The sequence below is a fragment of the Cupressus sempervirens genome, chromosome 11 (genome assembly GCF_028749045.1).
Source record: "Cupressus sempervirens isolate cs-2001-9-10 chromosome 11, ASM2874904v1, whole genome shotgun sequence".
Classification (NCBI taxonomy): Eukaryota; Viridiplantae; Streptophyta; class Pinopsida; order Cupressales; family Cupressaceae; genus Cupressus; species Cupressus sempervirens.
Window position 1 is genome coordinate 240,093,564 of NC_143128.1, and position 72,089 is coordinate 240,165,652.

The window sequence follows — 72,089 nt, forward strand, 5'->3', positions numbered from 1 at the left end:
CCTAGTGGTTTTTCCCAATAGCTAGTTCTCAAGCTCAATTCTCTTTTTTACTTCTTTATTGTAGGCATCCACCACTATTTCATACTTGCTCTGTAGGTCAATCACTTCCTTTTCTTCCTTTTCTGTAGTGGCCAAGGAAAATTTAGAATAGTCCACATTCATGTGGGTTGCCTATACATGTGAAGTATCAACGACTCTCCTCACAATGATACTCCCTGTTAGTCCTAAATCATCAGGATGTGATGGAGTAGTCCTGGATCCTCTTCTTAATGACCACATAACAAGAGCAACTTGGTCATTACTGAATGTTGTTCCCAAGAATTCATCTTTATCTGGATCTTATAATCCCAAATTATTTGACACAGAATTAAAAATTAAGGCATCAGCAATGTCCCAATTTGGCAATAATAAAATATTTGCATCTTTCACCATCTGTCTACCCTCTTCAAGGGTTATATTCTAGAATTCTTGCATCATTCATTCCTTTATTTGACTCTGAATAGATGCTTCATCCATTTTTGGATGCTCTACTTTCATAGTCCTACATCTTTCCTCAAAAATGTGCATGTTTTCCCTCCACGCAAACTGATGGAAAGCCCTAGATTTTACAAAACTATTATCAAACAAAAATGGCTAACTAGCTTGTTTCAAAATAGGGTCTAATTCCCTTCCCCTAAAATCTGCTACAGTTAGATCAAAACTAAGTACAGGAGGCTCCTGGGGGTTCCCTTCATTAATTTCAGCTTGGGTAACAAAAACTCCTCCTTGTGATCCCATTTGCTCAATTTTCTCATTGGTGAGCTGTTCCTCCTCAATTCTCATAGGATTTTGGGAGGGTGAGTAGCTTTCATCATGTGATTCCTCTTCCCTTATTATTTTTCTTATTTTGGGAGAGGGTTCAAGGAGTCTTTCTTCAAAAATAGTACTAGTAGATTAAATTATCTGCTTTCCTTTGTTTACAGTGGGCATCTGATCCCAAATGAAAGTATATCCTATCCTCTTTTGCACAACCAGTAGACCTGCCCCTATGTTAGGGGTGAAACCCAATTTCCTCATTACTTTCCTAGCTTTATTTATAAAAGAATCAATAAAATGTTGTTTCTTCTCATTCATTACCTCCATTATTTCGAGGAATGTACTCATAAGCTTATTTATTCTATCTGCATTAGTTGCAGCATTACTAAGAGGACTGTAATCCTTGTCAAAACAATTAATAAACTCCAAAACTTTTGAATAGACTCTCCATTTCTCTTTCTTAGTTTCTTTCTCTTGGAGAGAATATTCATTCCTTATTACATCTTCAGGGAAATAGAATTCATGCTGAATTGGACGAAGCTTGGTCCTATGTCTAAGAGTAGAATTAAAGAAAACTTTTGCATCACAAAAATGAGAGTGAGATACTGCCATGTTATACTGATCCAAAAATTTGTAGAGGAAAATCCACCCTTCCTTAGTTATTAAAAACTGGTAAGCTACAATGCAAGTAGGAAAAATTGATCCTATTCCCCTTTTGTGCAAAAAGGTTTCCTCTACTCCTCCTAGCTGCCATAAAAATTCAGCTACTCCTACCTTTAAAGGAACCTAATAGGGTAGTACATGGGGTGTCCCTTTAAATCCATAAACTCTAATGATAGTTGAGATCAGATATGGGATGATATCTCCCCAATTATGTGAAACTTTTAGACTATGGGGTCTGTCCATAGGCCTAACAAGGTGCATTAGTGCCTTAGGAATTCTGGGATTGTCACTCAATATGAGGCACCTTAGTTTGGAAGCAAAGTGCCTATGAAATCTAACAAAACTAGCATTTTCTGCTTCCCCAGTCATTTCTACACTCCATAATTGAACTGGTAGTGCTTTCCCCTCTTGTTCCCTATTTAAAACCATTTCTTTACTGAAATATGTAACCCCTTTAAATAGAAACATATGCATCAATAGGAAGTACTGACCCCAAACCTTCTCCACCTTGCCCTTTGCAACCCCAACCAATCCACTATGAATCTCATTAGCCAAGTAAGATGCAAAATCAAAAATTATTTCTACACCAAAAGAGGAGATTTGGGTGATCATATACATGAAGCTCACAGTAATAAAATCTTCTTCACCCTCTTCGAAGACTCTGCACAGGGTCTTGTATATCTCTACTGCCCTGGCATTAAAGCATGATTTCTTGAAAGGTTCTTTAGAAGATGACGTTATTGCTGGTAGGTTTCCAATTCTACCTATTGTGGCCTTCAGTGCACCTTTTCTAACTACATCCCTTTTTGACATATATTCTTTTTCTAATTCTATCAAATCAATGGGCACATGATACCTAGTGAGAGGTCCGAAACTGAAAACTTCCCTAATCTCTTCTGGACTGATGGTAATTAAAACTTCACCATCTATTCTTCTCACTACCCTAGTGGCTTGATCATATCTCCTTGCCACAGGCTCAAGAAGATCATAATCCATAAACACACTAGGAACAACTAGCTTTCCCAGATCAAAATTCCATATATTGGCATGTGGGGCATATAATTTCCTTTCTGCAAACCTTTTTTTGAACAAACTCAAACCAGTTTGAGAAGTTTGAGCATCCTGGACCCAGTTACCCTTATCATACAATCCATCAACTATCCTTAGCCTAGGGTTCAATGAAGTTAACCTTTTAACTTGCAGTGTCTCTACAGTAGACTCAGGGAGCAACTCAAGCAAGTCATCATGCACATTTCTATCCAAATAGTTTATTTGACCTGAAAATCCCTTCTTCGAAGGCATCTTGGATTATTTTTTATAGAACTAAAAAGCCTAAAAAGATTATGGTAGTACTACTTACTTGAATTCTATCTTTGTTTTCCTCTATATTTCTGCAAGCTTTTCGCGAACAAATAATTTCACAAATTCTACTAAAATTCAGCATGCTTTCCTTCAGTAATTGCTTCTGCTCAGGAAAGGCTCAGAATCTTTGCTCACATAAGGTGAAACTGATGAAATCTTCTATGTTATACTCTATTTTTGTCATGCGTGATGCTTTCATGTCTAATTAATACAAAGAGTGGCACCACATTCTGCGTTTAAAGCTGCATCTTCGATCTTCAAAAATCCTATGATCATGTGATATAGAGAAAACAACTGGGCATTGCACTTGACATGTTGATCAATTTATCCAATGAAAATTTACCACATACATAACTCTTTCCTTGATGGCACTTAGTCCAGACCTACTGGCAACTGAGGACACGTGTCAGCAAGTTGCTACTTCGTTATGCATAAAGAATGAGCACCTTGCCATAGTGAAGTAGTAACAACCATTGATATGATCTTAATTCAGCAGATGATATGTTACTGGGCTTGCTCAAAAAGATGACGGTGGGCCCTTATTCGCTATGTTGCTATACCTATCCCCCTAGAAACTCTTTATAGCGAGAAGATGATGGCCATTGATAAGAGACCGAATCAAAGGTGGGGAAGCTGCACGAAGTTTCTTGATAAATGGTGGGCCTTATACTCGCTACATCACATAGCTTAAACAACATGCAACTTTCCAATGTGAGATAGTGAGGACTGTTGATTCTGTTCTAATCTGATGCTCAGGATCTCTTGCACATTTGATCAATAGGGCATTGATGAAGTATGGAATTCTACATAGTTGGCACCCTTTAAGATCTTACTTTAGTCCTATTCATCATCCCATGTTACTAAAGGTCCCACCAGCTCTTGATTTCACAGGGCCTCGCTACTTTGCTAACGGCGAGATGTCAAATTTTTTTGATAATGAGGTAGTGAACTCTGGCAACTTTAATAGATTTTGGCACCATGAAATGCAAGGGTCCATTAGATTACTATTGCTGCTATTCATTGCTTCTGACAATGACAATTATTACTTATCATGCCACCAGGATTAGTCATGGTACTAATGCATTTCAATGTTACCGACTCTTCAATTTCACGGGCCCTCGCTACTTCACTAAGGGTGAGATGTCAAATTTTTTCGATACTGGGGTAGATAAACATCAGAAAAATCATCATTCCGGCACTGACTTCAAACTGCTTCTATTGGGGTCCCCATTCCTATTTTGACGATACTTGAAATGTGTACTTGACTAATAAATCAGCCAGAAAACAAAGCTCTAACCACTGTGTCTTCATTTTGCGGTCCCATTTTATAAACTTTTTAGCACTTGCTACCTCACCATACATAAAGAGTGCCCATGTTTGCATAGCGAGGTAACGAAAATGGTGGATCTACTTAGATCAGATGATTGGGGAATATGAGAGGAAAGGTATCTCAGGGGCACGAAAGATAAAAAGACAACAAAATATTTGCCCTATTTGAAAATTCAAATATCTCATGCTTGAAAATTTTTGAATAGAAAGAAATGTAGGGTTTTCACAAAAAAATTTCAAATGCTAGCAAATGGATGAATTATCTAGAAACCCTATTATCCACTAGAATGAAGAATCTGACTTTTCTACAATTGGACAAAAGTCTTCTATCAAACAAAAAGTCAGACCAACAGTGGCTCTATCTAGGGATGATAGACTACTTGAGTCTATGCAAGATTTTAGAATCTATGGGAGAGCAGACCGCATACTTCGTAAAAAAGACAACTTCTTTAGAGAGCACTGAGCAACACACAGAAACAAGGAACAAGACTACACAGGGATATTTACAAGGACATACAGAATATACAAAATGTACAAAACAACAAGAAACCCTAAAACTACTATTCATGAAGAAAAATAAGTATTTTTCAAGAAAAATACCTCTTCAAGAATTGTTCATGAACTAGACATTCAAGAATACTGTCAAATACATCTTTGAGTATATAAGAATCTTCACCCCAAGTAGTTTCAATCAAATAAGGGCCTAACTAGATAGGATCAAACTTGCCATGTTTCCCTTTATCTTCAATTATGGCATTCCACATTAAGACTAGATCTCCATCTTCAAACTTTCTACTTACAGTTCTTTTATCATAGAGTGTCTTGACTTGCAATTGCAACTTTTGGTTCTTTAGAGATGCTTCTCTTCTGGTTTCTGTCAGTCCTACCAATTCATCCATTCGTTCTTGCATTTCATTTATAGTATCTTCATCATACAACTAAATGTAATTGTAGAGTCCCATCAAGTTGTTCTGAGGCATTCTAGCTTGAATTCCATACACTAAATCAAATGGAGCTACACCAATTACTTTCTTTACAATTACTCTGTCAGCCCATATTGCCAACTATAACTTGGAATCCCATGCCTTTTTATTATCATCCAAGGTTCTCTTAATGACCTTCAACAGGCTCTTATTTGTGGACTCAGCTTTTTCATTCCCTTGTGGATGATATGGACTAGATGATGACTTTGTCATTCCATATTTATCACAAAATTTGATGAATTCCTCAGACCTGAAGCACATAGCATTACCTGTTACAATTTTCTATGGATAGCCAAAACTAGAAATAATATTATTTAGTAGAAAATTATTGACCACTTTACTTGTTGCATTTCTTATGGGGATAGCCTCTACCCATTTTGTAAAGTAGTCAGTAGCAACCAGAATTCAAGAATAGCTAGTGCTAGACTTGGGGAAAATCTCTCCTATGAAATCCAGACCCCATTGTTGAAAAGGAGCTTGAATCTCCACTAGCTTCAATGGGGTATTTCTTGAGAACTTTAGCTTTCCAGCAAACCTCTGACAAGGATCACATTTCCTAACCATAACTTGAGCATCCTTGAAAAGGGAAGGCCACCAAAATTCAGCCCTCATTATCTTATGTGCAGTAGTTTTGGCCATATAGTGTCCCCCACACACTCCAGCATGCATTTCTTTCAAGACCTCTTTTTCCTTTTCCTTATCAACACATTTCAATAATAGTCCCTCAATTTCTCCACCATAGGTTTCTTTGGACAATTACATACCTGATGGCTTGCAATTTAGTATTCCTCTTTTCATTTTTAGGAAAATGGGGAGGAGCTTTGATGTGTTGCAAGTAATATATGACATTTGTGTACTAATCACACTGGTCCATGTCACATAAGTCAGCTCTGAGATCATCATTTACCAGATTAGCTTCAGCCATGAGTTTGGCCAAACCTTGACCCCTTACTAACTTTGTCATCTATATATCAATGTTGAATTCCTAGATTCTATTGATCCATCTACATCTCCTACCTGATACTTCTTGTTGAGAAAACATATCCTTGACTGCAGCACTAGGTACAAAAGTGATGACAATAGCACCTACCAGGTAACATCTGAAAGCTTTTACAACCTTTACTAAATCATATGCTTGCTTTTCATTTATTTCATACTTAAGTTCAACAGGCTGTAGTGACTTACTGAAAAAGGCAATAGGCTGCTCATATCCTTCTTGATTTTTCTGCAATAAGACTGCAGCCACAGTGTGGAAGGATGCAAAAGAAAAAATATGCATGGGTTTTGAATAATCTAGGGTTCTCAATACTGGAGCATTTTTTATTGCAATTTTAATATCCTAGAATGGTTGTGAAGGCTCACCATTGCAATCTATAGTGACTCCCTTTTTGAGCATCTTCGAGATAGGTCTACTGATCTCAGCAAAATTTGTAACAAATCTTCTAAGAAAATTAACTTGGCCAAAGAAATATTGAATTCCTTTTACATTTTTTGGCTTGGGGACTTTTTCAATAGTTTCTACTCTCTCAGGGTCTATTTTCACCCCATCCTTAGACACTATATGTCCTAGTAGTTTTCCTTCTGTGACCCCGAATGTGCATTTCTTTGGGTTTAAAGATACTCCATATTCCAAAGCTTTGATAAATATTTTTTCCAAATGTTTGCAGTGATCTTCAACCTTATTAGAATATGATGTAAGATCATCCTAGTACGCAACCATAAATTTATCAATATAATCATGAAATGCTACATCCATGGCTCTTTGGAAGGTAGCTCCTACATTAATTAGGCCAAAAGGCATCCTCACATATACATATGTTCTCCATGGGGTTGTGAAGGTTGTCTTGAACTTTTCACTTTCCTTTACTAGAACTTGATTATATCCAGAGAAACCATCCATCATTGACATTAATTCAGAGCCAGTCACTTGCTACAACATGGCTTCCATATTTGGTAGCCCATAACTGTCTTTCAAAGATGCAATTTTTAAATTTCTAAAATCCACGCATAGCCTAATATCTCCATTCTTCTTCCTGATAGGAACCAAGTTTGAAACCCAGGTGGAATGCCTGATTGGTTTGATTATCCTGCCATCCCTTAGTTTCATTAGCTCCTCTTGCATTTTTGGGGCCAGGGTAGGATTCACCGGTCTTTGTTTTTGCCTGAAAGGTTTTACATTGTATTTTAATGGTATAACATGCTAGAACATATCCTCCCTATAAGCCTTAAGGTCATCATATGACCAAGAAAAAACATGTCTTTATTTTCTAAGTAGGTCAATCAATGTTTTCCTAATTTTAACAGGCAGATTTATGCCAATATAAACCCTTTTGGGAACTTCATTAGTACCCAAGTTTATCTCTTCTAACTCCTAAGGCTTGGGGTCATTAACTCCTGATTTTACTCTATTCTGGTTATCAAAAATATTTTCCAAGACTACTAACCCCTTCGGCACCTTATTTTTTTTCAATTGCATAATCTCTTGACCAAAAATGGTTTCCTTTCCATTTATGGTTTCAATCAGTCCACTGCAATCCATTTCCTGACCGTGGTACTTGTCTTCATTTAACAAAAAATTTGTAATATCTTTGTCATCTTCAAAGACTTTCCAATTTTCAATGTTATCATGTATGGAAGGTCTATTTTGCACCTCAATCTAAGAGATTCTTGCAAATGATATCTCTTTTGGCTTGATTGCTACATTTGCTAACAGATCAACCATCTTATTTTGAGTCCTATCTCTCCATGAGATCCCAAATGCATCAAAGAATTCTATCTGATCCCAAATTGCATTTTTATATTGTTTCAATCTCTTATTCTTAGATGAGTAGGTTCCTTTGATATGAGAGATAATTAGTTCATAATCCCCTATCACACATAATTTCTTAATTCTATGATGTATGGCAACTTTGATTCCTAGCAGCAATGCTTCATATTCTGCAATATTATTAGTGCAGGAAAACTTCAAAGTGAATGAATACCTAAAAGTGTTATTTTAGGAGACACAAAAACTACACCTACCCTTGCACCCTCTTTAGAACTAGCCCCATCAAAGAACATTGTCCATAATTTTGGTGAGTTCATGCAACATTCAACTTCATGTTCAATGATAGCAGGTAAATTTTCAACTTCCTAAATAATTAATTCAGCCCTGAAAGCATTAATCCCAGTATCTAGGAAACAAGTGGTATCTTTGTCAATTTCTTCTCCTAAAATGTGGTTAACCCTTGGCTCCCTATTTACCCTGACAGCTTTGTCCCCTATATGAAAAGTGGCATAAGTGAGATCACATTGTAGGCTTCCTCCCATGGAAACACTCCATTTCCTAGAGAGTAACATTCCATAGTGTGGAGGTATATCTACCACAAGGACAGACATGGTTAATTCTACTTCAGGATATGCAGCCAGTTTGAATGGTAAGGCATTTATGGTACCTATGACTAAGACTTCCCTAGCATCCATCCCTCTACATCTACCCTACTTGGTATCCACCTTCAAACCTAAGGCTTCCATTACTTTGAAAGGCATTATAGTGTTGGAAGCTCTTGAGTGTATCACGCAATTTTTTAAGGTCTTCCCTTTTATGATTAGATTGAGGAAAAAAGGATTAATATCTTCTATAAATGCCACTGAGGAATCATTTAGAAACATTTGAGGAATCTAGGATATGATACCACTATCCTTCCTATTCCACCCAACCATGATAAAGCCTTGTTCTTATGCTCTTCAATTCTAAACAGTTCAGACAAGGGCACTTTTACAGTAATTTGAGACAACATAGATATCATATCAATAGGTTCAACAACAGTGGGTTTTACAAGAGTAGCTGGAGTTGGAATCTTTTAAGCAGCAGGCACTACATTTTGCTTGATAACATCAAGTTCTGATTTCTTTGGTTGCATAACTAGTTTTTTTGCTTCACTTATCTAAAATTGAACCTTCTTCTTTGGTTCCCATTTATTACCCTTATTTTCCTTGATGTTAGGCATATCTACATTGACATTCTTGTTTTGATCATTCATCTTTTGAGTGATATCTTTGATGAATACACTGGATGGCTTTCCTGCATCATTATTTATTGCTCTATTTCTCAAATTGTAGTTACTATGGACTTGTGAAATCATTTCTATTGTAATTCTGTCAATCTCCTCTTTAGAGGGCATTCTTAAGCTTGTGAGACCTACATCAAAAAATTTACTGCATACCTTATCTGTATCATACCCTTCATCATCTGAAAGCACTTGCTGATGATGTAAATGATAAGTAATTGTCTAGCTAGTAATATCATTTTTCAGGGTCTTCTGAATTAGAATCTATCAAATCATCACACATACTTACCATATTGCAACTTATATCATCATGGCTTTTCTCTTCAGTTTCTTCTTGAGGTTGCACTCCTTGACCTTGAGCAAATGACTAAGCAACAACACAATAATCAGCAGAATGAGGTGATTGACATATAATGCACCATGGTACAGCATCATTCATATTTATAGTGTTCCTTTGTAGGGGATCTGGAGTACCCTTACCCTTCACATTGTGGGTCTGGTTGGGAACTGGCTTACCGTCTTTCCATTGAGTGGTGTAAGGGTAATTTTGCATTCTAGGCTGCCTATTGAAACTATTTTTATTCATAGGGGGTCTTTCAGCAACATTTGGCTTATTAAAATTAGTGGGATTCATCTTCTTGAGCAATTCTAAAACCTGGCCTATAGTAGGTTCTTCTAGCTTTTTTCTTATAGGAGTTTTGTCACCCTCCCTTTTATTATTGTTCTTAGGATTAAAAAGCTTTGGACCATCCCTCCTACCCAGTTTACCAGATGCCTTTCTATTATTCTCTATATTTACTGCAATTTTATAGGCATCCCTTAAAGTCTTAGGATCCTTATCCCTCAATTGACAAGCCATTTTGCTATCAAAAGCATTGAAATATGTTGTGAGACAGACATCTTCATTTAACCTCATAACTTGAAATAGTTTGTACATACCTTTCTGGAATCTTACATTGAAATCAAATATGGACTCATTTGGATTCTTCTTGATCTTGTTGAACTCATTCAACATGAATCTTGCATTAGTATTGTCTCCATATTGCTCTTTGAACAATTTCTCCAAATCACTTCATGAGGTAATACTGTCATCAAGCAACCTCCTAAACCAATCCCTTGCATCCTCTGATAGTGAATGCACAAACAATTTCATTACCATATCTTAATGTTCAACTTCATAATCATTCAACATATCAATGAAAATTCTCAAATTTTCTTCACCAGTAACAACATTATTCTCAGAGAACTTAACCACTTTATCTCTTAAATCAAATGATATGAGATGTGGAGTGTAGACACCTAAAAACCTTTAGAAAATAAAGTATTTTTATTTTCTGAAAAAGTTCTGATGACATCATCATTAATTAATTAATTAATTATTTAATTAATTAATTAATTTTTATGCCATTAAATCCTTTTATCTTAATTAAAAATATTTAATTAAGAAATCCCTCCCAAAAATGTTTAAATCTTATTTAAACATTATTTCCTTATTTATTAATTATTTAATTAATAAATTGACCAAAAAACTCAAAATAAATAAAAAATTTATTTTTTGCCCAAAACTTGGCCAATTTCCTTAAGACCACTAACCTCTTCCAAAATCTTCTAATCCTTCTTTAATTTTGATTAAAGGCTAATCCCATCATTTCCTACCCCTAATCCCAACTCAAAATATTTAATTAAGATTAAATATTAATCCTCATGTTTATTAAAAAAGTTTTAATAAATATCTCCTCAACCCAAACCCTTGAAATAAATAAAACTTTATTTATTTCCTAAAAATCTAATTTATCCTCATCCTAAGAAGTTCTAAACTCTTCTAGAAAGTCTTCATCCTCATCTTAGGAAATTCTAGACTATTCTAGAAAGTCTTTATCCTCATCCAAAGTCTATACTCTTCTAGAAGATGTCTTTAAACCTAATCCTAATCCCCTCCTAACCTTGTCACATTCCCTAAACATGGGTTAAAACTTACTAACCCAAGCCAAAGTTAACAAATATCTCCTCCTTCACCCACCCTCATTAAATGCCATCCACTTGCCTATCCCTAAGCTAATCCTAAACCATACTAATCCATCCTCTAATCATTTGCACAATTCTAAGCAAGCTTAAAACCCTCCTAATCAAGCCCAAGTCGAAATTGCTCTCATCACCCTCAAAATATCTCAACCATGAAACTTTATGAAGTCCACTAGGTCGTAAATGACTCTTACAAGCCCTTTTATTGCTCTTACAATTCATTATGAGGGTCTTTATGAAGATTTTATCCCTTGAGCCTCCTTTGTTGACTCATCCTTCCCCTTTCCTCTATCCTCTCACCATGTGACATGTGTCACTCCTTGATTGGCTGTAAGGAAGCACAATCCATGTGCTCTCCTCTCATGCAATCTGAGCCCTCCATGAGCTTTTTCCCATCATTGCATCTTAGCCCTCAATCCCTCAAGCCTCTTGCCTATAAATTGGATCCTTCCCCTTTGCAAAATAACACAATCTATGAAGTAAAGTTATAATGCTATTTTGAGAGCCAAATCCATACTAAAGCCATCTATCCACACCAAAAATCCACAATCATCCATTGAAGCCTTTGGAAGCATATTGAGCATACATCCTATCCATTTAGACAAAGCTACTCAACAAGAGAGCTTCTCATTGAGAGAGCCCATTAATGGCTCATATTCTCAATTGAGAGCTCATCTTAGTCTATCTTGAAGTTTATGAATTTTTTTTAGTTTGTAGAAGCTTTATTTAAATTTGGTTTCTATTAGCATACTAACATTGCTCATATACATTTTGGCACGCCCGGTGGGACCCCGCATGGGTCATCTTCATTAGCTTTTTTGGTCAAGTTTTGTATGTCATTTGCTGATTTTGGCTAATTTTTCTTATTTTTGTGATTGGTAGGATTGTATAAATTGGTTTTGTAGGTCCACATGAGCATGAAGAAGACAAAGGAACTCATAATCTATCTCATAGTGTTTGCAGATTTTTCAAGCTTATAGGTGGACAAAGAACTTGAAATTCTTCTTCCTCTTATTGTCTATATTCTTCTTATTCCATCTACTTCTTCTTCTTCTTCTTGTGGGAGATCTTGTCCATTTTTATTTAAGGAAGAAAAATCATACACACTTCTTTTTAGTGCTTAAAATGAACCCCCAAATCATACTTAAATCTATTGAAAAATTAAAAATTTGCAAAAAAGAAAAAATCTTTTAACAAGTGAAACTAAACCAATCTAATCATTTGCATCCTTGCAACATCAAGGTTTTAAATTAGGAACACTTCATTTTTGGGAATTTAAAAAGAACTTCAAGTTTCCATTTCAAAAGGTTCAAAATCAACACTAAGTGCACACTAAAGTTCTTTTAAAAAATCTCATGAAAACTAAGAGTCCTAAATGGTTGCCAAAAATTTTCCTAAAAGCTTTTTTATTTGTTCCAAACAAATGTCTTGTTGCAAAATCTTGAATGTTTCTTAAGTTTTTTATGCATCAAAACAATCTAGGAATATCATTTTTGGGCTTAAAACATGCAAACTAGAACACAAAATCTTGAATGAAAAGCAAATCCAAAGAGTCATTTTCACTTTTGAGTCCAAAAACAATCTTGAATTATCTAAGGTTAAAACAAAGCACTTCAAAGTTCCTAAAACAACACACAAAATCTCAATCTTGAATGCTCAAAGGAAAAAACTTGAATGTTTAATCACTTGCCTTTGAATGCATGTTGCTAAAATCACTCTTGAGTACCATGGATTAAAATCAAAGTTTGTTTTTTTATGAATGCATGATTAAAACAAAAATCCAATCTTGAATGCCATAGATCAAATAATCATCTTTTGGAGCATAAAAATAATCTACATTTTTGTAATCTTTTAAGTTATAAAAACAAATAAAAATGCTTTGAGTGAGTTTGTCATTGGACTCACCCTCTTTAATCACCCATCAATTTAACCATTGGTTGCAATCTCAGTGCCATCTATGGGGATGGATCTACCTAAGAGGGTGTTAAGTGCTCCACAAAAATCAAAATCCACTCACTTGGGTTTTTAGTGGTATTTTTAAGTTAGAAAATTCCTTGAATGCGCATTAATCTCACTCACACTTCATTTGGGCATAAAAATTGGACAAATCTTGACGTGGAGGGCCTCCGGGCGCACGCTTGAAATTGAATCTCACACACCTTTGTTTTGGGCTTAAAATAAACTCACACTCAATCTTGAATGCCTTAAAGCAAAATCAATCAATACTTGACGTGGAGGGTCTCCGGGCGCACGGGTTTACCTTCTTGTTGACCCTAACTCTTCTTCTTGTTCACATTCTTTGATCAATTTTATTTTTGTTGACACTTCAAAGTTGGAATAAACATTGTATCTTAAACATGAGTGTTTGCAAAGTCTAGATCAGAAAACTTAAGCGTCAGTTGGTAAAAGAACAAGCGTGTTTTTTAGCCCAAGATCATCCAAGTCTTCTCCCCCCTTGTCATCTTTCGAGGCCATCTTGGGTACATAAGATTAGGATCCAAAATCTTGTCTTAGCTTTTTATGAGGCCTACTTGGGGATTTCATCACCCCTTGGGATGACCTCAACTCCAGCGTTTCGGTGGAGTATAAAGATCGGGAGGTGAATCCAAAGACACCTCTCTTGAGATCAAAATTTTGTCACTCAGGCTAAGCCTCAAGGAACTTTATACCCTTGAGAAGTGAAAGAGGAGAAGTGGGTTACCACTCCTCTCGGCTGTGTGACATCTTTTTGGTTTCATCTACGGATTTGGGCCTCACATACCTTGCATATATCGAGGACTCCTTAGCTAAACCAAATTTCATCCTTGTAGAAAGCTTCCTAGGATGTTGGTGTGTTTGACGTGCTTGCTCCAAAATTTTGTCTGCTTGTTTGTTCATAGATTTTGAATGAATGTTTGCCAAATTTGGTCAAAATCCTAGAAAAGCAGAAATCTCCTAGCTCAAGGCATACTTAGCATAGTCACTGCCTTATCAGAAAATCATCCAAGCTCCCCCGCTACAACCGAATCTATCTATTTCTTTGCCTTAGAAAAATCCCAAATCCAAAGTCCATCCAAATAATCCCCCTAGCCAGCTAGCAACCCAATCCAAAATCACCCAATCCTTTAAAGAGTTGTTGTTACTCTGCCAGAGTTTGCTATCCAATAAATCCTACCAGTCAACCAATCTCACCAAGGTTATCCCTCTGACAGAGCATTGTCTAGGGTAATCTAGCTTTGTCACTTGCATCCCTAATCACCTTGAGCTAAAGGTTGGGATCCACAAGTGGTCAATCTCATGTCATGCCCATAGGATCATTAGTCTATCCTCAAGTTGATACAGCCACCACCAAATCTAGCACATAGGAAAGCAAAACTCTCACTTTTTGATAGCATACCCTTGAAGTCTTCCACCCACAAGACAACCAAAAATCTCTAGCCAATCCTCCTTAGGTCTGTCATGCAACTTTGACTCTCCCTAGGAAATCTTTCATCAGCCAATCCAAAATCTGTGCTTAACCCAAATCCAACCATGAGCTTCTGTGTTCATCCATATGCAAGACCCCATCCCCATCAAACTCATCATCAAAGCATGAAGTACCAATCCTATCATGATGTGTTTGGTCACATTGTCCTTGCTCCCACCACCTCCTATTCCAATGATGATGAAAATCTTGTTGACTATGACGGGTATATTGAAAGCCTTAGAAACATTCCCCCAAGCATCCCCCAAAATCCAAGAGTTATTCCAAACTATCTAGTCATGCCATCCGATATTCCAGCTTCCCCTCCATCACCCCATCAACCAAGCTTCCAATCTTCCACCCCCATCACACTAGCTATTCCTGTCAATCCACCTCCACCTTTGACACACGAGTCTCCAAGGAATCTCCTAGAGGAAATACAAGAAAAGTCACCTCCAACAGTCGATAAGCCATGTCATCTAATCCAACCATGTGAAGTAGTCAGTGATGAAGCTTCCCCATCTATAATATCACATCCATCTCCCATAGCTATCATCCCCATACCATCCATCAAATTTCTTAAAATCCTTCCACTTCCTGCAAGCATCAAAATCCCACCACCTATCAAATACCTCCAAATCCTATCCACATTGCCTCCAAGCATTTCCCAAATCTCTCGTAATGACCCTTATGCATCCATCTTCTACTCACCCATCTCCACTACTGAATCTCCCATCTATCCATCTGCTACCTTTGAAGAATCCATCCCTTCACCTCCTATCGCACCATCCACTCCAAACCAATCCTATCAAGATCCTGCCCAAAAGCATGTTGACACCCCCCAAAGCATAAATGAATATATCATCGTACCATGTCTTCCATCCATAGTGCAGTCACCATCTCCTCCATCTCCAAAACCTCAAGCCATATCTCCTTTACTACAAGATATCTTGTCATCCCACCAACTACATCAACATCCTATCCTTCCATCTCCCCCGCTCCATGCTTCCATCTTACCACCTATCCAAGCTATTCCACCATCTATAATCTACCCTCTTGGTTCACTTACATTCATCCACGGTGGCCCTCTCTCAGTAGAAGAATTAAGAACAGTATCTCCCCATTGCAATACACCTAATAAATCACTTCTACCATTTTTTGCAAGCAAAAAGTTTCCTCAGCTTGTTCAAATGCTCAATCGATGGCATTATCAAGGTCAAGGTTTAGGACCACAAGAGCAAGGAATCAGAGAGCCTATTATTGCACAAAAAAATCTAGGATTTCATGGTCTTGGATATGTATCCAAAGGCTCACCATCTAAAGGTGTTGGTACACCACACCCCCAAACCAAGCCTATCTCCAAGCCCACCATGCCAACCTCCCATCACTCCTTCAAGAAATCTTATGTCATCCCCCCTCCACCATCTTTGCAACCCAAAACAACCTACCATATCCTCCCTTCATCCACTAAATCCATTTTGGGTCCCTATGTCCCAAAATCTACCATCCTCCATCCTCCTATTAGCCATCATAAAAATCCTATTCCATCCATTCCTATGCAGGATCAACAAAGGCACATATCAGGGCACATCATCCATCATCATCCCCCTACATGCTCTTTCATATCCTCTCCATCTCACAAAGCTTCTCCTAACCATCTTCCCAAAGCTTACCACAACAATGTAAATGCCAACTTCAAAATGCATAAAGCTAAAAATCCACATCCTAGGCAATCGTATGTCTATTCTAAAAGACATACTCCAAAAAGGAAAAATCCAATCAAAGAATGCAAAATAATGCAAATGCCTATGAAAAGAAAAACCAAAACCATGTGGATCCCAAAGAAAAAAGTTGAAACCCAATGCATAATGGCATCCACCATTGCTAATCCCCCATCCCGTGACTCATGTCCCCCATCTCCTAACTCCATCTTGGGTGCCTATATCCCCAAGCACGCTTCCACAAATCCTCCATCACGCTCGCATCTACCATCTATCCCCCATATGCTCTTTTCACACCCATTCCAACATGTGTCAATGTTGCTCTTGCAAGCATCCCCATCTCATGCTCCTTTCCAACCTTTTCATCCCTCCATCTCCTACCATCAACCCCATCTAATCCAATCTATTGCATAAATCAAACATCTGGTGTACCAACAGCTAGCAACAAAATTGAAAATTCCAACAGCCAGTGAAAAATCCCAAAAAAAAAAAGCCAAAATAGCTGAAGAAAGCCAAATTCATTCCAACTAAGTCCAAAGTCAAAAAGTCCAAAAATAAAAGAATAATAAAGCATCCACTGGTGAAAACTTGGCAATTCAAGCGCCTTGGACAAGTACCATGATGAAAACTTGGCAAACAAGCGTCATGCATAATCTCGCCATCCCCAGCTTAGCCTATCACCCTCATGCTTTTGGTCATCTCTTGACATCCAACTCCATCTTCCAATCTATCCACCTATCCTCCATCCTCCAGATTCCATCTCACACCATCCACTAATCTTATGTAGCTTCAGCCAATCATCTCAGCCATCATCCATCTCCCTAGCCCCTTTAGCTTTTTCCATCCTAGCTTCAATCCTATCACATCCATCATAAGACCTACTTCCGCATGTTATCTTCTGATTGGGGGCACTATATTCCTTGGATATCTTGTCTTGTCCATCCTCCCTTGTCATTGGTATCTAGCTCTAGGCTATCCTCATGCAAACCCAATGTCATCTCTTTATATCCATCATAATCCTAGCTATCTACCATCCTATCCAACCATCTCATCCTGCTCCTCTAGCTATCCTTGGTCACAAAATCTCTCATCATCATTGGATGCATCCTGCCAAATCCATATCTTTTGCTATCACCCCACCCTTAGCTTTCACATCTTGCACAACATCAAACCATCCCGCTATCCTATCATCCTAAGCTTTTGCCTGCTTGTAACTGTCTTGGTCCGTTAGCTTGTACCATATCTTGATTAGCTCACTTGTAAATATCTTGGTCTATTAGCTTGTACATCCTCTTTATCTTAGTACCATTGCATCTATCCAGCATTTGTGTCAGTTCATCCTTGATCAGCATCTTGCACCCATCACACATCTTGGTTAGCTATTCCAATGCATCCTTTAGCTAGATCTCCTATCACCAAAGTGTTATCCTTCTTAGTTCAGCTTGCAAAATGCATCACTCATCCAAATATACCAGCTTAGGTGCTCTCCGATAGGTCCTTGTAGGATATAGCTTTCCTCATGTCTGATCTTGGTCCGTTAGTACCTCGTCCTACCCATCTCGTTGGCAAACGGTTCTCTTTTGGATTTTTGCTTTCTTTTGATTTGGACTCTTCCCTATTGGGTCTTGAAATATCTTTTCCAAGCAATCTCCTTGTTCCCTCCTCAAGGTTGCCACAATCTTCCATATCATGGTATACTGCGAATGGGGCAATCAGAGCGTAAGGTCTTGATCATGTCTTTTGTTTGTTTTTCTTTTCTTCTTGTGGGTTACCCAGTGTTGGTTCCATGCTGCTTCCTTTAGGAATCATGTGTGATGCTGGGGCAATCCTTGCGTGTTTATTTTGAGTTAGTTCATCAGTCCTTTGGATGGTTGGTGAAAAGGCCTTGATGTTCTTGGTAACCTTGGCAAATTAACCAATAGTCCTATAGCAAATCTAGTGCTCAACTACATGGTGGTACTTCTCTTTGAAGTATCCCCCCGCTCAAAAAGCTTCAATGGTTTTCCTTCATCTCCATTATCCCCCATCCATATCCAGCATCCATCTCTCCTACCCCATCTTATGCATCAGTATCTCTTTGAATCACTCATCACTCTTAGCTTTAGGGATCCACAATCCTAGTCTTAGGAATCCACCAATCCAAATCAATCCACCAAGCCTCATCTTTCAAGATCCACAATCCTAGTCCTAGGGATCTCCGAAACCCATCTTCCACCAATCTAACTCTTTGAAATCCTGTTGCATCAGCTTTTATAATCCCCTCATCCATCTCCCTATCCTGGATTCCTTTTTATAGTGCTCTGCTCCTTCATCCTTCACCTTCCCTAAAGTCTTAAGCTTGCTTCCTCTTCTGCATCTGATTCTCCTTTATCATTCTCCCATAGTGAGAGTTTGAGCTAATTCAGCCCCTTCTCTTTGCAAATTTGAGTTTCCTTGCTCATCTGAGATTCTTGTACTTTTCAATAAGCCATCGAGCCTTGCTTTCTCTCCCCACTACCTTCTTGAGGGGGCATCTCACAGTCCATTCTCTCCTCTTCTGCTCTAGCCTTGGGCATCTTATTTTCTTATCTTTGATGCCATGCCACTTGCGGCATCACATCAAAGAGGGGCAAAATGTAGACACCTAAAAACCTTTAGAAAATAAAGTATTTTTATTTTTTGAAAAAGTCCTGATGACATCATCATTTATTAATTAATTAATTTTTATGCCATTAAATCCTTTTATCTTAATTAAAAATATTTAATTAAGAAATCCCTCCCAAAAATGTTTAAATCTTATTTAAACATTATTTCCTTATTTATTAATTATTTAATTAATAAATTGACCAAAAAACCCAAAATAAATAAAAAATTTATTTTTTGCCCAAAACTTGGCCAATTTCCTTAAGACCACTAACCTCTTCCAAAATCTTCTAATCCTTCTTTAATTTTGATTAAAGGCTAATCCCATCATTTCCTATCGCTAATCCCAACTCAAAATATTTAATTAAGATTAAATATTAATCCTCATATTTATTAAAAAAGTTTTAATAAATATCTCCTCAACCCAAACCCTTGAAATAAATAAAACTTTATTTATTTCCTAAAAATCTAATTTATCCTCATCCTAAGAAGTTCTAGACTCTTCTAGAAAGTCTTCATCCTCATCTTCTAGGAAATTCTAGACTATTCTAGAAAGTCTTTATCCTCATCCAAAGTCTAGACTCTTCTAGAAGATGTCTTTAAACCTAATCTTAATCCCCCCCTAACCTTGTCACATTCCCTAAACATGGGTTAAAACTTACTAACCCAAGCCAAAGTTAACAAATATCTCCTCCTTCACCCACCCTCATTAAATGCCATCCACTTGCCTATCCCTAAGCTAATCCTAAACCATCCTAATCCATCCTCTAATCATTTGCACAATCCTAAGCAAGCTTAAAACCCTCCTAATCAAGCCCAAGTTGAAATTGCTCTCATCACCCTCAAAATATCTCAACCATGAAACTTTATGAAGTCCACTAGGTCATAAATGACTCTTACATGCCCTTTTATTGCTCTTACAAGTCATTATGAGGGTCTTTATGAAGATTTTATCCCTTGAGCCTCCTTTGTTGACTCATCCTTCCCCTTTCCTCCATCCTCTCACCATGTGACATGTGTCACTCCTTGATTGGCTATAAGGAAGCACAATCCATGTGCTCTCCTCTCATGCAATCTGAGCCCTCCATGAGCTTTTTCCCATCATTGCATCTTAGCCCTCAATCCCTCAAGCCTCTTGCCTATAAATTGGATCCTTCCCCTTTGCAAAATAACACAATCCATGAAGTAAATTTATAATGCTATTTTGAGAGCCAAATCCATACTAAAGCCATCTATCCACACCAAAAATCCACAATCATCCATTGAAGCCTTTGGAAGCATATTGAGCATACATCCTATCCATTTAGACAAAGCTACTCAACAAGAGAGCTTCTCATTGAGAGAGCCCATTAATGGCTCATATTCTCAATTGAGAGCCCATCTTAGTCTATCTTGAAGTTTATGAATTTTGTTTAGTTTGTAGAAGCTTTATTTAAATTTGGTTTCTATTAGCATACTAACATTGCTCATATACATGGAGCACTAGGAATACTAGCAAATGATATTTGTCTATACTTTTCCAAATATATAGGTTTCTTCTGGAAACCAGGAACATTTGAGGTACTAGCTATATTAGCTTGACTCAAAGGAGCAACTTGGGATTGTTGAGGTGGGACAAATGGGACTTGGGTGCCAATAGTGGAAGATGAGGTAGGAGCAGATTGGGGTACTCCCTGAGTTGAGATTATTGGGCCACTAGCTAGTGCAGGAATTGCAAGTGGGATAGACAAATTGGGCCATGAAACCAATGCAGAATTAGATTTTATGAATTGAAATTTTCTCCTAGTTTCTGCAACTTGAGCTTCATTCTCAACCTTCTCAAGTTCTTTTGCAAGATCTTTCCTCTCTTTTCGAGCCTTCTCAAGATCTAGATCTAATTTTGACATGGAGGGTTGTATAGGTTTGCTTGGTATAGCTTGAGGCTCATTTATTTGGATTCCTATAGCCTTGCCTTTCTCTTTATCTGGAGCTTTTGCAGTGGGCTCTACAAGATCCACTTGAACAGGTTAATAGGCTTGGACTTGAGCAATAACTGGTTCTTGCCTCTGACTTAGGCACTTTTCTTGTTCCTAAACTTTAGCTCTAAGATTATCAACATCTCAAAAAACATCCTTATGGAGAGTTGTGGTATTCTCTTCTAACTTTTTATTTTTCTCTTTCAAAGCAACCATCCTTCTTAGAAAAGCATCCCTTTCTATTATGGCATCCAAGGTGGCTTGCTTCTTCTCTTTTTTAGGACAAAGGCATTTAGCTTCTTCCTCAGCAATCCATTTCTTCAAAAATCCTATCTCAGAGTGTACTTCTTTAGGATCAGCAGAAGTAGCTTCTGAATCAGTAAGGTCGTCTAGATCTATAAGGTTTGGTTTCACATATAGGGCTGCTCTGGGATTAAAAGGATTATCAAATGAATTCCTAAATCCTAGCCTATAATTCATATCTACTATAGGATCTAGCCTTGATGAAGTAATTCCCATAGTAGACATGTCTTTGTCTTGAAAGACTCTCTCATCTGGTAATGGGATACTGAAAATGCCTCCTAAGAGTCTTGTAGTTTTGGATTCAGAACTAAGCGAAGAAGACTCTCTTCCTACTACTGGATGATAATGGGAATTGATGGATGCATTACCTTTGGGTTTCCAAGTGGGATTTGGATCTGTCTTCTTCTTATTTTGGTTCTTGGTTCTTCCTTCCACCTTGGGGTAGATCAGTATACATTGATACATCGGGATTGGCTCTCATGTAAGCTCTTGTGTTTTTTTCTCTTGTCAGCCATATTCACCTTTTGTTACAATAAGCACTAGCTTCAAAACCTTGACTGAGTCACCACCCTATTTTAGGAAAATATGTAATGACACTTATTGCTGACTCAAGGAAAATAATACACAAGTAGAAACAAAAATATCTGGCATAGACAGACCAATCACTGATGTCATAAGACTGCAACTCTTGCTTGTTAGATAAGACACTTGGATAAGCTGGATACATCAGTGTGTATCAATAGTACTTGGGCTCTATCTTCTTTAAATTCTCAAGGTTATTCACTAAAAGATTCCCTTATAACCATGGGAAAAACTTAGATAACATGACACACACGTACACACCAGGACCAAAGAAATTGTAGTACTTTCTCACAAATGTGTTGGACAACTCCCCAGTAGAGTCACCATTTTGTTGGTGTTTTAAAATGCACTAAAACTACTAAACAACAAAATTCTTAATACCAGAATGATAGTACATACACGATCTAAAGACTAGCCAATTCTTATTAACAACTGCGTATGCAAAGTATTTGGACCCAACTTCAACAAAACCACAGATGGTTTTCTACTCTTTTGGCTCTACAAAACCAGGGTGGGTATACCCAGGGATGATTCAAAACTGGAACAACTGTATGAGGATTATTCTTAGTTTCATTTTGATTCTCGTTTCAATTGTCAAAAAAATGAACATCATAGTCCACCTGGATCCCAAAGGTAGTAATGTGTACTACCCTTGTTGTGTACAAGAAACTCCTATAGCACCAACACCCAAATAACAAACATCAATATCAAAATCATCTAAAAACTGACCCTAGGTGCTAGCGAAGGCAACAACTCGTCAAAACTCAAACCAACTGAAATACCAACTCTATCTACACCTGAGTCCCCATCAAACTAATACTCAGACCCAACTATACTATGGAGATGGTAACAACCATAGGTACCTGAAACACTACCACAAACTCTAACCTTTTCCAAACTATCCTAGGTGTGTAGATACTACAAGGGGTCTAATTTGAAGCTATCAATCTCATCTATAAAAGATAGTGCTAACACATCCCATAATGGATGGTATGAAATTGGAGCCAACATTCTTTACTAACTTGATAAATACATCCCATAAAATAGATATGGCCAAGAATTCTTCTATAGATCTGCAGATGTTCTTAACAATAGTGGCTAACTGAAGCTAAAACATTCCATGCAGACAAGTATTGGCCAGCCTTTGAAGATCTACAGGAACTAAAAGTAAAATTTGATTTAATGCTGCATCCTGATAACCATTTATGATATATTTCTCCTTTAGCTGAATAAATTTGATCAGTGCCTAATCCATTGGGGTTCAGAGTCTATAGCAAGTTCTCAGATCTAGTTTGTTGCCTTACAACAAATTCTATTAGCAATTCTTCTAAGAATCCATCATTCAAAATCCTTTCCATTACTAAAGAAACCTTATCACATCCATCAAAGCTTTTATTTAATCCATTGACAGGTGTCCTTTAAAAGACACTTACATATACTTGTGACAAGATGACAAAGATGCGAGTAACAACAAAAGTTTTACATCAGACATTCCTTTTGTGGGCCCTTTTGTTACACGCTCCTGTGTTGCTAAGTTGGTTACTATTCTGATCTTTCTTCGTATGCAGCATCCAAATTAACCAATGATAAAGTTTGTTTTGATGATGGTATGTCAACCTCCACCTGTGGGCTTTCACCATCTTTATCTTGTATGGCAAAAATAACTTCTACCTTTTCCCTTTCTTTAGTTGTACTGGCATCCTATGGTCCCAGGTTTGTAACTGAAGGTAACAAATTATCCTTGTCTTCTTCTTCCAATTGGGTATGAGTAGTGACAGGGTCAATAATTCGGATCTCCTTACCTTGCATTTCATCACTATCATCTTCATCTTCATTAAACTATTCAACGGGAGCCATATCTGCCATCCATTTGTCAAATAATGTATCATCTGGCCAATTCAACTATAAAATATCCCTCTATCTTTTTAACGCATACTCAGCATCCTTATTAATGGTAACAAAATCTTTCTTTAAAGAATCAAAGAATATTTGGGCTTTCACCATTTCTTCCGTTGTGGCGGCCCACCATGCATGCCTTGATTCATTAATGACTTGATTCATTCTTAAATAGAATAAATCATTATGTTCCTTTGCCCATTCATCTTTGCCTTTCAAATTATTCTTTTTTTCTAGGGCATGAGGAAACAAAATGAATTTCTAGCTCTTTTATTTCTCAAAGTAGCCTACTACTACTTTTTGTAAATGAACCCTTTTATTATTAAAATAAGTAAGATTAGAAACAATATCAAATATTTTTTTAATTTGATCAAAAGAATTATCTATGACAAAGAAACAAAAAAGTGTTATTTCTTTCTCCCTTGTCACCCATTTATTCAAAATAGGCATTAGAGCCTCATCATTAGATTTCAAATCCTCCCAGATACTGATCACCCTAGCCAACTGATCATAAATTAGCGGCCATTCAATCTTGTCCCCCAAATATGTGAGAGCTTTTCTCAATTTATCTTCATATTTGGATTCCAATTCTACATGTAAAGCCCACAGTTTTCCTTTTTCTTCTTCAAAATCCTCAGTAGTGTAGTATTGTGGCCTTTGGGGTGTATCTGGTATTTCTATGAGAGGGGTGGATTTAAAAGGTTCAACTGGCGGGCAAGGGTATGTTATTTTTGGCCTAGTGGTTTTTCCCAATAGCTTGTTCTCAAGCTCAATTCTCTTTTTTACTTCTTTATTGTAGGCATCCACCACTATTTCATACTTTCTCTGCAGGTCAATCATTTCCTTTTCTTCCTTTTCTACAATGGCCAAGGAAAATTTAGAATAGTCCACATTCATGTGGGCTGCCTGTACATGTGAAGTATCAGCGACTCTCCTCACAATGATACTCCTTGTTAGTCCTCAATCATTAGGCTGTGATGGAGTAGTCCTGGATCCTCTTCTTAATGACCACATAACAAGAGCAACTTGGTCATTATTGAATGTTGTTCCCAAGAATTCCTCTTTATCTGGATCCTATAATCCCAAATTATTTGACATAGAATATAAAATTAAGGCATCAACAATGTCCCAATTTGGCAATAATAAAATATTTGCATCTTTCACCATCTGTCTACCCTCTTCAGGGGTTATATTATGGACTTCTTGTATCATTCATTCCTTTATTTGATTCTAAATAGATGCTTCATCCATTTCTAGATGCTCTACTTTCATATTCCTACATCTTTCCTCAAAAATGTGCATGTTTGCCCTCCACACAAACTGATGGAAAGCCCTACATTTTACAAAAATTTTATCAGACAAAAATTGTTGACTAGCTTGTTCCAAAATAGGGTCTGATTCGCTTCCCCTAAAATCTACTATAGTTAGTTCAAAACTAGGCACAGGAGGCTCCTGGGGGTTCCCTTCATCAATTTCAGCCTGGGTAACAAAAACTCCTCCTTGTGATCCCATTTGCTCAATTTGCTCATTGGTGAGCTGTTCTTCCTCAATTCTCATAGGAGTTTGGGAGGGTGAGTAGATTTCATCATGTGATTCCTCTTCCCTTATTATTTTTCTTCAAAAATAGTACTAGTAGATTCAATTATCTGCTTTCCTTTGTTTACAGTGGGCATTTGATCCTGAATGACAGTATATCCTGTCCTCTTTCGCACAACCAGAGGACCTGCCCCTATGTTCGGGGTGAAACCCAATTTCCTCATTACTTCCCTGGCTTTATCTGGAAAAGAATCAATAAAATGTTGTTTCTTCTCATTCATTACCTCCATTATTTTGAGAAATGTACTCATAAGCTTATTTATTCTATCTGCATTAGTTGCAACATTACTAAGAGGACTGTAATCCTTGTCAAAACAATTAATACATTCCAAAACTTTTGAATAGACTCTCCATTTCTCTTTCTTAGTTTCTTTCTCCTGGAGAGAATATTCATTCCTTATTACATCTTCAGGGAAATAGAATTCATGCTGAATTGGATGAAGCTTGATCCTATGTCTAAGAGTAGAATTAAAGAAATCTTCTTCATCACAAAAATAAGAGTGAGATATTGCCATCTTATACTGATCCAAAAATTAGTAGAGGAAAATCCACCCTTCCTTAGTTATTACAAACTGGTGAGCTATAGTGCAAGTAGGAAAAATTGATTCTGTTCCCCTTTTGTGCAAAAAGGCTTCCTCTACTCCTCCCAGTTACCATAAAAATTCAGCTACTCCTACCTTTAAAGGCACCTGATAGGGTAGTACATGGGGTGTCCCTTTGAATCCATAAACTCTAATGACAGTTGAGACCAGATATGTGATGATATCTCCCCAATTATGTGAAACTTTTAGACTATGGGGTCTATCTATAGGCCTAACAAGGTGCATTAGTGCCTTAAGAATTCTGGGATTGTCACTTAGTTTGAGGCACCTTAGTTTGGAAGCAAAGTGCCTATCAAATCTAACAAAACTAGCATTTTAAGCTTCCCCAGTCATGTCTGCACTCCATAGTTGAACTGGTAGTGCTTCCCCCTCTTGTGCCCTATTTAAAACCATTTCTTTACTGAAATATGTAACCCCTTTAAATAGAAACATATGCATCAATAGGGAGTACTGACCCCAAACCTTCTCCACCTTGCCCTTTGCAACCCCCACCAATCCACTATGAATCTCATTAGCCAAGTAAGATGCAAAATCAAAAATTATTTCTACACTGTAAGAGGAGATTTGGGTGATCATATACATGAAGTTCACAGGAATAAAATCTTCTTCACCCTCTCCAAAGACTCTGCACAGGGTTCTGTATATCTCTACTGCCCTAGCATTAAAGCATGATTTCTTCAAAGGTTCTTTAGAAGATGACATTATTGCTGGTAATTTTCCAATTCTGCCTATGTGGGCCTTCAGTGCACCTTGTCTAACTACATCCCTTTTTGACATATATTCTTTTTCTAATTCTATCAAATCATTGGGCACATGATAGCTAGTGAGAGGTCCCAAATTGAAAACTTTCCTAATCTCTTATGGACTAATGGTAATTAAAACTTCACCATCTATTCTTCTCACTACCCTAGTGGCTTGATCATAACTCCTCACCACGGCCTCAAGAAGATCATAATCCATAAACACACTAAGAACAACTAGCTTTTCCAGATCAAAATTCCATATATTGGCATGTGGGGCATATAATTTCCTTTCTACAAACCATTTTTTGAACAAACTCAAAACAATTTGAGAAGTTTGAGCATCCTGGACCCAATTGCCCTTATCATACAATCCATCATCTATCCTTAGCCTAGGGTTCAATGAAGTTAACCTTTTAACTTGCACTATCTTTACAGTAGACTCAGGGAGCAACTCAAGCAAGTCATCATGCACATTTCTATCCAAATAGTTTATTTGACCTGAAAATCCCTTCTTCAAAGGCATCTTGGATTATTTTTTACAGAACTGAAAAGCCTATAGAGATTATGGTAGTACTACTTACTTGAATTCTGTCTTTGTTTTCCTCTATATTTCTGCAAGCTTTCTACAAACAAATAATTTCACAAATTCTGCTAAACTTCAGCACGCTTTCCTTTAGTAATTGCTTCTGCTCAGGAATGGCTCAGAATCTTTGCTCGCGTAAGATGAAACTGATGAAATCTTCTGTGTTATACTCTAATTTTGTCATACGTGATGCTTTCATGTCTAATTAATATAGATAGTGGCACCACATTCTGTGTTTAAAGTTGCACCATCAATCTTCAAAAATCCTATGATCATGTGATACGGAGAAAACAACTAGGTGTTGCACTTGACATGTTGGTCAATTTATCCAATGAAAATTTACCACATACATAACTCTTTCCTTGATGGTGCTTAGTTCGGACCCACTGGCAACTGAGGACATGTGTCAGCAGGTCGCTACTTCGTTATGCATAAAGAATGAGCACCTTGCATAGCGAAGCAATGACAACCATCAATTTGATCTTAATTTGATAGATGATATGTTACTGGGCTTGCTCAGAAAGATGGTAGTGGTTCCTTATTCTCTATGTCACTATACTTATCCCCCTAGCAACTCTTTATAGCGAGAAGATGATGATCATTGATAAGAGACCGAATCAAAGGTGGGGAAGCTGCACAAAGTTTCTTGATAAATGGTGGGCCTTATACTCACTACGTCGCATAGCTTAAACAACACGCAACTTTCCAATGTGAGATAGTGAGGATTGTTGATTCTGTTCTAATCTGACACTCAAGGTCTCTTGCACATTTGATCAATAGGGCATTGATGAAGTATGGAATTCTGCATAGTTGGCACCCTTTAAGATCTTACTTTAGTCCTAGTCATCATCCCACATTACTAAAGGTCCCAGTGGCTCTTGATTTCACGGGGCCTCGCTACTTCGCTAACGGTGAGACATCAAATTTTTTCGATAGCGAGGTAGCGAGCTCTGGCAACTTTAATAAATTTTGGCACCGTGAAATGCAAGGGTCCATCAGATTACTATTGCTGCTATTAACTGCTTCTGAAAATAGCAGTTATTACTTATCATGCCACCTTGATTAGTCATTGTACTGATGCATTTCAATGTTACTGACTCTTCAATTTCACGAGCCCTCGCTACTTTTCTAACGATGAGATATCAAATTTTTTCGATAGTGAGGTAGCAAAACATTGGAAAAATCATCATTCTGGCACCGACTTTAGATTGCTTCTACTGGGTCCCCTTTAGTGTTTTGATAGTACTTGCAATGTGTACTTGACTAATAAATCAGCCAGAAAACAAAGCTCCAACCGTCGTATCTTCATTTTGCAGTCCCGTTTTATAAACTTTTCAGCATTCGCTACCTCACCATACATAAAAAGTGCCCATGTTTGCATAGTGAGGTAACAACAATGGTGGATCTACTTAGATCGGACAGTTGGGGAATATGAGAGGAAAGGTATCTCGGGGGCACGGAAGATAAAAAGACAAAAAAATATTTTCCCTATTTGAAAATTCAAATATTTTGTTCCTGACAATTTTTGAATAGAAGGAAACGTAAGGTTTTCAAAAAAGTTTTTCAAAGGCTAGCAAATAGATGAATTATCTAGAAACCCTATTATCCACTAGAATGAAAAATCTGACTTTTCTACAATTGGACAAAAGACTTCTATCAAGCAAAAAGTCAGACCAGCATCTTGATAATCAGCAATTGTAAGCACTAAGGAGGGCGCAAGAGGCTCTTAAGGCACTCCTCTTTCCATGTTTGCAGAAGTAACAATTGCATCCCCTTCTCCACCCATTTGTCTTAGTTGGTCTCTTAAGGATGCTTCATCCTCTATTTTGATTGGGGTTTGGCTTCTGGAATATTCCTCTACATGAGAAGAAGATCCTTTCTCCAGTTTTTGCCTTTTTGGACCACTAGTTGCAAGTGGGCTCTTTGGCCTTGGCCTTCTATGAGGGGGAAGCTATTGTATATTCTAAACTACTATGTACCCTACCCTCTTCTGCAATGTGTACTGAGCTGGAGCAACTATCATTCTGTTGTTTATTCTTATCCACCTCAGCTACTCTATTAGGATAAGCTTTAAAATATGTATCCTTTTTCTCATTCATAGTTTGTATTATTGTAGAAAAATTATTCATCAATACATGCATTTTGGCTCCCCAATGCTTTTCATCTTTCAAAGGGTCATAATCAAAGTCAAATGCATTAATGAATCTCAAATTTTTACTGAATACTACCCATTTCTCTTTCCTCAACACTTGTTCCTATAAGGAGAAGATATTCCTAATAATATATTCAAGGAAATACACTTGTTGTGTCATATGGGTGGCTTTTGTCCTCTCTCTCAAAAGATCATAAAATCCCTCCGCATCAATGTACCTTGCATGGGACTCTACCATATTGTATCTATCCAAAAATCAATTAAGGTGCCTCCACCCTTTCTTTACAAAAACAAAATCATGAGCCAAAGTAACAATTGGGAAAAAAGTACCTTTACCTTTACCAATCATATCTCTCTCCTTGATGGTTTCAATCTACCACAACAATTCTACTATCTCTATCTTCAATGCCACATGGAAAGGTAGAACATGAGGCTTCCCCAAAAACCATATGCTCTAATCACTATAGAAACATTATACAAGATTATATTCCCCCAATAGTGACTAACCAAGAGTCTTTTTGCATGATATTTGGATCTGATCAATTCTGACAGTGACTGTGGGATTCTAGGGCTATCCCCTCTATAAAAAAATCTAAGCCTGGATGCAAAATACCTATCAAATCTCATGTAACTAGCATTCCTAGCCTCCCTAGTGATATCAACACTCCACAATTGGACTAGTAGCTTTTCACCTTCCCTTGTCAATTCCAATTCCATGCCCTTAGAGAAAAAGGTAACTCCCTTAAAAAGACATACATGCATGAGTAGAGTGCCAACAAAATGGTCTATTTTCCTCTTCCTTTTCCATTCCTACCAAACCATTATGAATTTCCTCTGCAAGGAAAGAGGCAAAATCCAAATTACTACTCATTCCAAATTGTAATGTTTGAGCCATAATAAGAATAATGGAGCCTGGGATGTGTTCCCCTTCATCTATTCTAAAGATTTGGTAGAGGGAAAAGTACAAAGCTTGATCCCTAGGATTAAAGTATTTCCTCATCAGTGGCTCTGGGGTATTGGGTGTGACCAAGGGTAGTGTACGAATCATGGTGAAATGTTGTTGCAAAGGCCCGACTCTTAGGTACACTCTTTGTGCATCATACCTTGCTTGAAAGTCATCCATGTCAATAATCTCATGCATAGCATGGTTAGGGTTGAGGTTGAAAACCTCACTAATCAATTCAAGAGAAACCCTAAAAAAAATTCTCCAGCATAGTTCTTCACAAATCTAGTAATATGATCATATTTCTTAGCTAAGTCAACCAACAGATCAATGTTAAAGAAAACCCCATGGACTATTAATTTTCTATTATTGAATTCCCAGACATTACTTAAAGGGGTATCTAGTTTTCTTTCAAAAAACCATTTTTTGAACAATTCCAACCCTCCAATGGAAACCTGGGCATCTCTTACCCAATTGGCTCTATCATGAAAACCCTCTCCTACAACTAACCTAGGGTTCTTTGGAATAAGCTCTCTTCCCTTGGTTATTTTGTTTACAGACAATGGAAATTGTTCAAGAAAATCATCTGCACAAACCTCTTAAGATAATCAATTTGTCCAGAGAATTCCTTTTGTAGAGGCATTTTTGAAAACTTTAAGTTTCACATAGCACCAATTTCTTGATTTTTTAGAGGATGCAAAGTACTTACTTGCTGAATTGTGTCTCTTTTCGGCTGAATTTTTCTACAAATTGCTGAAACGCTTGCAAAATTTCATGCCTTAGCTCTAGAAAAATTCATGCTCTAAAAAATTTGCAATTGTATGGCTCAGTAATGACAAATTTTAGGTTATACTATTGCATTAAGACCATATGAAGGAGTTCTGAAGCATATTAATTCCTTTTAGCTGTTAATTTCATCTCATGTTTCAAATTTGAATTTTTTCCATTGATCATACAACATTGGACAACTTTACTTTGAAAAAGAAAACTACTTTAAGGTTTTAAAGTTCTTGGCCATGTACCAAATAGGCACTTCCTCGTATTAATTAAAGTTCAAACATCTTGATAATTTGGGAAAGTGCTAGCCATTTATCTCAAAAGGATTGACAATCATGATAATTCAAACATCTTTGAAACATACTCTTTAGTATTTAGATCCAACTAGTATCACACTTTAGCACCTCTTTCCAACCAGGCACAACTGAGCACATATCCATCAAAATTGGTCCCACCTCACCATGCATCAAATTAGCACTTCCCCACATTATTTAAATGTCATGCAACTTCATAATACAGGTAAGCACTGACCTTTGATCTTCCACAAATAAACGGTCACAAAATTTTTGTATCCGTATATCCTCTAGTCAGCTATCTTGACCAATAGGATATCACCTTTCAAACCAACATACTCTAACAAGTTTGACACTGGTACAAACTAATATATCAATTATGAGAATTTTCACACCCATTACATCATCATTTCTAATTGCCATATACATGTCATGTTACACCAATGAATGCACTCCAATTCATCAAGGCTCTACAACTTGGCATGACTCAAAAGCCTTCTCAAAGCTTGGTCCCATTGTACCATGCAGTGCATTGGCGCTTTCTCACATTAGTTAAAGCTCAATCATTTTTTCTAATGTAGGGAAGTACTCTCCATCGATCTTGTTAAGATCAACGGTGAAGTAGAATATTTTCCCTTGTATAATCTAGTCAGCCAAGTCAACCAATGAAATATTTTCTTTATGCTCCAACTCATATGAAAATTTCCACAGAGAACATCATTATTGTCTTCTACTAGGGTGGGTCTATAATGTCATCCTTTTCCATGAATCAAACATGTACTTTCCTGCTTTACATATCTATCTATCATCTTCACAATGTGGGGAAGCACTCTCTGTCAATCTTGTTAAGATCAATGATGAGAAAAGTATGAAATAAAAGAAATGACATCAATATGGACACATGTTACTAAGGCTCTTCCCCACTTTGTCTAAAATTCATGTAACTTCATCAAGTGGGAAAGTGTTGATCATTGATTGATCCAAGATCAATGGTGGAGCAATCTAATGTTATAGAAGACCAAGTCAAAATATTGAACCAATAGAATTATGACACCTATGGTATGGAAAGAGAACAAATATCAACATTGATGGTTTATCTCATGAAGTACGATGCTGATAGCATCATGGACATGTGTCTACAAGGTGCTCTCCTGTATTGCTTAAAATTCTTGCATCTTGCCAATGCGAGCAAGCACTATCTATCCATCGATCCAAGATCAACAGTACATCATAATTTATTGCAAGTTAATAACGTCATCAAAGAGCCAACCAATAACATCATAGGAAATTTGAATGTGCATTGATGGGCACTAACAACTCTACAAAAAGGGTCTAACAAGTTCTTATAGGCTATGGACTTTGCAGTGTACTGAGGTTCCACCATTAGAAAGGGCTACATGGTGCAAGGGTACTTGCCCACATTATTTAAAGTTCATGCATTTTCTCAATGTGGATAAGTGCTCTCTGTCAATCTTGATAAGATCAATGGTTAATAAAAAAAAAGGCTGATGTAGTTAAGGATTTTGAATAAAATATTCAAAATACTAACTATGATTCAAAGCTAGGTTAGCAAAGGCTTATAATTTAAATATATATGGAAATCCTTGCAACATGAAACTTTAGGGTAAATTTTTCCTACCTAAAATGTTTTTGAAATATTATTTCTAGAAAATTTCAACTGCTAGGGAAAAAAGGAAAAAAGGTTTTAGGGTTTTTCAAGATTCTTACCCAGGGTCTTGACCTAAGTTCAAAATTTTAAAACAAAAACTTAGGGTTTTTCACTGTTGAATGCAACAAAACAAGAATGGTAAAAAACTAGGCCAATAGTGGCTCTATCTGGGGATAATGAATAAGAAAAATTCATATGAGAGCTCAGAATCCTTGGGGGAATTAGACCACAAGCTTGACCTTTTTACTACTAACAACTCTAAGAGAGAAACAATAGAGAACATAAAAATATACAAGAGTTATACAAAAGACACAAAGATTTTACAAAATATGCAAGGGAACCTAGACTACTATTCATGGAAGAAAAAAGTATTTTTCAACAAAAAATACTTGTTCAAGAATTGTCCATGAACTAGAAATTCAAGAATTTTGCAAGAAAAATCCTTGAGAATATAAGGGTCCTCTCTCCATGTATTTTTAATCAAATAGAGACCTAACCATATAGGATCAAACTTTCCATGTTTTCCTTTATCCTCAATCCTGGCATTCCACATGAGGACTAAATCTCCATCTTCAAATTTCTTGCTCATTGTCCTTTTATCATAGAGTGCTTTGGCCTATAGTTGTAACTTCTGATTTCTAATTGATGCTTCTTTCTAGCCTTAGTTAGACCAACTAACTCATCCAATCTTTCTTGCATATCATCAATAATATCCTCATCATACATTTGAATATAGTTGTACCAGCCCACTAGGTTATTTTGAGGCATCCTTGCATGGATTCCATATAGAATGTGAAAAGGTGCTACACCAATGGCCTTTTTCACAGTTACCCTATTAGCCCATATTGCTAATTGCAACTTGGAATCCCATGCCTTCTTGTTATCATCCAAGGTTCTCTTAATAATTTTTAACAGGCTTTTGTTCATGGATTCAACTTGTCCATTTCCTTGTGGATAGTAAGGAGAAGAAGTTGATCTTGTGATTCCATATTTGTCACAAAATTTTATGAATTCTTCTGATCTGAAGCACATTGCATTATCTATCACAATTTTTTGTGGACAACCAAATCTTCAAATGATGTTGTTGAGAAGAAAATTATTTACAACCTTACTAGTTATATTTCTTGTTTGGATCACCTCTACCCATTTTGTGAAATAATTAGTAGCAACTAAGATCTATGAATAACCTGTACTAGACTTAGGAGAAATTTCTCCTGTGAAGTCCATTCCCCTTTGTTGAAATGGTGCTTGAACCTCTACTAACTTTAATGGAGTATTACCTAAGAATTTCAATTTTCTTGCAAACCTTCAACAAGCATCACATTTCCTAACCATCATTTGAGCATCCTTAAAAAGGGATGGCCACAAGAATCTAGCTCTTATCACCTTGTGTGCAGTAGTCTTGACCATATAATGTCCTCCACAAACTCCAGCATGCACTTCATTGAACACTTCTTTTTCCTTTTCTTGATCAACACATTTCAGTAACACTCCTTCAAAATTTCTCCACCATAAATTGTTATTGACAATGATATAAATTATGGCTTGTAATGTAGTACTCCTCTTCTAATTTTTAGGCAAATGGGAAGGAGCTTCCATGTGTTGTAGATAATGGATAACATTAGCATACCACTCATAGTGAGCCATGTCATATAAATCAGATTTGAATTCATTTGCTACCATATTTATTTGATTATCATCCAAATTAGATTGAGCCATAAGCTTAGCTAATCCTTGACTTCTTACCAATTTTGTTATCTATATTTCAATGTTAAATTCTTGGATCCTATTAATCCACCTGCATCTTCTACCTAATACTTCTTGTTGAGAAAAAATGTCCTTTACAGTAGCACTTTGTACAAATGCAATAACAATGGCACCTACCAAATAATGTCTAAAATCTTTAATAGTCTTTACCAAATTATATGTTTGCTTCTCAATTATCTCATATTTTAGTTCAATAGGCTATAATGATTTGCTAAAGAAAGCAATAGGTTGTTCATATCCTTCCTCATTTTTCTATAATAAGACTATAGCTATAGTGTGGAAAGATGCAAAAGAGAATATGTCCATTGGTTTTGTGTAATCTAGAGTCTTAAGGACTACAACATTCTTTATAGCAGTTTTAATGTCTTGAAATGCTTGTGAAGAATCACCATCTCAATTAATTGTAGCCCTTTTCTTAAGCATTTTTGAAATAGGTCTACTAATCTAAGAAAAATTTGTGACAAATCTCCTTAGAAAGTTTACTTGCCCAAAGAAAGATTGTATTCCCTTCACATATTTTGGCTTAGAGACCTTATCAATGGCTGCAACTCTCTCAAGATCTATCTTTACTCCATCCTTTGATACTATATGCCCCAATAGTTATCCTTTATTTAACCCAAACGTACATTTCTTAGGGTTTAATGACACTCTATATTGCAATGCTTTAATAAAAATCTTCTCCAAATGTCTACAATGGTTTTCAGTCTTTTTGGAATAAGTTGTGAGGTCATCTTGGTATACAACCATAAACTTATTGATGTACTCATGGAAAGCTACATCTATAGCCCTCTAAAAAGTGGCACCAGAATTAATCAATCCAAATGGCATTCTCACATATATATAAGTTCCCCAAGGAGTTGTAAATGTTTTCTAAAATCACTCTTCTTCTTTCACCAAAACTTGATTGTACCCTAAGAACCCATCCATCATAGACATAAGTTCATAACCAATTACTTGCTACAACATAGCTTCCATGTTTGGCAAACCATATTTATCTCTTAGGGAAGCAATGTTCATTTTTGAAATCCACGCACAATCTTATATCTCCATTCTTTTTCCTAATAGGTACTAGATTTGAGATCCAACTGGAATGTCTAATTGGTTTAATTATCCCTCCATCCCTTAACTTCGTCAATTCCTCTTGAATATTAGGGGCTAGAGTGGGATTGACTGGTCTCTATTTCTACCTAAAAGGTTTTAAATTATCCTTCAATGGTATGACATGTTGAAAAATATCTTCTTTATAAGCCTTTAGGTCATCATATGACCATGCAAAAATATGTCTATATTTTCTCAATAGGTCGATCAAAGACTTTCTAATTTTAGCTGACAAATTTTGACCAATATAAATTTTCTTAGGGGCCTCATTAGTACCCATATTTATCTCTTCTACCTCTTGAAGTTTAAAATCTTTAGCCCCAAGCCTTACCCTATCTTGGTTATCAAACATGTTCTCTGAAACAACCAAACCTTTAGGTGCTTTATTAGTCTTTAATTTAATGACCTCTTGACCAAAGATTGTTACCTTCCCATCTATAGTTTCAACCAAATCACTACAATCCATCTCTTGACCATAATATTTATTTTCATTCAAAAAGAAATTCACAATGTGAAAAGTTGCATAGGTTAGGTCACATTGTAAACTACCTCCCATGGCAGCACTCCATTTCCTTGAGAGCAACATTCCATAATGTGGAGGGATATAAGCTATACTTGCGAATGTTCAATATTATCAGGTATTGAGGGTCTATTCTTGAACTCAATCTATGAAACTCCTGCAAATGATACCTCCTATAGTTTAATTGCTAGATTTGCTAATAAGTCAGCCATCTTATTCTAAGTTCTATCTCTCCATGAGATACCAAATGCATCAAAGAATTCTATCTGATTCCAGACAGCATTCCTATACTATTTCAATCTTTTATTTTTAGATGCATATGTTCCATTTATTTGTGAGATAACTAATTCTAAATCACCTATATCATGCAACTTTTTAATTCCATGGTGGGTACCAACTTTCAATCCTAAAAGTAGGGCTTCATATTCAGCTATATTTTTGGTGCATGAAAAGTTTAGTGTGAAGGAATATCTAAAAGTATTCTTTTCAAGACAAACAAAAATTATCCCTACCCCTACACCTTCTTTATAATTGGACCCATCAAAGAACATAGTCCATAATATTGGTGAATCCATACAAAACTCAACTTCATGCTCAATCACAGTAGGAAACTTCTCAACTTCTTGGATAATTAACTCAGCTCTGAATGCATTCACACCCATGTCTAAAAAACAAGTAGCATCTTTGTCAATTTCTTCCCCCAAAATATGACTAACCATTGGCTCTCTATCTAATTTAATAGCCTCATCTACTATGTGAAAAATTTCATAGGTTAAGTCACATTGTAGGCTACCTCCCATTGTAGCACTCCATTTTCTAGGAAGCAACATTCCATAATGTGGAGGAATATCAACTACAAGGACTAACATGGTCGACTCTACCTCAAGGTATGTAGCTAGCTTAAATGGTAAAGCATTAATAGTACCTATAACTAGAACTTCTCTAGTATCCATACCTCTACATCTACCTTGCTTATTATCTACATTCAACCCTAGGGCTTCCATTACTTTGAAAGGCCTGATGGTGTTAGAAGCTTCTGAATCTATCATGCAATTTTTTAGGGTATTTCCTTTTATAATCAAGCTGAGAAAGAATGGCTCAATATCTTCTATATATTCTACTAATGAATCATCCAGGAACATTTAGGGAATTTGAGACATAATATCACTATATTCTACTACTAATGGGGTTTTCTTAATAACATTTTGTTCTATTTTGTTGTTATTATTTTCTATCCCTCCCAACCAAGACAAGGCATTACTCTTATGCTCTTCAATTCTAAATAGTTTAGATAAGGGCAATTTAACAACAATTTGTGACAACGTGGATATCATGTCAATAGGATCAAATATAGTGGGTTTCACAATCATACCTGGAGTAGGAACCTTCTAAATAGCAAGCACTATTATTTGCTTGATAGTATTAGATCCTGATCCCTTTTCTTGCATAATTTCTTTTGTTGTCTCATTTGTTTGAAATTGAACTTTCTTCTTGGGTTTCCACTTCTTGGTTTTGATGTCTTTAATCACAACTGTCTCTACATTAGCCTTCTTGTCTTCATCCTTCATCTTATGTGTAACATCTTTTATAAATATACCAGAAGGCTTCCCAACATCATTGTTAACTATTTGGTTTCTCAAATTTTAATTGCTATGTACTTGGGAGATTATCTCTACAATGATCCTATTAGTTTCCTCTTTAGAAGGAATTCTCAAGTTCACATGACCAACTTCAAGAGATCTAACACATACATGTGCTTCATCATACCCTTCATTGTTTGAGAACACTTGTTGATGGTGTAATTGATGGGCAATTTTCTTATTTTCAAGATAATTTTCATTCTCTTCCAAATTAGAATCCATAGAATCACTACACATGCTCAGCATGTCACAACTTACATCACCATGGCTTTTTTCTTCTTTTTCCTCCTCATTTTGTGCACTATGATCTGAAGCAAATGACTAAGCAACTACACAATATTCTAAAGAGTGAGGTGATTGAAAAATGATACACCATGGAACATCACCATTCATATTAATAGAACCTTTTTGTAGAGAATTTGGTGAACCCTTGTCTTTTACATTTTGAGGTTGGCTAGGAATTGGCTTACCATCCTTCCACTGAGTGGTTTAAGGGTAATTTTACATTCTAGGTTGTCTATTGAAATTATTTTTGTTCATTGGGGCTTTCTCACCAATATTTGGCTTATATGCATTGAAATTAGTTGGGTTCATCTTTTTTTAAAAGTCCAATACATGACCTATTGTGGTTTCTTTAGGCCTCTTTCTTGCAGCGGTTTTATCAAATTCCCTTTTGTTGTTATTCTTGGGATTGAACAATTTTGAATTATCTCTCCTACCAAGCTTGCCAAATGCTTTCCTATTATTTTCAATATTCACTACAATCTTATAAGCATCCATCAAAGTTTTAGGATATTTATCCCTTAATTGGTAAAACATATTGCTATCAAAAGCATTATAATAGGTTGTAAGACAAACATCCTCATTCAACCTCATAACCTAGAACAATTTGTACATACCATTTTGTAATCTTACATTGAAATCAAATGTGGTCTCATTAGGGTTCTTCTTGATGTTATTGAAATCATTCAACATAAACCCAACATTAGTATTATCTCCATATTGTTCTTTGAACAATTTCTCCAAATCACTCCATGAACTAATGTTTTCATCAGGTAACCTTCTAAACCAATAATTTGCATCCTTAGTCAGTGAATGAACAAAGAAATTCATTACCACATCCTCATGTTTAACTTCAAAGTCATTTAGCATATCTATGAAAACTCTTAAGTGCTTTTCATTAGTAACAACATTATTTCCAAAGAACTTGACAACTTTATCTCTTAAACCAAAAGATATGGGATGTGGAGCTCTAAGGATACCCACAAATGACATTTGTCTATATTTTTCCATGTAGATGGGTTTCTTCTAAAAACCAACAACATTTGAGGTGCTTGCTACATTGGCCTGGTTAAGAACTACACTTTGAGATTGTTGAGGTTGGACATTGGGGGGTTGAGTACTAATGGTGGATGATGAAGCAGAGGTAGATTGAGATATTCCTTGAGTTGGAATTACTAGACCACAAGCCAATATAGAAGTTGTAGTTGGGGTAGAAAAATTTGGCTATGAATCTAATGTAGAATTAGACTTTATGAACTAGATTTTACTTCTAGTTTCTATAGCTTGGGCTTCATTCTCAACCTTCTTGAGTTCTTTTGCAAGATCTTCTTTCTCTTTCCTAGCTTTTTCTAGATCTAGATCTAATTTTGACATAGGGGGGTTTACAGATTTACTAGTTGCTACTTGAGGCTCATTTATCTAAATTCCTAGACCTTTTCCTTTTCTATTATCTATCATCTTGATAGTAGGTTCTACCTGGTTACTTTGGATAGGCTTATAGGATTGAACCTGGGAAATAATAGGTTATTGTTTTTGGCTTAGGAGTTTTTCTTGCTCCTAAACTTTGGCTCTCAAGATATCTACATCTCCAAAGACATTAGCATGAAGGATTGAAGTTCTTTCTTCTAACTTCTTGTTTTTTTCTTTTAAGGCAGCCATCCTTCTAAGAAAATTATATCTTTCAACAAGGACATCTAGGGTGACATTTTGTCTTTCATTTTCTAGATGAGCATGTTTAGCCTCTTCCTCAGCAACCCATTTCTTCAAAACTCTTATCTCTAATTCTACTTCTTTAAGATCTATAGAAGTAGCTTCTAAATTAGTAGGATCATCAAGGTCTATAAGATTAGTTTCCATGTATGGGACATCTTTGGGATTAAAAGGATCCCCAAATGAACTCCTGAGTCCTAGCCTATGATTTGTCTAAATGATCAGATTTGGCCTAGCGGATGGATTCCCTACTAGTGACATATCTTTGTCTTGATATGTTCTTTCACCTAGTAATGGGGTACTAAATATTCCTCCTAAAAAAATTTTGGTTTCTTATTCAGAGCTAAGTGAAGAGGACTCTCTCCCTACCACTGGTTGGTATTGAGAATTAATTGATACACTACCTCTTGGTTTCCAGGTGCGGTTTGGTTCTACCTTTTTCTTATTCAATTTCTTCCTACCACCTTGAGGTAAATTCATATACATTGGTATGTTAGGATTGGCTCTTGTGTAAGCTCTTGTGTTTTTTCTCTTATGAGCCATATTTTTTGTTTATCAAATAAGCACTAGCTTCAAAACATTGATTGAGTTGCCACCCTACTCTAGGGGAAATACAACAATTAAAATTACACCTGACTTTAAGGAAAGGAACAAGACAATATAGAAATATCTGACATACAGATGAACCAATCAATAAGATCATAAGATTGCAACTCTTGCTTAATATATAAGACACTTGGAAGGGTTGTATATGTCAATTTACATCTGTGGCATCTAATTTTCTTTTTCCTTTCTAAATCCTCAATGTTTTTCACTAAAACATGTCCACTATAACTATGAGCCGTATCAAACAATCTAACAAGCACGTACATAATAAGACCAATGACACTACAATACTTCTTATACTTGTGTTGGACAACTCCCCAATAGAGTTGCCATTTTGTTGGTTTTTTTCAAGTATTGGACAACAAAGCTCAATACCAAGATAATACTACTCACAAATCTAGGGACTAGCTACTTCCCATCAACAATTATGTATGCATATTATTTGAATCCAACTTCAACAAAACCAAGACTAGTTTTCTACACTTTAGGCTCTGCAAAAACAAGGTGGGTATACCTAAGGGATGATTCAGAATGAATGTTGTTGTATGAGAATTTTATTAGTTTCATTCTAATTCTCATCTTCTATCCCTAACACACACACACACACACACACACACACACACACACACACACACACACACACACACACACACACACACACACACATCCATTTCTTGACCATTTTAGATGATATACACCCCTTATAAATAGATTTGGTCACAATTCTTCTCCATTTTGCAAGTATTTTCAGCAATAGTAGCTAGCTAAAGCTTAAAGGTTACATGCACAAAAGTGCTAAACATCCTTGAAACTCTTCAAATAGTAGAATAAAGATGATTTTGGTTTTAAATTCGATGCTTATTCATAATCTACCTATCTATAAACTAGATTAATTAGATCAATTTCTATTCCATTGGGATTCAGAGTTTACTCAAATTTATAGATCCAATTTGTTGCAATACAACAAATATTATTAGCAATTCCTACTGGAATTCATTCTTACAATCAATCTTTCTACTACCATAGCAATCCCATCAAATTCACTAAAGCATTTACTTAATTCATTAAATTAATAGCAATAATGAATTTACATACAACCTAAGTGATTTTCATTCAAGTTGACAAGCTTTGCTCATACAATATCAGAACAACTAGGTAATAACAAAGGAGACAAAATTCAATGAGAAAAAATATGGGGATAGTTTAATTTTGTATTAATCTTATTTTGAAGATTTGCATACAATTGTAATAAAACTCTAAATGACTGTAGACAAGACACTAAACCCCTTTAATGTCAATATATTCCAAGTATTTGGAAAGAGAATACATCATAAGTTTACATAAATCAACTGGACCAAACCATACTCAGTATAGACTCAAATTATATTAGAAATTGGACCATTCTCTAGCCTTGAAATCTCACTTATATAAGGTGAGATGCAACAAGCTTCAGGCATTGAGAACTGATAGGTGTCCTTTTACAAAAGGTATTTACATATTGTTGTCACAAAAAGACAAAAATGTGTGTAATAGAAAAACTTATACATCATACAATTCTTTTGGTAGGCCCCTTTTCTAGTTACATCTTTTGGAATATTATAAACTCCATGATTTGATTCTTTATTAATCTAATTCTTCACAGTATGTGGCTATCAAGCTTGAAAGTGATGTGTCTTGTTCTATTACCTACAAGCTCACCTCTATAGACATAAATTTCTCTTTCCATTCATTGAAAATAGTGTCATTAGGAAAATCAAATTTTATGATTTCCCTTTGCACTTGTATTACAAAATTGCCAGTTACTTTTATTTCAATTAGATCTTTCCTAATAATATTGTAAAATAGCCACACTTTGACCAACTCTTCATTGGTCATTGCCCATAGTAGATGCCCATTTTCATTTATAACATTATTCATTCTTTGGAAAAATATTTCATGCAATTCCTTTCTCCATTCTTCCTTTTCTTTTATTCTTTCAACCCTTTTGAGAGCACTAGGAAAAAGGTCAAATTTTTCAGTCATATACTTGGAAAAGAAAATTGTTATTCTTTTCTGAATAGAACCATGTTTGTCATCAAAATCCTCTAGCTTATTAAGCAAATAAAAAATCTTTTCTATTTGATGACATGGTAGCTGTGTGATGGATATGCACAAAGTAGTGATGTGATTATTCCTTTCACTCCACTTCTATTCAATGGGTATCAATTTACCCTCATCTCCTTTTATTTCATCCCAAATAGCTACAATTCTTGCCAACTAATCATTATAAGTTTTCCATTCAATTCTATCTATTAAATACATTATAGCTTGCCTTATTTTTTATTCATATTGATTATTTAATTCTACATGCATTGCATACAACTTATTCTTTTCTTCTTCAAACTCCTTTGTAGTGTAGAATTTAGGACTTTGTGGGGTGTCTAGTATTTCAACAATGAGAGTTGACTTGAATGGTTCAACTGGTGGCTGGGGATATACAATTCTTGGCCTACTAGATTCACCAACCTTTCTCTTCCCAAGCTGCTTATCAATTTGAGATACCTAATTTTCTAGTAATTGTATCTTCTTATCCCTTTCCTCATATGCCTTTAACACTTCTTCAAATTTTGCATTGAGTTCTAAGAACTTTTCTTGTTCTTTTCTAGACAATGTAGCCCCAAACTCTAGTAATTCTTTAGCCATGTTGGTAATTTATTGACTGCTCACTTCATCAGCCCTATATATTGTGAGAGTACTACTATGTTTTGCACTAGAAATTTCTTGTATTCTAGTCTTATTTCTTTTTTTGATTGACCAAATTACCAGGGCCTAATGACCATTACTAAATTTGATTCCTCTATGTGCCTGTAGTATTTCTTCCTTTTTTTGATATTGCACATTTTTCTCCTTTCTAGTTGAATCAAAATAATAGCATTAGCTATGTCCCATTTAGGGAAAATTAGAACTCATGCTTCCCTAACTAATTCTCTCCCAGTCTCAAGTGTTAACAAGGAAAAATCACTTAAAAATTTGGCATTGACCTCATCTTCAATTTCAGAGTCCAATCTACTTGGTTGGTCTATTTTCAATGCTTTACATTTCTCCTCAAAATTTCCCATATTCTTTCTTTGCAAAAACTGTACAAAAGCTCTATATTTAACAAAATTCTCTTTATCAATAAATTTTTGTGAAGCTTGAGCTAATATTGGGTCAATTTCCTTACCTTGATAATCAGAAATTGCAAGTTCTAAGGAGGGCATAGGAGGCTCTTGAGGCACTCCTCTTTCCATGTCTATAGAAGTACCAATTACATCCCCTTCTCCACCCATTTGTCTCAGCTACTCTCTTAAGGATGCTTCATCCTCTATTTTGATTGGTTTTTGGCTTGGGGAATACTCCTCTACATGAGAAGAAGATCCTCGCTCCAGTTTCTAGCTTTTTGGAACACTAGCTACAAGTGGCCTCTCTAGCCTTGACCTTCTATGAGGGGGAACATGTTGTATATTCTAAACTACTATGTACCCTACCCTCTTCTACAATGTGTACTAACTAGGGGCAACTATCATTTTGCTATTTATTCTTTTCTCCACCTCAACTACTCTATTAGGATAAGTTTTAACATATGTAGCCTTTTTCTCATTCATAGTTTGCATTATTGCAGCAAAATTATTCATCAATGCATCCATTTTGGCTCCTCAATACCTTTTATCTTTTAAAGGATCATAATCAAAGTCAAATGCATTAATGAATTCCAAAGTTTTACTAAATACTACCCATTTCTCTTTCCTTGCCTCTTGTTCCTATAAGGAGAAGATATTCCTAATAATATCTTCAGGGAAATACACCTGTTGTGTCATATGGGTGGCTTTTTTCCTCTCTCTCAAAAGATCACAAAATCCCTCTAGATCAATGTACCTTGCATGGGACTCTGCCATATTGTATCCATCCAAAAATAAATTAAGGTGTCTCCACCCTTTCTTTACAAAAACAAAATCATGGGCCATAGTAACAATTGGGAAAAAAGTACCTTTACCTTTACAAATCATATCTCTCTCATTAATGGTTCCAATCTGCCACAACAATTCCATTATCCCTATCTTCAATGGCACATGGGAAGGTAAAACATGAGGCTTCCCCAAAACACCATATACTCTAATCAATGGAGAAACATTACACATGATTATATCCCCCCAATAGTGACTAACCAAGAGCCCTTTTGCATGATCTTTGGGTCTAATCAATTCTTACAATGATTATAGGATTCTAGGGCTATCCCCTCTCAAAAGAAATCTAAGCATGGATGCAAAATACCTATGAAACCTTATGTAACTAGAATTCCTAGCCTCCCCGGTCATATCAACACTCCACAATTGAACTAGTAGCTTTTCACCATCCCTTATCAATTCTAGTTCCATGACCTTAGAGAAAAAGGTAACTCCCTTAAAAAGACATATGTTCATGAGCAAAGAGTACCAGCAAAAGGGTTTTTTTACCTTTCCCTTTACTATCCCTATCAAACCATTATGAATTTCCTTTGTAAGGAAAGAGGCAAAATCCAAAATACTGCCCATTCCAAACAGTAATGTTTGAGCCATAATAAGAAAAATGGAGACTGGGATGTGTTCACCTTCATCTATTCCAAAGATTTTGTAGAGGGAAAAGTACAAAGCTTAAGCCCTAGGATTAAAGTATTTCCTCATCAATGGCTCTAGGGTATTAGGTGTGACCAAGGGTAGTGTACCAATCATGGTGAAATGTTGTTGCAAAGGCTTGACTCTTAGGTACACTCTTTGTGCATCATACCTTTCTTGAAGGTCATCCATGTCAATAATCTCATGCATACATGGTTAGGGTTGAGGTTGAAAACCTCACTAATCAATTCAGGAGAAACCCTAAAAAGATTTTCTCTAGCATAGTTCTTCACAAATCTAGTAATATGATCATATTTCTTAGCTAGGTCAACCAATAGATCACTATCAAAGAAAACCCCAGGCACTATTAATTTTCCAATATCGAACTCCCAGACATTACTTAAAGAGGTATCTAGTTTTCTTTCAAAAAACTATTTTTTGAACAATTCCAACCCCCTAATGGAAACTTGGGCGTCTCTTACCCAATTAGCTCTGTCATAAAAACCCTCTGCTACAACTAACCTAGGGTTCTTTGGAATAGCCTCTCTTCCCTTGGGTATTTCATTTGTAGACAATGGAAATTGTTAAAGAAAATCATCATGCATAGATCTCTTAAGATAATCAATTTGTCTAGAGAATTCCTTTCATGGAGCCATTTTTGAAAACTTTAAGTTTCACACAACACCAATTTCCTAATTTTTTGGAGGATGCAAAGTACTTACCCACTAAATTGTGTCTCTTTTTTGCTGAATTTTTCTGCAACTTGCTGAAACCCTTGCAAAATTTCATGCCCTAGCTCTAGAAAACTTTTTTCTCTAAGAAATCTACAGTTGTATGGCTCAGTAATGGTGAATTTTAAGTTATACTATTGCATTAAGACTGCACAAAGGAGTTCTAAAGCATATTCTTTTAGCCATTAATTTCGTGTCATGTTTCAAATTTGAATTTTTTCCATTGATCATAAAATATCAGATGGCTTTACTTTTGAAAATAAAACTAATTCAAAGTTTTATAGCTCCTGCCCATGTGTCAAACAAGCACTTCCCCACATTATTTAAAGTTCAAACATCTTTATAATGCAGGAAAGTCTTGGCCATTTATCTCAAAAAGATTGACGGTCATGAGATGTCAAACATTGTTGAAGTATACCCTTTAGTATTTAGATCCAACTAGCATCACACTTCAAGACCCCTTTCCCACCTGGCACAACTTAGCACATATCCATCACAATTGGTCCCACCTCACCATGTATCAAATTAGTGCTTCCCTACATTATTTAAACATCATGCAACTTCATAATGCAAGTAAGCGCTGACCTTTGATCTTGTACAAATCAACGATCACAAAAAATTGGTATCCTTATATCATGTAGTTAGCTATCTTGACCAATAGGATATCACCTTTTAAACCAATGTACTCTGACAAGTTTGATAGTGGTACAGATTGCAATATCAACTCTAAGAATTTTTGCACCGATGATATCATCATTTCCAACTTGGCATATACATGTCATGTTCCACCAATGAATGCACTCCAATTCATCAAGGCTCTACAACCTGGTGTGACTCAGTAGCCTTCTCAAAGCTTGGTCCCACTATGCCATGCCATGCATTAGTGCTTGCCCACATTAATTAAAGCTCAATCATTTTCTTAATGCAGGGAAGCACTCTCCATCAATCTTGTTAGGATCAATGGTGAATCATAATCTTTGCCCTTGTATAATCTAGTCAGCCAAGTTAACCAATGAAATACTTTCTTTATGCTCCAGCTCATCTGACAATTTCCATGGAGAACATCATTACTATCTTATACTAGGGTTAGTCCATAATTTCATCTTTTTCCATGCGTCTAATTGGTTCTTTCCTACTTTATGTATCTCTCTATTATCTTCACAATGCGGGGAAGTGCTCTCCATTGATCTTGTTAAGATCAATGGTGAGAAAAGTCTACACATTTGGGTAGTATGAAATAAAATAAATGATGTTAGTATGGACACATGTTGCTAAGGCACTTTGCTGCTTTGTCTAAAATTTGTGCAACTTCATCAAGCGAGGAAGAACTGACCTTTGATTTATCCAAGATCAATGGTGGAGCAATCTAATGTTATGGAAGACTAGGTCAAAATATTTAACCAATAGAATTATGACACCTATGGTATGGAAATATAACAACTATTAGCATCAATGGTTTATCTCATGAAGCACAATGTTGACAGCATCATGGAAATGTGCCCACAAGGCACTTCCCCATATTGCTTAAAATTCTTGCATCTTTCCAATGTGAGCAAGTGCTATCCCTCGATTGAGCCAAGATCAATGGTACATCACAATTGATTGCAAGGTAATAACTTCATTAAAGAGCCAACCAATAACATTGTAGAAAATTTGAACATCCATTGATGGGCACTGACAACTCTACAAAAAGGGTCTAACAAGTTCTAACAGGCAATGTACTAAGGTTCCAACATTAGCAAGGGCTACATGGCACAAGGGTGCTTGCCTACATTATTTAAAGTTAGTGCATTTTCTTAATGTGGGTAAGCACTCTCTATCGATCTTGATAAGATCAATAGTTAATAAAAAAAAGGATGATGTAGTTAAGGTTTTTGAATAAAACATTCAAAATACTAACCACAATTTAAAGTTAAGTTGGAAAAGGTTTATAATGTAAATATATATGGCAATCCTTGCAACATGAAACTTTAGGGTAAATTTGTATCACCCAAAATATTTTTGAAATATTATTTTCATAAAATTTCAAGGGCTAGGGAAAAAAGGGAAAAAAGACTTTAGGGTTTTTCAGGAGTCTTACCCAAGGTCTTGACCTAAGTTCAAAATTTTAAAACACACACTTAGGGTTTTTCACTGCTAAATGCAACAAAACAAGAATGGTGAAAAACCAAAGCAACACAAACCTAACAACATATGTCTTTATAGCCTTAGCAATTTGTGCCTTACTAAGTTCAAGCATAACTTTTGCAAGAGATGACTCTCTTAGCTATCTCTCCAAGTTCAAACAATAATGTCATTTTTGCTCAACTCTATCATATAAGCTTTTGGGCATTGAGTTAGCAATCTCTAGTGAGGCAGTCTTGAATTTTTCCATCATGGCATATATAGCCTCCTCCACTTGATTCTTCTCCACTTTACCAAGATTATCAAAGTTTGTATGAGAGAATCCTAATAGATTTGCACTATTCTTGACATTTTCACATAGATTCTCAAAATCTGATAGAGGATTGTGACTCACCACTTTGAATTGTCTTTTGTCATCTAATTCTATTTTCTCCTCTTCTGATTCAACTTGTGTCAATAGTCATTAATTGTGTTAATAGTCATGCCTCTCTTAATCCACACAACTTTAGTGTTCTTCTTAATGAACTCTTTTGAATCACTCCTTAGTGTCTTAAGCCGATCTAGGGTTGGATAACTAGTAACCCTATGTATTATCCTTTTCATTATCTTGATAGGTCCATTGTCCAACCATAATGAACTATCATGAATTCTACTAAGCACTATTCTTATCCATTCAGTTTTAAAGAAATTTGGGAAATCGAGGGCTTGTGTCAACCCTTTCTTTTCTATGATTTTGAATTCTTCCTTCAAGACACCATTATCACATAATCTATCATATGCTTGCCTAATCTCCATATCCCCAATGTTACCAATTTTGCAGTTATAACATTTTCTAACATCTTGCACCATTAAAACATTTAGTGGTATCATGGATAACACACTAGAGGGGTCTTTCTTGTAAGAAATATTAGGAATAGCTTTGAATATGTGTTTTTTAAATTCATTACTAACTAGTTGAATGCTTAAAACCTCCTTACCCTCTACATTCTTTGAACTAGATCCCATAGTGCAAAACTAGGGTTTACAAAAATATTAATTATGTCACTTGGCACTTGATAAATACCTTATGAGATCTGAAAAAATGTTGTAGAATCATTGTTCAAACCTTCTACAAATACTTTGAATGGATTTTCATATTTCCTTATGCTCTCCTTGCTCTTTCTCAATTTGAAATAATGTGAAATGAGTCAAAAATTGATCAAATACTCTTTGAAACTATGTAATTAATGTTGAGTACTTACATAGCTGTAAGCTCAACATAAACCAATCTTGGGCTCACTCGGCATCCATTAAAATTCTATTCATTCAACATCAACTAGCATTTTACTTGGCACACATAGCAAATATTTCATGCTCAACATTGTCATGAAAACTTAAAGATTTTTCTTGAATTTCTAACAACATCTTGCATCTTTTTTCATGCTTATATGAACTTTCTAGTACTAAATTACTTTGGAATTGAGGTATAATATAACCTTTTGATATCAGTCCCACATACCTCTTGATTTCCTAGTTTGATGAGGTGTGATCACCTAACCCATTGGGTGAAGTTATCCCTTATCCATTTGATGTGCTATAATCATCTTTCTTCTTCTATGTCTTGTTCATTTCATCTCTGACATATTTAGCATCTACCTTGCCTTTACCTTTATCAAATTCACAATTTGGTGCCTTTGACCTTGTTGGGAAATATCTGTTGATGTGACTAGTCTTCAAACAACTAAAACATGTGGTTTGACTCAACCACCTTTTGTAGTTACCTTTGAAGTGTGCCCTATTAAAATTCTCAAGAACATGTCCATATTCTTAAGAATAATGAAAACTATATCTTGTATTATAATTCCAATTATAATATTTTCCATTGTTCCTTACCTTTTCTTCCCTATTTGATGACCACATGGGTTTGGATCTACATTCAAAATCTCTATGTCCATACTTCTGCCAGCTATAGCAATATCCTTCAAATTTTTGTGTATGCATGGTCCTGGTTCTACATTCATGTGCCTAATGACCTTGCTTGTTGCACTTATGTTAGCAAACCATTCTCTTCTACTTGAAATTTAGATATATAGTCTTTCTCCTACACACATTAGCAGTATGTCCTTTCTTTTCACAATTATGACAAGCAGGTTTGGAGTTCTTACCTTTGTTGTTTTTTCTTTAGCATTTTTGGATGACTCTCCATCTTTAGTACTTGTATGTCCCAATCCAAATGTATCATTATTGGACCTAGGGGATCTCAATGATTGCTCAAAGTATTTTATGGCTTCATTTGATTTGTTGAAACTTTTAGCATATTCCTTTTCCTTGTTTACGTCATTTTTTAGTTGTTCATTCTACAACTTTAATGTTGTTGTCTCAATGTCTTTGACATTCAATTCATAGTTGGCATTCATCATTTAACTTAGAGTATCCAATCACACATTAGAAATCTTGGTTAGCTCTGTTGACTTCTCTTCCAATCTTTTGGTTAAAATTCTTTTATCTTCTTCAATCATGGCTATGTCTTCCATAGCTTTCTTCTTCTATTCAGTCACCTCACATAGCAGTATGGCTTGTGATTCTTGCTTTAACTTGAGATTTTTAATTTCCTTAGCTTGGGCTCTATTCTTTTCCATTAGACTTGCAACTGCTACATCAAATTCATTAGAGTCTCCATTATCAAATAGCTTAGTAGTGTCCATCTCTTTGTATTATGTGTCATTCTCTACAATAGCAATTTTTTTCCTTCTCTCCAAAGATTTATTTAGTTCTTCTCTTGCTTCTTCTAGTTGATGTAGAATGAGTTGTATATCAATTCCTTGATTCTCAATAATCTTTCCCAACTTGTAGCATTCCATTTCAAGATCTTTCCTCAAATCTACAAAGCTTCTCTTTTAGAGAACAAGGCTATGATACCAATTGTTGGAATTATAGTAGGAAAGGAAAACTTTTGAGGACGGGGGGTGAATTAGTAGTTTAAACTTGGACCCATAAAAATTTCACCCCACATCCATCTCATTCATTTACTAAGTAAATTGAAATATCATGTAAAGCATGAGCATCTTAAAACATGTAAGCAAGTAGACATTCACACACATGCAACACTAGATATGATTACTCTGAACCCTCCAATGAGTAGGTAAAACTGGGGTGGGGATGATGCCTAAAAATATTCACCACTACAGTAATAAAGTGCATCTAATGAAGGTTACAATGTTTTCACCATGAAACATGATCTACCCTATTAAAGGTCTACCCTATTAAAAGCTTACAAAGTCTGTTAGGTCTCACCCTATTAGAAGTGTGCCTTGCTAAGGGACTTTATCTCACAATTAAGTAATAACCTTGTGAGAGGATTTCAATACAGCTTGTTATGACTACTTTATTAAGAGATTTGACTGATTCACCTACTAGAATGATTCAGCAATGATCCTATGGTTAGCACTTCCTTGCCTGATGATAGATTACCTCTAAAATGATGTATTCTCAATCCTCCTTGATCAAATGTTTCTTTGTTGTATCCTTTTCTTTTTCTTTGTTCTTCTCTAACTGATTCTGCAATGCAATCTCACTTCATAACACCTTAGCCACCATGAACACTCTATTATTTTGTATGCAAGACTACTCTCTTCACTCCTTCATACTCCTTACACATGCTAGAGAGTTTACGGTTTTTTCTCCTTAAGAAAAATTCTATGACTTAGGGTTAGGTATGAATCAACAACTCTAATTCAACCATTTTTCCACTTAATCCTTCAAATTTTCTAATTGGCTACATGTAATTTCATTGGGAATCCAACATAAGATATGTCCTTATCTCCAATATATTGTAATTCATCTTTATGTCATCTCAAAAATAGTTTACATAGTTGTTTGTGCCATTACAAACAAATATGTCAAAATTGTGTCACTCAACATATAAAGTCTTTGATGCTTGGCATATACTATCTTGTATTCTATGACTCGGCATCTATATCACTCAGCATGCATTGTTTACTTATCTCTTGTGTTACTCAACATACACTGTCTACTTGGCACTTGAGTGACTTGGTAGATGAGTGGCTCGTACTCATTTTGGACTTGACATGCTCTAATATATACATGTTGTGCTTGGCATGTACTACTTGTTTAGCATGAACTAAGTAAATAACTTAAGAATTTTGGCACTCACTTGTCAAAACTACTCTGAGATCAACACTAATCACTCTATCTAATACCTTATTCCCTAACTAAATATATCCCCTCCTTACATATAACTTAATCTACTTCCCATGTGGCCCTTACCACCACCCATTTCCTAAAATTGACATGCTTAATTTAATAATATCCAAACCCCAATATCTTATAAGATACATGGGCCTAATTCCTACCAAACTCCCTTCCCATCTCCTAAGATTTCCCCCTTCTCAAATTCTTCTCGTGCAACTATTGAGGAACTAGGGTGGTGGTCTGCCCAAGGAACAAGGACAAAAACCTTAGTATGAGTTGAGAGCATGGCAAGTCAATTGCCCATCCTTGCGGATTGGTGATGTTGTCACATACAATGAAAACATGAAGGAAGAGTTGGGGGTGAGTGGGTTCTAACCTAAGGACCCACTCCCCTCTTCCATGTTATATTTTATATGAGTTTTTTTCTTGAACAAGAAGTATCATGTCACTTTCATATGCATGCGACTTCTTAAGATTTTTCTTATGTGTATATTTTTTTGAACTAGATGATTATTTAGGTTTTATCTTCAAAAGATTTTATTATTTTATTGGTTTCTTATTTTAAATATTTTAAGTCATATATTCGCCTTGAATATCTTAATGGACTGTATTTGATAGTGGGGTATTTTCCACATCTCCATACAAAATTTAGAGAGCAAAATGCTCACTTCCAAATTTTGTTGCTCATATATACTTGTGCAATAACCTCTACTTAGTTTATTTTCCTTACTTAATGTATTGTATCATGAAAGTTGGTTGCATTATGGGGTTCAATCTTAATACTAACATTATAGTAAATATATCATTTGAAAAATCTAGTGGAGCCTATTGGAATCATTTGAAATTACCCTTTGAAACTTTAAAATCTATACCTACTAATCACTTGCAACAATAAATCCAATCCTTATAATACTTTTGAACAAGATCACTATGTACTCAACTAGATCATTCCCTAAGTATCAAAATAATGGCTATTACAATGAATCTCATTTAAATTTCATTTAGGTCCACTATGATAAGTCAATCCTTCCATTTTAATGCAACTAAATGCATAACATTAAATCTTCTATGATAAGTCAATCCTTCCATTTTGATGCAACTAAATGCATAACACTAAATCTTGCAATAAAAGTACTTACGGTCATATCTAAAACTTATTCATCCCTTTTACAAGATTATATTCACAATAACAATGAATATCCTCCTTTACAACACATTACACAAAATAGCAATGGAGGTCTTGTTATCATAATTCAATACATAATGGCTTGAAGGAAAAAAAGTGCTCCTTCCAAATACATTGCATATTGTCACATATTTTGCTTCACCAATGCAAGGGGAAGTCCCTCATTTCTTTCAGGGATCCAAAGGCACAAAACCTATAAAAGGAACATAAAACCAAGAACCATGGAGGCTCACGTCCCATCCTAGGCTTCTAAGGAGCCACCCACCGAGTTGGGGGAAACAAGACTCAAACGGGTTACACTCAAGTAGCTAATAATGCATACAACAAGAAATCACAATACATATATGTAGTCCCTCCAAGGTTTAACACAATGATTCACCATTGGAATCATGAAATAGTGGGTGAAGGTGGGCTCTCCAAAGAGTAGAATGCCATATCCATATACACATATACATCTACAATTGCATAATGCCTCTCCAAGGCTATCAAAATATATCCTCCTCATCACATCAATACACTTATACCTCCCATAATACAAATTCATCTTCAATTCTATCAAAATACATCCTCCTCATCACATCAATACACTTATACCTTTTGATGGGACTCAAAATTGTTTCCCCAATTTTAGTACCATTTCAAACTTTTGAGTCATTTTGAGCCCTATAAGTGCATTTAATGCATGTATACTTTAATATATTTTTGAGGCCTAAAATATTTTTAATTTTTCTAAAACCTTGAATTCACCTTATCCATGCATCCTATGAAGATAAATTTCCATTTTGAGTCATTCTGTGAAGTTCCATTTTGAGCAATGTTCAAATCTGCATTTTTGCCTAAGTGTCAAACAACAATAGGTAGCCTACTTTTCTTTTGAATATCTTGCATCTAGTAATGTTTCATGACTTTCCACTTAAGGAATGTTTAGTATGAATATCAAAGAACCTATGTTTTATATTTCAAGTCATTTTGACATGTTTTGACTAGGTTTTGAATTCCTCAAAGTTGGTTGTTTATTGTTGTTATATAGATGTAAATTGTTCAAAATTTTAGTAAGCCCTATTTGACCAGTATAACTTTGATCCAATTGACCAAAATGACAAAATTAATTTTGCATTGCAATCTAAATATTAGAGACTTTTTATGTTTCATATTTGAGCCTATGACAAATCTGTTTGACTAGTTTTCAAATGCGATTCCAAATGCAATTTATGATGTTTTACTAGTGTCAAGAAATGTAGATTGATTAGTACTCCTGTTTAGGATGTCATAACTTTGAATCCATGATAGATGAAACTAAATAGATTGTACCACTATGTTCTAGCATGAAAATTCTTTAAGTGTGCTAGTTTGTAAGTCTTGATGAATCCATCTGCACACTTTCCCAGGTCCATTCCATTTGTGAAAAATCACTTTTCTATTAGTATTTCCAGATCTACAAATCCAAGTAGCCCACTTTGATCATTTACCAAATTTTCCTAGTTATTCATCATGAGTCCAAATTGCATATTTATACTCTCCCCATGATAGTGAACTGATACCCTAGTTTTTGTGCCCCCAAGTGTCAGTTTGACCTATTTTTAGCGCCAAAACCAAAAGCATTTTATGGTTTTTTGACATGTTTACATGGAGGTAGTTCTAAGAAGGAAACTTTGATGGTCAATATCTTTTGACCCAAAATTTTACAAGAGATGATATTTGGCAGGGTGCAAGAATGTGGAATAAATAATTAGCATGTCAGATTACACGACTTAGTCAAGTGCTTTGGTCAGTTTTTAAGGCCAGTTAGAGGACCCCTTGGTATGAAACTAACAATTTGTAGGAGAAGCTAAGAATGTTTTTCAAGGTTGAATTAGTGGTACAAATTATTTTTAATCAATGTTTGATGCTCATTGGATCAATTTAAGATTTCAAGTGTTTGAGTTTGAAAAAAAATTAGCCTGACCGTCTTTGGGGCCTGACCAATTTCATCAAATTGTTGAGATACAAAAAGGATTGAATATGTTTTAAGAATTCAAAATGGATATGATTAATTACATCTCATAGCATGTATACCTTATTCTTCATATTTGAAAGGAGTTGTGATTCTTAGATAAACTAGCAAATAAAAGATGAAAACAAGCTTTTCATAAGGGCCCTAGGGCTCACACTTGTTGAGAACCAATTCAATATTATTTTTTCTAATGAAAATTAATTTTGAATTTTCCACATGAGGGATTATGCCAAGATTTTTTTTATAACTAATGCTTGCATTAATAAGCAGCTCTCATTCAACTAATCTAAAGGACCAACCAGCCAATTAGAAGGATTCCTTTACTAATTTGAAAATATTAGTTTTAGCACAAGAGTACATGTATGAAGAAAGGTAAATGGTGTGTGTTCATCTTTCTAGGGGGATACATAAGTTGCTTCTTCACCTAGTAGTATTACTTTGTTTGGGATCATCTAGTGAAACCTAACACATCTGTTGATCTCATGGAATGATGTCCTCCAACCTGCTGAATGGGCTACCAAGTATAGGAGGCAGTTGACAATTATAGTCTACATGACCATCACTAGGACATCACACAAGGATATAGAATGTGAAACCACTAGTTTGGAATACATTATTACTGTTGAAAAGAAGATTGACCAATGAATAATGGATGTTGAGAGTTGATCATAGAAGACTAAGAAGAGTAGGCAAAGGAGGCACAAATTCAATGGAAAAAAGAGGGGTGACATATGTAAGCATGGAATAGGAGTATTAAATATGCTTTAAAGGAGATGGTTTTCTAGTTCATCACTTAGTTTGACTAAATCATGTAGTGGGAGCCATCAATCATTCACATCCCATCCTAATTTACATTTAGTAGTACCAGGATAAGTATAGTTTTGAAGTTTGGCATAGGAGTTTGAAGAGGAAGTTTGAGTAATTGAGAAATGTCTACAAATATCCTCTATATTTGAGTTCTTCACCACTTTATTTTAGGATACTTAGCATGGATGTTTGGGAACATAGGGGTAAAATAGATGGTAAGAATTGATGCCATAAGCCCACTAAAAAAACTTAAAAGAAGGACCCACAGAAAGAAGTAACATAGTTTAAACCTAATTGTCTTGTTTTCCCTTTGTTGAGCACAAATGCAATGGAAGAGAGAGGTTGATGAATGCTAGACACACCCCTTGCCAATGGTGGAAGATTGTTGATCATAGCTATGACACGAGGCCTACAGTTTTTGAAAGGAAGGTAAAATGTTTTAGTACAACATTCTCTCCTCAGTAAGACTTTAAGATTTTTAAACACCCCAATCTTCATATGTTATATGTCTAAAAGGTTCACACCTTTTGAGACACAAGGAGGCATGCTCACATGGGGCCAAGGCTATTGGAGACTTAGCCTAATTTTGAATGATGTGATAATGTCAGCAATTGAGTTAGCAATCTGACAAATCAAATGTTGACATGTGGTTGCACACAAATCTAAGTGGTTAAATCTAAGTAGGCTTTACAATCAAAGGATGTGAAAATTTACCATGAGCTGCTAAGATGGCATAGTGACATAGTGAAAAGCTACCACATCATAGAGGCCAATAAGGTGGAAATGATGATGTGGAAGTGGATGAAAAGCCAATAACATGGATAGAGGTACCACATGTCATGACATCACTATGTTGTGATGATGTAACATGCTAATGAGGATAGTGACATTACAACACAATCTAGGAAGGACATGTGGTAGTTGATGCTGAGGTGGAAGTTGTAGGACAGACACGCTAGATTGCGCCATGTGGTACAAGATTGACAGTTGTTGCTACATCACCAAGGAAAGATGCACGTTAGTTAATGATAGTGATATGGCAACCAAATCAGAGGCTACCATGTGGTACCAGGCCTAGTCAGAGGTCATAGTCCATAGACCAATTAGGTAGTGCCATGTGGTAGCTAGGTGGTGGAGGTATTGAAAGAATAGGTGATGAAGCATAACACAGTGAATCAGAGTGTGACACATGTCACAACATGGTCAAACCAATTTGACCTAAATGGAAGATAAGAGGGAAAATTCAAAAGTGCAAAAAAATTAATATTTCATTATTTCTCCTTTCAAAATCATGTACATGGGTTTTTAAATCAATAAGGATATATTCTAAAGTTTTAGCTTTAGCATAAAGATTAAATATTTGCAAAATAATGTAGACCTTAGAGCCATGATCTAAACTTCATTTTCAAACTAATCCCCTAGGCATCTCCAATGCACTAACATAGGACTATCAGATACCATTAGAACCAAGAGAGAATGAATTTTCCATATTTGAGGTTTTTCTTTAGATAAGAAGCAATTTGTTTGATTTATTCAAGGTTTTTTCTCAGGTATTCATTCTTCAATGTCATTTAGTTAAGGTAGTTCAGATATGATTTTTGACAAAATAATGAACTAGCTGAATGCTAGAGGTAGTAAGGATGTAGTTAGTGTTGATATTTTCACCTCCAAGTTAGTTTAATGAATGATTTTATCAACATTTTAGATGCATACTTGATATTTTAGCAGAACAAGATTTTTTCATCATTAAGGAATAGATATTTCAAGTTTGTTACACTCAATGATGAGATTCATTGCTGATTTTGGTTATAGAGAGAAGAGAGATGCTTTGCAATAGTAGGGAATGAAGATTCAAGTGAACACATCTCATTTCTAGATTAGATATGGCTTCTTCTTCCTTTCCTATAATTTTCTTTTTATCTCTCATTATAAGGGTTCCAATTTTTGAAGAAATTTTCTCATTGTTGTGATACCATGTTGGTTGCAATTTGTTAGTGATACCACAAGGTTGGAGACAAAGTTGTATTTCCACCATTTTTTTCAACATTTCTTGTATAATGAACCACAAGTAATAAAATACAGATAGTTATGATCTATTAGATAGTTTTATATTTTAATTCCATTCATCTTATTGCATTTGTTTCAAGGAAATGAATGAAAGTGCATCAACAAGTTAATCTTCAATCTAAATCTTGTCTCATGTTCATGTTGTTTGTGATCTTTTGTGTTTTGTGAACAAATAGCATAAAATAGCATAAAATTCAATCGTAATCTATTCTATGTTGTGCATATTTATATTGTTTTCTTATGATTCAAGGAGTCATGCAAAAGCTGAATTTATCATCATAGGCTTGGAGATCTCATGAAGAGATAGGGCAAGTATGAGATTCAAAAAGATGCAGATGTCTAATTCATAAGGTGAATGGATAGATCAGGAAGTCCTAGTCTATGAGATGTATCAGTGATTTTTAGAGATGTATGTTAGGGATTTATGGAGTTGCCCAATAGATAAGTCACTAATCAGCTATAGGATCAATATGTTGTATTGTTCATCTCTTAGTTATGCTAAAATCAACACTATAATCAAAATATTTTCCCTTTCATGTTGAAGAGCTTAAAAGTGTTAACCTCACTTAGCTTATCAATTTATTAAGTCATGTTATTAGATATTTCATGTCTACAATCTTTGCATAAGTATAGAAGATTCAAGGGTTATTATCTTCTTTGTTTAGATTTAAGTATATGTTTTAGCACTCATACCATATGAAGAATCTATAAGTCCAGCTGCCTAGGTTTTATAGAGCCTAAAGTAGAAGAAGGGTCTAGCCTTATAGTTGGCCTAGTGTTTGAAAGGATATGTTTTAGATGGGAAGTAGCTGCCCCTAGATGTATTATGTTCTCATTGGGATAATTTTAAATGTGACATTTTAAAATGAAACACCTCTCATAATAACAAACAAGGCATATGGATTCAATGGAGCCCATACTCCATGAACAGAAAACCCTCTCCAAGAGGAAAATCTTTCAACTTCAATGTTGAGCCCAACTAACCCCATTCCCCAAGGCATCTCTTTCCTCTCAAGGGTGAGTGAAGCCTTCACACCTATTAACAATCAACACTCAAAAAAATAGAACAAAGAAAGAAATCCAAAGAAAGTAAATTCAACACAATCTACAATCACTTCAGCACAACACAAAACCTAATTTCACTAACAACAGTTTAACAAGATTACAACACCATAATGCAAGTTAAAAAGAAGGTCATGGCACGGGCACCAACCTTGGTCCAAGCTAAAGGCAATGATAGTTTATGAAGAGCTCCCTTCTCCTTCCAAAATCCTAGTTGTCTCTAAACTTAGAGAGTGGGTGAACACCCCACTAGTTTTTCCAAGTCCCCTAAATAGGCTCTTCTACTATCTCATTTTGGAAAAAACATCAAGCCGCTATCCCTTAAAAACTTGTCCGTACCAAAATTTCTATTTTGACCAAGTGGAAAGATGGGGATGAACTCATGGGACAACTCAATTCTCGAATTGCTAGAAAAATACATTAGTTAAGGGGTCCCCTAGGCTAGCTAAGCTCTAAAATGGTCAAATGTAGGCCCCTAACATGTTATGCTAACATATGTGTAGCTTATTTTCAAAAAAATGGCACTTTGGGACCACATATTGACCCTCTAAAATCCTTGTCAAGTTTGAATTCGAAACTCCCCTTGATGTTGACCCATCCTATCCTTTCTCCAAGTGAATTTTCTTAAATCTTTTGAAAGGAAATTAGTTTTTCCAAGTGGATTTTCTTAAATATTTTGAAAGGAAATTAGCTTAAAGTTAAGTGTTTCCATGACCAAAACCCTAGGTGACATGTTATTAACCCACAAATAATTACAAGTGTCAAGTGACACATTTAAAACACATTACACATCACCATGACATGTCCCTAATATATTTATGAGATTACATTTACCACACACATGCAAACTTACATTGACAAAATAAACACATCACAACAAGGCTTTTCAATGTCCCAAAGATTTTCCTTGGCTAAACTGTATCCACATAAGTTTGGACTATGTTTTCCCAATTAAATTCAATGGTTCAATTGCCTACACAATAAACTCTAACATTCTTATCCAAGCAAAAAATCTTATAAAATGCATGTATATAGGTGCATGACAATTTCATATTAAATAATTCACCTTAACATCATAATCAATTTTTATTTTCTAATCATTTTCATATAAAGCATTTAAAACATTAAAATATTAGAATCTACATACCAACATTAGTATCTAATCAAATGATCCAACTAACATTCTGAACCACATCATAATCCATTTCCTATCATAATGATGAAATGTTGAATCTATATTGTTAAATCAGCCAACATTAAAATTTGTTTTGAATACATATTGTAGGTCAAAATCACCAAAATGTAAACATCACAACTAATATCCTTTGATTCAATTAAATATAGTTTGATTACTAATAGTATACCATCATCATTATGAGATAATACATTATAAGGTGTATCAATTATGTCAGGTAATCAAGATGTTTTCATAGTCACATAGTATCAAAATCAATCATAGAATAAATCCATTACATTTTATTGGTCCATAAAATCCATCCCCGTAAATATCAACATATCCACATAATACTACTTGCACAATAACTAACTTATTACATTACATCATATTGAGTTCTACCATGTATACCCTTATCTAATTTTGATAACAATTTTTATCTATGACTATTAGTAGTATTCACAAGGGTGGGTGTTGATTCATATTTACATCATAACCACCTAAATCAATTGTCCTCATAGATCATAAAATACTTTGAACCCACTGACATAGTTTCTAAGTTATGACATCTCAAGGATTTATTCCATAGGGTCATAGCTTATCAATCTAATGTAATTTTGAATAGGATACTTAGCATAACAATAACTAAAAATATATACCAATCTCAATAAGATCTTAGGTTCATTATTGAGAAGGAAAATGCCAATCATGGCATACTTAGATCCCGAAACCTTCTTACCATCGTTCTATGATAAGGAGTATGGTAACAATATATAATTCACATTAGATACACAAAAGACAAAACATGGCATTTCATCTCCATACTCTTCTTATATGTAATCATATATGTGTTATTAGGATTTATAATAGGGTACTAGGGAAGCGGCCTTACACAAAAACTTTCTCAAACATCTCCTTAAATAGTAAACTCTTTGTTTCTAGATTCTTCCATGTTTTTCCACTTAATCACATCCATAGATATCAAATTCAGTGTATTTAGTCACTTAGAAAATAGAATGTTTATCAAACTTTGTGATCATCCTTACCTTTCATAAATTTCCATCATCAGATCTTTATTGTATTTTTTTCCACTTGTAGATCTTGTAGCTAACTTTGACTTTTTCCTTAAAACTTATCAAACATTCTTTATTTTCATTGTAATTTGGCCTCAGATTCTATCTTTCAAAACTTTTCTTCCAGCTCAAACTTAGTAAACATTATATTTCACTTGGGTAACACTATGCTCAGTTAACATATGAATTACTCGATTAACACTGAACTTCAACTTTTCTTTTCCAAACTCTCAATTACAACTATAATCACTAAGTGAAAATTATATTCCTTCTTTCACCTTGATATTTAGTGTAGCTTGTATAGCTCAATCAATACATATAATTCATCATTACATTATAGGATTACATGATTGTAAAACAATCAACCCAACATTAAATTATCATTGTCCAACTCATTCAAGTCCCTATTGAATACCATACAAAAAAACTATGTCATGACCACACTTTCTTCAAAATCAAATGACATGGGACTCAACTGAATTAGAATAATGTCTAGCCATCTAAGACTTGACATCAATTACAACATAAAAATTAATATGAATCTTTCACATACATTCATTTAATTATTAGTTAAATCATCACTTGGGGCTAACAATCTCCCCCTTTGGCATTGATGGCAACAAATAAACAAATGATTGTAAATTAAAAAATATTACATAAGATAATCAATTGTATGCATTAAAAATAATACAATTTTTTATCTTTTGGAATTCATTTAGGTTCTTTATAATAGATTTCATCATTAGGTGTACTCAGTCTATATCTTCAGCTACATCAATCTTCAACATGTCTCCTCCTTAGGATATGCTGATTTTCTATTCACCAGTATCTTCAATCTACTGTATCAGCTCCCCCTTTTATATTTTATCCTCATTTCTAATTATCTTCATGATGCATCACTCATTAGCATAATCTCCTCCATTGTTTATTCTCTCTATAGATTCTCTCCCTTTTACTTAGTCTCTCCTCCTTTGCTAATCTCTCCCCCTTTGCTTACTCCCCCCTGCCTTGACATCAATGCCAAAGGTAACTATAAGTGCCAATGTAAAACTTATAAAACCTTGTAGTTATGCCTTGTAACTTTCATAAATTACATCAATTTTATTATAATCATTTTCACAATTTTAGAAAATAATCCTTAAAGAGTGTACTCTTGCATCAAATCCACAAAGATATTTATGTTCATCCTTGAATTGATGCAACATGCATCTTTTCTTAGTGAATTTTAAATAGGGGAAGAACTCCCAACTTACCTCTTAGATACTCAAAAGAATCCTTAGGAAATGACTTGGTAAATATGTCTATAATTTTCTCCTTAGACTTTACATATTCAACCCTTACTTCTTTCTCTTGTACTTTCCCCCTCAAGTATTGATACTTTATTGATATATGATTTGTCTTTACATACATTGTTGGACTATTTCATATATTTATTGTACTAGTGTTATCACAATATTAAATAAATAGTAACTAGTTCAATTATCTCCTCTTGCATTCCTTCCAATGGTTGCTTAATCCAAATAATATTAGAGCAATTAATTGTAGCAACAACATACTCAACTTTAGCAGTAGATTGTGAAATAGAGATTTATTTCTTACTTGGCCATGTTATCTATCTTTCTCCTAAAAAGAAAGCTATACCACTTGTTCTTTTTATATCATCAACTTTACCAACCTAATTAGCATCAGTATAGACATTAAGAGTAAAATCAACATCTTGTTTATACTTGATGGGGTCAAGCCAAATAACAAAATGGACACAATAGGAAAGGGGAAAAATATATTAACTATGTAAATATGCTAATACATTTACAACAAAAATAGACTTCAAAACATGCCCTAAGGCTTACAATAGTATAAATCTTGAGATAATTTCTCTTTTTAGTACCTCCTCTCAAACTCCACTCCAAACTGCCTTTTACAATGCCAAAAATGTTCTTAAATAGACCTCGAAGGGTTAAGGATTAGGAATACATTCTAGAAAGTGCTAGTTGGCATCCACGACCAAATAGAAGGCTCTAGAAGTCGCATTAGAAGTCAGCACAAAATTAGAAGAATCCAAAAATGGTAATCAAACTTTTGAAAGGCATAACTTTTGAACTGTAGCTCCTTTTGATGAACCATTTACATTTTCAAAAAGCTCTCGAAGTGCTCTATAGCCCTATGGATCAGCTTTGCTTGTCCCCCATTTTTTGTCCTTGTTCAAGGTCATTTAATGCCCCTAAACTGACTTTGAAGCATTCTGAGGATGTCTCCAAAAATTGAAAAACTGCGATAACTTTCAAACCATGGAGCCTTTTGACCTGATTATTTTTCTGGAATGCTCTAAATTACAATGACAAACATCTGACCAATTTACACCTTCTAGTTCACCAAAATGATGGCTCAACTACATACTCCTATTTTTCTAGCATTTAGACATATCCCAAGGTGATTAAAAGCTCTAACCCAGAACACTAATAGTGGAACTATGAGAGTTGGAACCTTTATTTGACCCAAATGGGTATCCAAGAATGAAAACACATGAAACAAAAACTAAGTCTAAGTAAATTTTTTTGGGTGACACAGGATTGCCCTTATACCTCTAGATGCTCCTACATCAATAACATAATCCAAAATCTTCAGTCCCTTTAAGAGATATGAATATCAGGTCTTGACAATAGTCATGTGTGTTTCCTTAGGATTATATGAAAATCTTGCAACAATTCTAATAGCATATGCAATATCTAGCCTACTATAAACAACATATTGAAGTTTACCAATCATTAATCTGTATCAAGATTTTCATTTACCTTAGTAGTAGTATCATTTTTTGATAATTTCACTTTAGTCACCATAAGTGTATGGATTGGTCTTGACTCATCCATTCTAAATGTTTTCAAGATCTCCCTTACATAGTTAGAGAGAATCACATATATACCATTCTTTTTTGATAAACTTGTAGCCAATGAAAAATTTGATCTCACCAAACATTGACATCTCAAATTCATTACTTATTTGATTAGCAAATGATTTACATAGAAAATCATTTCCACCAAATATAATATCATCCACAAAAAATTCAGCAATCAATGCCATATTTCCGTATTCACTCTTCGAAGACAAATTATTGTTCTCACTTGTTCTAGAAAATCCAATTATAATCAAATAAGAATGTAATATTGCATACCATGTTCTTAGTCCTTGTTTCATTCCATATAATGCCTTGTTCAAATTGTACACCAAGTTCTTCTAATCAATTCCAATAAATCCTTTCAATTGTTATATGCAAACTTTTTCTTCAAGTATTCCATTTAGAAATGTAGATTTCACATCCATTTGATAAATTTTAATTTTTTATTAGTAGCATAGGCCAACAATGTTCTTACTTCTTCCAATCTTGTTGTAGGTGCAAAAGTCACACCATAGTCTATTCCTTCTTCTTGGGCATAACCTTTGCAAACTAGTCTTGCTTTGTTTGTCACCACTTACCCATTTTCATTTAGCTTATTTCTAAAAATCCTCTTTGTTCCTATCACATTCTCTTTTGCAAGTCTTGGTACTAGGATTTGTATGTAAAATTATATGACAATACAAAAAAGACTATAAAAGAACTAATCTAATCAAAGTATGTACACCCAATGAAGGATCACAAATAAAGTAAGCTAAAAATGGAATTTTTACCAACTATAACATGCCTCTATTGTCCTCCTAACTTTGAGTTCTTGGACTTTTGATCTCGTGTACTTGAATCAACACCTTCCTTCAACATGCTTCAAGGTTTTAGAGAATTGTGAATTCTATTACAACTTTAATGCAAATGATCCTAGAATACTTTATGAACTAGATGAAATGATGGATGTAGAAGGATAAAAACTATGATCATAATGAATTTATCCTAATGATATGAAATTTTCTATGAAATTCTTGATAGTTTCTTTATTCATAAAGGATGCTTGAATTCCTATTGCTTGAATTATAATTCACAAAGATTTCTAACAGTCAAGAGTGCTTATTACCTTGTTTGAGAAAATGTGGGTTCCTTTTAGAGATTTTGGGAAGACTCAAGTCTAGGTGGTGAAATCTGACAATAGAGGACAATATAGGAATTATATTGACTCACTTAAGGGAGTTAAGAGAAAGGATTTAGTTAGAATGTGAGAAAAAATTTAGAAAATATGTTCTTTTCACATGGACATGAAGGTGTTTGATAGGAAAAGGAGAGACGCATGGCACATGTCTCACCAAGACCCTTAAGAAGACCCTTCCCTCAATGAGGACTCCTAAACAAGTGTCTCGTGAGTAGTCTTTGACCCTACGAGGTGAATTAACTATTTCATGTGGGATAAGAAAGGTGCAAAAGACCTAGTCACCTAGAGACATGTGTCCCAAAGACCAATTCACATAAGGACAAGTGCTCTTGTCACTCATTCTTTGAGGACACATACCTTTTTTTAACCCCATAAGGATAGGACATGTTGGTCATGTTTTCACTTTGAGCCTATTTGAATATATATCAAAGTGAATGTTCTAGTTTTATTTGGAGAATTAGGGTTTGATGTTCTAAATTTTCTTAACCCTAGAAAAACCCTAATTTTGTTTCATTAGAAATATGTTTCCCTAGAAAAACTTTTGGTTAGGTGCCTCCTTATTTTATTTCAAAAGGGAGAAATCTTTTAAAATATTCCTTTATGTTTTTGGGAACCTTTTATATGGTATCCACATAGTCTCCTAAAGCTCTTGAAATGATCTTTAATCGTCAAATCTCCTGAAGATCAATGGTGGTCACTATGTCGGCATAAGAAATAACATTCCTTTTACCACTAGTGATGTTGAAACCAAAGAATGGTTGCATGTGAGACCTAGTCAATAAGTAAACATGGTTTCAAGGAGAGTCACCCACACTGTCAGATTTCCTTATGATTGACGGTGGTCACCTTGTTGCTACTAGAAGTTGTATGAACTTTACCAAGAGAGACATAGTGACCACCCATGAAAAGAGAATACAATGGGACCAAACTTAAAGGTGCTGCCAAAAAATTTCCTACTATTAATAAGCCTTATCATCACATCAGTTTGTTAGAAGTGTCAGATACCACTAAGGATGTGCACTAAAAAAAGTTACTATTGATCTCCACTGTAAGATCTCTCCAAGATCGATGGTGGTCATGTTGTCACTATGAAAAATTTCTTGAACTTTAGTGCTCATGACATGGAAAAAAAAAGAAATTTATACAACTCCATGACATTTACAATGGAATGATAATAAAGTTTTAACCATCCAATCAAAGCATCATTAATGATGGTCACTATGTTGCCATGGGAAGTTGCTCGATGTTTACTCTTGGTGACATAGTGAGAGCATGACAAGTGTTCAAAAGTGCAAGTGGGACCAATGTAAATTGTCCGCAATGAAATAAAATCTTATGTGGATGGAATCAACTAGTTCGACCACCAACTTGGAAAGTAGAAGATGAGTCATTAAAGTTTTAATTCCTCAATTGTCAGATTTTTCAAAAAATTGACAATTTATTTTTAAATTTTGAAAGTGGTGCCACTCTATTTTTCTCTATGATGCATTTATGAGAATTAGGTTTCCCCATGTGAAGTAAAAACCAGGAATATATTGTAGAACTCAAAGATTTTCTTCATGCAAACACATTTCTATTTTTCCAAGAGAAAGAACCTATTGAAGAATTTTTTTCTCGGTTGGTAGAATTGTGAAAGAAATTTTTGTATTAGTGACTTATTGCAAGTTTCAAAGAAGAAATAGAAGAAGCAAGTATCTTAGCTCGTATAACACTTAGGGATTTTTGGTTTTGTACATTATTATCATCAAATATGCCTCCAAAGAAGGGTTTTTCTAGAAAAGTAGAATATGCCAATAGTAATATACATGATGACTTTCTAGAATAATTGACTGAATCCATAAATGAGTCGGCCTAGATAAAAAAAAAGCTAATTCCTATGAACCATAGGATCAAGATAGCAGATGGTTTATATGATAAAGGGAATTGGGTTAGGGATGCTATTACTTCTAAAATAGGGCTCCATCTTTTTAAGAAATGGTTCTTAGAGAGGAAGCTATTTGCACCCCATGGAAATATTTGGAATCCTTATTTGGGTAAATTAGTAGTCCCTGGGATTTTCATGGATTCAGACCTTCTTATAGCCATAGCCTAAAATTATGATCCAGTAACTAGGATAGTGTGAAGAGTAGATGGTGAATGTTTGATAAGAATTAATGCTGAAGAAATTTTAGAGGTTTTTGGGTTGGAGCCACTCATATATTACCATGAGATTATTGATTTTTCGGGTTTGGAAAAGGAGTATCTATCTAAATGGGATCAATTTAGGTAAGGTGCATTGAGAGGTCACTTGGCCATGATTGGAAACTTAAGCTTTGTTGCAGCATCAACTAAGGAGCTGTTCAAGAAGCAATTTTTTAATACTAGGGCCATAGACATTTAGATGACTTTATGTATGTTTTTTGGCAAAGATGAATAAGATTTTATGCCCATAAAGTATATGTACATGATGACATAGAATTTTTCTTTTGGTGTGGATATCATCTTTGTTTTGCATCTTACTTAGTAGAGGAAATTCATGTAGGACTGGTTGGGATTGCAAAGAGAAAATTTGAGAAAACATTTGGCCATTATTTATTGTTGATGCATATCTTCTTGTTTAAAAGGGCTATATAATTTGAAAAATAGATGGTTTTAAACCAAGAGTGTGAGGGAGAGGCTCTACCACTCTAGTTATGGATTGTAGACATGACTTGGGATGTAAAGGACTCTAGCTTTCTTAGATTTGATAGGTACTTTGCATCCAGGTTGAGAAACCTCATAGTAAAGGACAATCCCAGAATCCCTAAGGTAGTACTAGATTTTATTAGGCCTATGGAAAACCTTATTGGTTTGAAGGTATCCCACAATTTGGAAGACATCATACCATACCCTATTTCTATAGAGTTTAGACTATATGGATTCCAAGGGACTCCCCATGTACTCCCTTACCAAGTGCCTCTAAAGGTAGGGATAGCTGAAATGCTATGGTAGATAGGTGGATTGGAGGAAGCACAATTGACTGGTAGGTCTAGGGGCTCAATTTTCTCAAGTTGCACAATTTCTCACTAGTTCATCATCACTAAGGGTGGTTGCTTATTTCTATATAAATTTTTGGACTAGTATATAAATGGCATCTCCCATGCTCATTTTTGTGATAGTGAGGGATTTTTTGATATTTTTAGACAGAGGGCTAAGATTGGTGCCAAGCACCATTAGCCCTACTTCCCTGAGGACATAATAACAAATGAATTCTCTCTTCAAGAGAAAGAGATTAAAAAAGAGAAGTGGAGAGTTTACTCTAGGGTTTTATATTTCATTAATTATTTTGATAAGGGTTATAAGTCTCTAGAAGATGCCAAGATAGAGGTAGATAAATTAAATAAATTGATGATCACTTTTCCAAAGATCATGGAGGTTATGAATGAGAAGAAATTATTTTTTATTAATTCTTATGCTGATAGCTTGAGAGGTCATGAGAAGGTTGTCTTTCATCCCTACAGTAGGATCAAGGCAATTAGTTATTCATGGAAGACCTAGCTACAATGTAATTCAGGATAAAAGGCCTACAATGGATAAGGGAAAACAAGTAATTGGGTCAACTAGTGCTATTTTGGAGGAAAGGCCTGATGAGCCTATGCTTAAGAGGTAGAAGGTAGAAGAAGAAGAAAGTGCCTCAAATAGAGGAGGTTTCGCCCACTCAATCCCCATTACATATAGGAGATAAAAAACTCACTAAGGAAAGGATAGAATAGTTTGGATCCCAAGGGGGAGTTTTTATTACTGCTTCAAAGTTGGAAGAGGGGAATCTTAAGGAACCTCCTATGCCAAGCCTTGATTTGACTATTGCTGACTACATAGGAAGGGAGTTGGACCCTGTTGTTGAATAGGCTAGCCATGAGTTTATTTCTGATGATAATTTTGTTAAGTCTAGAGCTTTTTAACAGTTTTCTTGGAGGACAAGTATTGGATTTTTGAAGAGAGATGTAATAAAATAAAAATAAATCATCTTGAGATGGAGGAGGCAGATCTACAAAAATAAAGAAAGGATGAAATGATGCAAGAGTTTAAAAGCTTGACCCCTGAAGAAGGAAGGAAAATGATAAAATCATCTAGGATTTTTTTGCTGCCAAATTGGGACATTTCCGATGCAATGATCTTTAATTCTATCACCAAAAAATTAAATGCAGATGAGAAGGTGAAGAAAGAGATGAAAGGTTCCAAGTTTAGTGAGGATCATGCTGCATTAGTGATCTGGTCAATGAGAGAAGGATCTAGAACTTGTTCTTTCTAGCCTGATAGGTAATTTAACTGTAAAGAGAATTGAAGATACTACAAGTGAAGAGGTTGTAGAACTAGGTGTTGGAACAACCAATTTCACCTTAGCCACAACTCTAAGGGATAAAGGAGAAAGGCCTAAAATTACTTATCCTTATCCACTGATGGAGCCTTTTAAATATACTCCTTTTATTGAAATTCCAGATACACCATAGAGACCTCAGTATTACATTGTAGAGGATTTTGAAGAAGAAAAGAGTAAACTGTGGGCATTGCATGTAGAGTTAGATATCCAATATGAGGATAGGTTAAGGAAACCCATTATGTATTTAGTTGATAAAATTGATTGGCCAATGTTCTATGATCAATTAGCAAAGGTAATAAATGTATGGGATGGCCTAAAAGAAAATGATGATGGCCTAAAACCAATTGTACATAAATGGAGCAGAAGAGATAAAAGTGTTACTCTTCTATGTTTTTCTTGTTATTAGTTTATCTTGTGAGTATATAGAAAAGACTTATGACTTGACCAATGATCTCTCTAAGGTTTATGATAAAAGAATTATGTTACAAAAGAGGATCATAAATTATCCTAACAAATATAAGAGTATTAATTTTGAACTCTTCCCACATGCCATAAATAAAAATGATAAGTTGAAGAATAGAGAGGAATGGGCCTAGGAATTGAATGACTTATTATGCCTCCAAATGAATAAGGTCATAAATGAGAAGGGAAACACATGGTGGGAAAATACAACTAAAGAAGTTGTAAAAGTGCAATTATTTTATGATTCTTTGAGAACATATTTTATTGAAATTGAAAAAATAGGAGAATATGTGATCAAAAAACAACATGATATTTTGAATTTTAATTGGCCAAACCACACACTTTTTGACAAGTGGATGGCAGATTTTGTTCATGCAAAGCAATTGGAATATGGTGAAACTAATGATGATGAAGTGGAATCGAATGAAGTATAAATAATTCACACATTAGTAAAAATAAAAGAGAATAGAGGTAAGCAACCAATTGTAGTTACCAGCACAAAATCCCAAATAGATGACCTTGCAACATGATAATTAAATGTGACTATCAATCTAGTAGTGCAAGATGACATGGATGGAGAACCTTAGGTTCAACTCAGTTTTCAAGTACCAAAACAAGGCCTATCACGTGCAAATCCAATGGTCATGAACTCCAAGAAGGAACAACTATACACACCTAAATCCTTTAGAAAATAAAGTATTTTTATTTTCTAAAAAAAATCCTGATGACATCATCATTAATTAATTATTTATTTAATTTATTTATTTATTTACTTTTATGCCATTAAATCCCTTTATCTTAATTAAAAATATTTAATTAAGGAATCCCTCACAAAAATGTTTAAATCTTATTTAAACATTATTTCCTTATTTATTTATTATTTAATTAATAAATTGACCAAAAAATCCAAAATAAATTAAAAAAATTATTTTTTGCCCAAAACTTGGCCAATTTCTTTAAGACCACTAACCTCTTCCAAAATCTTCTAATCCTTCTTTAATTTTGATTAAAGGCTAATCCCATCATTTCCTACCCCTAATCCCAACTCAAAATATTTAATTAAGATTAAATATTAATCCTCATATTTATTAAAAAAGTTTTAATAAATATGTCCTCAACCCAAACCCTTGAAATAAATAAAACTTTATTTATTTCCTAAAAATCTAATTTATCCTCATCCTAAGAAGTTCTAGACTCTTCTAGAAAGTCTTCATCCTCATCCTAGGAAGTTCTAGACTATTCTAGAAAGTCTTTATCCTCATCCAAAGTCTAGACTCTTCTAGAAGATGTCTTTAAATCTAATCCTAAACCCCTCCTACCCTTGTCACATTCCCTAAACATGGGTTAAGACTTACTAACCCAAGCCAAAGTTAACAAATATCTCCTCCTTCACCCACCCTCATTAAATGTCATCCACTTGCCTATCCCTAAGCTAACCCTAAACCATCCTAATCCATCTTCTAATCATTTGCACAATCCTAGAAAGCTTAAAACC